Consider the following 72,089-nt stretch of genomic DNA (forward strand, 5'->3'; position numbering starts at 1 on the left):
TGCAGCCGGGGCAATTTCCTTTTATGGGTTTCCTTTGGATGTCTGTGTGCCTAACAATTTCCGACAACACATCTCCTGCCATGCATATTCACCAGGCCTCAATCTCAGCAATCCTCTCAGCATAATTTAGTTCCCCTTCCAGCATAATGGGACTCACAATACCATTAAGGAGAAGCAGAGGAAGCCTCCAGGGTGACTCCAACCACCATTTAACTTTCTATCTTTCTCTGTCTGGTTTGTTTCAACATCAACAACACCAGGAATAAAGAAAAGGAAAATGGATCCCCTGTGGCACAAATTGACCAGATTAAAGCAAGTTTCAGTTTGCTGTTTGTAAATGAAATCTTGTCATGATACATTTGCTACCGTTGAGGTCGGATGAATATAATTCAGATTTAATTAAACAGTTTCACGTTCATGTTTTCTTTCTTTTCTAACTGAAAGTACGGTGGAAGTGTCGGTGGATGTTTTTGAGTATCAAGACACACCTGTCAATTCCATGTGGTGTTGTGGCCCAATTAAAACAATTAGTAAAACACACCAAATTAGATGTTTGTTCTGGACAAAAGCCATGAAACAGTTGTTACTGTGAGTTGCTCCTTTCCCAAAGGAGGAAGATAGATGGAAGCATGGAGAAACCTCCACCTCTCCTGATTCTCCTCCTTGGACGTCTTGGTTGTTTGGATCCCCAGTTTCAACCACCACTCCGCATGTAGCCTGTCGCCAATCACCGTGCCCCTGGGAAACCCTAATCATCCCTGTAGGGATAAGAGACTCCGCAAGAAAAACTGTACTCGCACGCTTAAAGGACATCATCTACTGTGTAGACAATTCGCACCCTCCATACAATACCACAACCTGACCTGTCATCCCTGAGTTTTCTCCACATGTGCTTCGCCAAGTGGGTAGACTCAGACCCAGGGCCCCTGATTAGTTCGGCAGTGCTCATCCTCCACATCAGTTAAACTTCTACCTGCCCAAGCAGGGCCAGAACCTACTGAGGACCACAGGACGACTCCTGTCAATTCAGATCTTCTCTCAGGAAGCTTGGTGCTCGGGCAGCAGATGAAACAAAGAAAAATGTGTTTTATGTTTTGGCGTGTCTCAATTTTAACACCGGTGCTGTTCTACTTTTCATGAGGTGACTGACTGCTGAACTGTAGATAGTGCCACACCTTCAGAAAAATATTTTAATCAATCAATCATGATCATTTATAAAGCCCATTTATTGCAAATAACTATGATGAAATGCTATAAACGTTTAAAGATTAAGCTTATGACCGGACAACTGATTGAAAATCGCCGCGGCATTTATGCAGATTCATGGGCCAAAAAATGGGTCTTCAGACGGGATTTCAATAAAGAAGAAATGTATTCTAAGTTTAAACCTTAAAAAGCGTGGGACAGTTGCTGTAGTTCATGTCGCCTGCTCTCACAAGACTGCTGTCATCTTGATATATGAAGTATTCATATCTTAGGGTACTGCCTACCTGCTAGACAATTTAAAGAGAACAGACTGAATATTTTAATACTTCAGATGTACTCACCTCTCAAATTGACAAGTTTTTGCCCTTTGAAGATACGGAAACACCTTTCGACTTTAAAAAAGGGAATCTTGTGTGTCACACACTACTCTCCAAATGAAGTTTTTCCTGCTCAAGAAGGATGAGCTAGAGCAAGGATATTTGGATACTGTACATCCTATTGTAACACGATTTTAAGCCATTGAACCAAATTAATTCGTTTTGCTTCTAAATGCTTGCTAAGAGTTCACAGTGTCATCCTTGTTGTCTAACTTTCATTCACAATGGATATTAAAGCACTGTGGAAAATACAAGCGTAAAGCAGTATTCAGACAGTCACTCACCCCTAACTAGAAACCAAGAAACCAATTAGTTCAAGTTTCATACAATGGTAAAAATCATCAGCTTAAGCAAATATGCATTTGTACCATGGACTGAAATTAGTTGTCTAAAACATTTCCAACTGAAATTTTGTTAGTTTGGTAAAGATTGTTTAGCCATTACTGACAGCAGTTTGACTCTCAAAGATCAGACATTTAATTGAAAAGACACAGCCTCGAGCCAAACAAATCAGCTAATAAGAAAATATAGAATGACATTGGAAGTATCACAAATGAATACTAACTAATGAACAAAACAGACAATAACAAAAACATGTTACTACAAATTAGTTTACTTACAAACGTGCTGTTATACAACCCTACAACCACTACAGTAGCTCCTTATGTTGAAATTTGAAACAGAATATAGCTATTGGGTCATCACTGCTATTTTCCTCCAAGCTCATGTAATAACCGTTCTGGGTAGTGTTCTATATAATGCACTGTATCTAGGATTCAGTCAGAATGCAGCCTTGATACCAACATTAACTGGAGTTCATAGGTCATCCTTGCCACATTCAGTTTGAGATTCCAGTTTTGATATACAATACAAACAGTTGGACTATTCAATCCTTTTCACCAAGCAGCAGAAACACATTCCCTCTGTGCAGTGCATCTAATTGTACCTATTTTGTTGTAATAATCTGGTTCGTTATTATATATTTTCCCCCATTTTGTTCTCGTACTAAATCTGTAGGGACTGATAACAACTGGGACAAGTGGAATTTAGGAAGCTGAAGAGGAGCTGCTTTTCACTTAGAAGACTTTCAGAAGGGGTGTGGGGGGAGACATTTCATCAACTGCTCTTGAGCAAAAACATGGCACCCCAGGAAACAGCAAGCATGTCAGACTTTCCTGTGGGCATGATCGCTTGAAGAAGACCTCCTCAGTGTCAGGCGGAAAGAATGCAATTCAATATTCTATCTCCTTATCGGAATATGAAATCTACCTCTACACGCAGGCATCAGGAGACCATTCCATCTCCCATCCAGCCCAGTCAATATGGAATTTAGAATGTGCCAGTCAGTTCTGTCAGACGTCCAAGGCCAGCTGTCTGCTGTTATTTATCCTCGCATGTTGTCCGTCAGGCATATGTCAGGTGGAGCGATTCAGGATAGGTCATTTACATAATGTAGCACCATCAAGTGTCACACAGCAGCACCAAGATGGTCATCTAAGATATGGTTCTATAAACCACAGTTGACAAGACCCCGGTTTACGAGATGTAGAAACATGTCACAGTTGAAGGGCTTCAACAGTGAGTCTTTAATATATGGTCGCCAATTTTTGAATTGCAAGTATTTGTTAAATTGTTAAATTTCTCTGAATCAAACATTATTGTGTTTGTGTGGTTTCGTATTAGGGGGGATGTAAATTGAAACTGAAATATGAGCAACCCATATGCTTATAACAAATGTCACTCTCATGCTTAGCGAGCCTTCAAACCAGCCCAGCAACATGCACACCTCACTCCAATAAATATTCAAATAGTGAAATAATTGTTCGCTGGTGCAGCAACCCCTCAGCCAGACCAGGCTGAAAATCATTACATGGAAGGGTCACCCTCTTCATTACAACCACGACGACCCGATTGCTGAGCAGCGGGCTGAGCGTTAGAAGAGGGCAGATGAGGTAATCTCCTGCTTAATGAGATGACCCCAGGAGATAGCGGTGGGGTTGCCGCACGCTCCTGTCTCCGTGTTCATTACAGGTTGTAAAAACTGCAGAGGTGGCGGCGAATCTGGTGAGGACATATACCAGACACTTTTGAGGTGACACACCGACTTTATATGTTACTTTACAGCAATGGCCACCCAGTTTCACAAAAGGTAAAAGTTTGAAGCTTCAAAATGTGTAGGTTTTGATTTGACTTTTATTCTGACCCATTCCCGTGTATGGAAACGCACTAATTTGTCATTAAAGTGGTAAGAATAGTCATTAGCCTTTTAAATCATAGCTGGTTCTGAAGACACGCACGTTCCACTGGTATGCTAATGACATGCTAACTCCTCCCACTGGTATGCTAATGACATGCTAACTCCTCCCACGTTTGGGTAATTTCCGTGCCGAGTACTTGACTTAACAGATTCACCCTCGCTTAGTTGGTGGCAGGTGCTAATTTGTTTTGAATCTATACTTAGTCTTAATACCCATCTCGATGAAGGCCACAGTGTCACATTCTGACACTGTCAAAACAAACAGAAGTTCAGAGGAGATTGCCGGTGCTGGAGTTTCGAGTCCTGGAGGGCGGTGGGGAAGAATTCACAGGCAGAGGGAGTTTATTTTAGCACTTGTGCTGTCATAGGCCTACACTGACCTATTATCTGTAATGCATCCATGCTGTAGATGTCATGGTCTATATATCATAAAATGTATAATGTATGTGCATACAGATGTACACCCAGGAGGCACTATTGGATCCTCCTACCTACAGTGCAGAGACTGACTTAATGCTCTTTCTATGAAACATTCCCCAATTGTCAGGGCTTAGAGTGAGGGGACAAAGAGACAGAGAGAGAGAGAGAGAAAGATAGGTTAAAGAGATTGTACTATAGGCTACATTCCTATCTAATTCACAATTGTGTTTTCATTTCACTGTTAAATAGGCTAACCATTCTATTTAGGTTTTTGAGAAGCTTGGAACTCCATTGGGAGGAGAACTTTTGTCTTCTCTTGTGTGTTGGTTGGTTGGCTCCCTGAAAATCACAAAAACATTACATGCACGTAGCTCTGTGGTTGCAGCTTTTGAGAATTCTCCCTTGTTTTGATCTATTTCAGATTATCGTTCGTTTGGAGTGAACAGAAAGTTATATACATTAATGATGACTATGGAAAAACAAATTCACAGGCCCCTTCGATGGACGAGGCCCTAGGCCATTGCCTTCCTATTCCCTACGATAAAACTCCCTATGTGAAGGTGATTTACTTACATACCGTAATTCTTTCCTCTGCCTCTTTATTTCGGAAGGTTACAGCCTTACTTTGAGTCATTATCTTAAAAGAAGTATGGATGTCATTTTTGACTCGCCTCTAAAATGTACCATGGAAATGGAATGAGAATTGGAGGCCTGCTCAGCGTGTCAGTGAAGTCCATTGTGAAGTTATTGCATTTAATATGGCATGGGTGCTGAGACTGATTCATTTGAATTTCCCGTTTTTGAAAGCTAAAGCACTATTTTGAAAGTGTAATGAGAGCAGTGAGGTTGCAGTTATGTCCCTGCATCAGTTTTTTACTGAAACGTCAGTCACATGATTGACTTTTTGGGTGGTCTTTATATATACAAGAGTCCATTACTCTTCGAGGATATATGATCTGTTACATTGTCTATCTAGCTACCTTTGGAATGCTGTACTGGAAGCAAATTGTAGTTCAGGAAAAGTACAATATCCAAATTGTATAAGTAACTTATGCCAATGTTCCAATGTTTTTCTCAGCTGTATGAATTTTTTGTGCTACTCATTTAAGTATTGTGGTAAATGAACAGAGATAAGTTTACTCAAGGCGTACATTCCGCTAGAGAGCGTAATTTTGGCATTGCACACGTTTCGGTGTCAGAGGACCATGAATGAATGGCATACAGATTTCCATGTTCAGTACAAGATGAAATGTTGCAGGAAAGAAGAAAATAAACGGCATCTTTGCAGAGCTATTAAAGGAATCATGTCTCAATGACAACCAAAAGAAGATTAGCACTTCCTCGGGATCAGAGGCAACATTGTGACAAAAGTACTACCATGGAAGGTGTTGTAAAGAGCTGGGGTAGGGGTGGGGGTGGAGGGGTGGGGGGGTGGGGGGGTTGGGAAGAGGGTGTCTTGGATTCAGTAGTTGGCCAGCATGCACCCCCCTCCTCAGTGAGAGCCAAATACATTGGATCTTGAGTGGTCTGAGTCAGTATAATGAGCTCCATCGCTCCTGTGTTTGCCTGTTCTTTGGACGGAAAATGAATGAAAACGGAAGGAGTACAACAATTACATTTCTTAGCAGACTTTCTGCAGAGCATTCCTTCATCAAACATCATACTAGACACAATGTATATATTCTGCTTGAAAAAATGCCAAAACAGCTCAACATTCACAATGCGATCATTTCAAAGAATACATTGTTGGACGATGAGAATGATTTTGGTTGCTGTTTTTTCTCTCAGAATAACTGCATGGCTACAACAAATGCGACTGTAGAGAGGAAGGGAGGGGTGGGGGTAAATTCAATAGGATTTTAATATCTGACAGAAAATAGCAAACGCACACCACGTCAGTCGCCTTCGCATCATTTTTTAAATGCTGCTAGCGCATAAAAACTTCCCTTCAAGAGCTCAGCCTTTATGTAAAAAGCACCAACCGCTCCAATAAGAAAAAGTGAGAGAGCATGTGGCATAGAAACAGGAGAGAGAGGATGAGAGCTAAAGATGGATGGGTAGAAGAGAAATGGGCAGAAAAGAGAGAGACCAGGAGCAGAGGGAGAATGGAGGGAGAGAAAGTCCTTCCTGTGTGAGTGGATCACATGATGAGCAACGTGAACACAACATAGAATTGCTCGTTGCTTGCCGCTTAGCGCTGTCTGAAGAAACAAAATATGGTGGCATGCTGTGTCTCTGAGCACTTCTGTAGGACTGTGCTGTATGACTGTACTGTATGACTGTGCTGTAGGACTGTGCTGTATGACTGTGCTCTATGAATGTGATGTATGACTTTGCTGTATGACTGTGCATGGCTGTACTGTAAATCTGGTATCTCTGGAGGATTTAACAAGCTTGCATCTCCCCTCCAAACTGTCCTTTTTCTCTTGTCCTCTGTGTGTTTTTCTTCTGTTTTCTAAAGTCCTGTATTGATGATCATCCTCCTCATGAATAGTCCTCACCTATGGGACGTTGTTGATATCTTTGCTCAATCATTTTTTGTTGCTCAGCACAGATTTTCTTTTGGCCCATTTTCTTTTCTTTGCATCCATGTACAGCTGGCCTCATTCACCATAAAATGACAGGTCTTTAATGAGATTGTGGATTGGAACATAGAAGGACAGTCATTGATCAGTGTTGTCTGATCTTAGCCCCCGAGTCTTCTGTTTGGACAAAAAGAGAGGGGGAATTCCGAGAACAACACAATGTAGTTCCTCCACTGTGAATTATTGGCCTTTTTATGTGCTTGTGTACTGTAGGTTATGATTGTAAAGAGCTGGAAGATGAAAGAGGGAGATAGCAATAATGGAATTAGATAAGACAAGGCTTCTCGCTTTGTAACATGCAGACCCACTTGTGGGCAACAACAGCAAGCCCATCAGAGCGCTGCAGTGCAGGGCTGACTGTTCCAACAGCGGCTTCACAGTAAAGATGCTTGATAAACGTTGTTACATTTCTTTGAAAGCACTACTACAAAGTTTTGTTTTAAGAAAGCCTCTTAACAAATTATAACAATCTCCACAGAGCTTTTCAAAACTCCGTATTGGTGCAAAAAAGGAAGGAATCTTAAGCCAACACGTGTTTTCAGAGAGTCCCTGACCTGCCCTTGACCCCAATTTAAACATCCTTAACAGAAGCAAGTAACAGGAACAAGTTCAATTGTCTGATTACAATTTCTGATGGATAAAATCAACCTTATTTATGCTGGGAGACGCCGGCTCATTCTGATTAGCTGATAACTGCCATTGGGCTCTTCTTGATTAGTGAGTTCTGCGAGTTTCTCAGCAGCTCGTTCAGGGATGCTGTGTTGATTTGGCTGATGAGGCTTAATCATGACTTCTTTAATCAATGGGACACAGTGTAAAAAAAAATCACAATAAGGTTCTGTCGGGCTGTCTGTTTTTGCTGAAGATGCCTTTCTCTGAAATTCACAGGGAAATGTTCAGGGTTGCTAGAAATCGATGTCGAACGTTTCAATTTAAGATGCCACCATACTGAAGCCATGTTTAATGTCCAGTGGTTGAGTCAAATCTCAGATTGTCTTTAAAGTCATGACGACCACTTGACACAGCCAAGCAGTGTCACGGCCACACAGCCGGGCCCTAGTTTAAGCTCTCTTGGTGTTCTCTGCCCCTAGTGGTTTCTGTCCCTGTCCCTGTGTCCGTGTTCTGTCTGTCTGCCTGTGTGTATTCTGTCTGTCTCCCTGTGTGTTCTGTCTGTCTGCCTGTGTGTGTGTTCTGTCTGTCTGCCTGTGTGTGTTCTGTCTCTCTGCCTGTGTGTGTTCTGTCTGTCTCCCTGTGTGTTCTGTCTGTCTGCCTGTGTGTGTGTTCTGTCTGTCTCTTTGTGTGTGTTCGGGTCCTGCTACTGTCTTTGTCTCTCCAGGCTCCCTGAACTTCAGTGTCTCGTTCCAATCACTCAGCTGTCCATCGTGAACACTGCCCTGCACACGTCTGCTCCCTTTGTCAGTCTGTGTTGCGTCGTTGTCCTTGTATGTGTGAGCATTCTCTTTGTGTTCCAGATTTTTAAAGAAAAGTCATGCAATTGTTTTTTTGATACTGCCTTGCTTGTAACACTGTGACAAGTACACATGTTTACACTAATAAGACAAAAAAAACCTGCATTAAGTCAATTTTTCTCCAGACCTACTGGTTGAAGGTAACATATAGGGAGGTAAGGCCTTCTATCTTGTATCCTCTAATGGAACCTCACATAAAAGCATTTTCTCTCCTTTCAACAAAAACGTTAACCACTTCATATGGTCCCTTGAAACGCTACAGTATTTTTGAGTTCTTGAGTAATGTGATATGTAATTTTTCTTCAGTTTTTATGTAAAACAGTAGACTCATTGCAACACAAAAGTACCCATATTGATCGGATGTGACAAGAAGGGGCCTTGTACTACATCTACTCTTGGATTACACAGAGCCAAAAACTGTGTTCAGTGCAAAACAGTCATTCAGCACAATTAACCCTTATGTCTGTAGTTGTAGTAGTGAACTCTGACGTGAAACCATGGAGACATGGTCAGGCTGACAAATGGCTTCTGTGTTTGTGAGACTAAAAGGGTAAATACTCAGAAATATTGTTTTAGTTTAGTGTAATTGTAATATACAAAAATATAACTCTTATCTAGTGACACAAATGATTTTTTCTTTTGGACACTGGTGGCTCGTTCCACGTGGCTAAGGCCTTACTGCAGGAGCCCTGGTAAGATTCATCCATTTCCTGCATGTCTATCCTCTTTCTTTCCTTCCCTGCTTTCCTGTCTATCTTTCTGACCATCTCTATCAAGATAAATCCCCACCCCACAAATGGTCCTTTCAAGCACGGAAATAATAAATTGTAACAGAGATGACGCCTGTATTCAGTTAATAAGATGGTACCATCTGCATAGATGAGTCCTTGTCATCTCAGTACCAGAGACCTGAGAAGAGGCTTTCTTGAGAAATACAATCAGACTCCATGAGGGGAAATAAAGCATGACTTGCATGTTTCTCACAGCCTAAGTGTCTCTCCTCCTCTCATCCCCCTCTCATCCTCTCACACAGCACAAGTGTTTTAACTAGCATGCCAGTCTCAGATTGTTTAATAAACAGTAAAAAACAACCACCATTGTTCACGTTGAAAGTACTAACGACAGGGACTGCAAGGTCACTTTGGATTTTTTTTTTTTGACTGTGTGAGAAGAGAGAAGTCTCGACAAGCAGCCATGGTTTTTAGGTAGAATTATATTTTAAATGTAAAACATGATTTCATATTGATAGTTACATTTGACATGTAACATTCCTGTGCTTCCTTCTGTGCTGTAGACCCCCACCAGGAAGTGTGTGCTGTAGAATTGTCTATTGTTTTCTTGGACAGTGCTTTATTTGACCATCAGGTCCAAAACATGATGACCTTTAAAAGACAGACACAAAACCCGAAAAGAGCCCCGAATCGGCTGATTTTTCTATTGTACCTTTCAGCTCGTAAGCAGGTTATATAACCAGAAAAGGATCTGCCCACCCAATTTGGGATTTAAACCCAAAACTTTGTGTCCCCTAAATTTGCTGACATTAGCTAACAGTACTGGGATACCCATGGACACAAAACAATAAGAACAATCGGTTACTCTAAATTCAGGATTAGCCCTTACAAAAATACATTATCAAATGTGATTTCTATCGAGCTGGGGGGGGGGGGTTGGTCTACAGATTTCATCCTAAAAGTGAACTGATACAAAGGCTGTGGTTTGCGATTGTCATCCCCGATTTATTTCTATCCACTTGTAATTGCTTTGAGCTCTCAACGATTGGACTAAAGCTTCAGAGTCAATAGCGGTGGAGCCTTCTACGGAAATATGCTCCAGTGATGCCAAGTAGGGTAATATGCTAAACATGTTCAGGAATGTTGATTCATCCTATGGCTCAGAAAATGACTGAGGCATAGTTACATAGTAGATAGTCCAGGCAGCTCCTCCCATTGATGCAGTGCTGGCGGGTCAAGTGATGTTTATAAAGAGAATACTTCCATTGAATAAATTGCACCGCAGACAGAACTGCATGGTTTCAGCCTTGCGACTAGATGAAAACTGTATTCTGATATTGAGATGCATCTAATGGTGGAGGCAGCAGTCAATTGAACAATTTGCATGTAAAAATGATTGAGGTTGTCTTTTTCCAGGTGCTCTCCTGTTGTTAAGTAATGGGTTTTCCTTAAAATGGCGCTTGGTTTCTGTCCACGGTCACAAACTGCCGTGGTGTTTGTAAAATGATGGGATCCCCAAGGAGGTCTGTGGATTGCAGGGGGATAAACAACTGAGGCTCAACATCCTGAGTCACTAGGATAACTGATATGGGTAGAGAAAGTAGTGAATGGAAAGAGAAGGGAGAGAGAGAGATAGAGTGAGAGAGAAAGAGATGAAAAAAAGAAGCAGAGGAAACAGAGAGAAACAGAGAAAAATAGTTTTTGGATATAGTGTCAGTTCTTCCTCTCTTAGTATCTATATCTGCTCTTAGCAGGGATGTGTGATCATGAATAGGAATGGCAAGACAAGAGAATCCATGTCATTTTAGCGGTGCGACGCATTCACAGCTATCAGTCATGCTAGATGAGTCTGTGAATGTCTTCATGCACTTTGTTTACACAAGCGCTGGACTGCAAACTGCCAACTGTGGTGCCTAGCAACAACCATCTCTAAATGCCAAATGTTGACATCCTGCATTCTTTCTGGCTGGCCCCTTACCATACCAGCCCTGCTTTTCTGCTCAACACTCCCAATGGACAAGCCCAACTCTTCATTCAGTTAAACTGATCGATGTTGTGGGCAAGCCCATAATGTATTTGTGAATCTAGTAATACCACGTAATATTCACAAGTGATCTTACAATTTCATTGTAGTCATTTAGCAGACGCTAAACTTACATCTTATCCAGAGCGACTCACAGTAAGTACAGGGACATTACCCCCAAGGCAAGTAGGGTGAAGTGCATTGCCCAAGGACACAACGTCATTTGGCATGGCCGGAATCGATCCGGCAACCTTCAGATTACTAGCCCAATTCCCTCACCGTTCACCCAATTATTTTCTTATAGAAAAGTGAATATTACACATTGGTATTCTTTCAGAAACTTTGCAATCTGAAACTACTTCAGATTAATAATAAAATACAAGTTATTGAGGACAATAGTGGAGACAGATAATAAAAAGCATCATAAAGATTAAAGCCAGATGGTTGTGGCTTTGTTAATGCATACATTAATTCCAATTATTTCTTTCAGTGATCTTTTTTCTTTTTCCGAACCCTCATTTCCATATAGTTTCACAGCTTTTCAATCACAGCAGTTAGAGATCCGGTATGAACGCACAATCTCAGGGTGTGATTCGAGAACTCCTCGCCATAATTAAATGATAAGATGTTTATTCAAATACGTCTGATTTTTGTGTCTTAAATGACTGCAGCTGTCTGAATGGCACTGAAGTTGTACAGATCATTGATTAAATACAGGTTTGTGAGGATCATCACACTTGTTCTGGGTGTGTAACACACTTCATCCCACTCTGTCTTATCAGTCGATGATTAGTGGAGCTGAATGGAATGCAAATGCCCTGAATGTCATCAGATGGTCTGGGACATTGAAGGCTTCTAAAAGACTGTGCATCTTCAGACTGAATCACACCATGCATTCATATTTAGCACTTAACATTAATCTCCTCGCACACACACACACACACACACACACACACAGACACACATCATTTTATTCAAAAGGATGTGCAATTAGTCTATATCCCTAACCATAACCCTGACCCGAAGACACTTATCTAAGCCATTACGTGTTTAGCCTTATCTTTCATTTCCAACACTGTCATTTTATTCAGTGCGACCTGCATATCAATAGAATCTGAAGAGCTATTGGGGTACTTCTTGACTGTACCTAATACGATCAGCAGGGCCCGCCCAACCCAATAAACAAACTAAACATTTGTTTACGGCCCCGGGATTGGTCCCCCCCTCCCCATACACTTTCTGTTTAGGGCCCCCAAAATCCCAGGGCATGCCCTGTGGATCAGCATGATGGTGAGTTGACAGCAAAGGCCCCCAAGGTTCTCAGAATCTTGATTCAGAAAAATTGCTTTTGTCGACGGAGATACACTGATGCCTGTCGGACAGATATGGGTTAAGCCAGGAGAGGGCATCTGTGCTAATGCAGAGTATGTACTGAAGGTAGATGAGAGTATGGAATGGTTGGTTGCATCAAAAATGGTACTAAGGTCAAGGAGGATGAGGAAGAGTCAGCAGGGAGAAGTATGATATTGGGGATTTTCTGTCGGGAGGTTTCTGTGCTCTGTTTACAGTGGAAGACAGATTGAAAAGTTCATTGGAGTCGATGTGGGATTTAAGTTGAGCAGCGACAACTCGCTCAAGGATTTTGGATGTACGCTTTCCTTCTTCCTGCTGAACATCTAAGTCGTTTCATCTATAACTATTCAACAAAATACACACATAACGTCCTAGCATCTAAAAGTAATTTACCAAAATGCAAATGGCCCGGTAAATGAGTGAAAGACAATCAAAAGAGGTATTTAACATTCATTTTGGTGAAAACAACAATCTACACTATAAACAACCACCAAACATTTTTCAAAAGCATGTATCAGTAGGTAAACAATGGTCCCCTTGGCAGTATAGCCCAAAATCCCGCAACCCAACCCTACCATTGTTCCGTGACCTGTGTGAGTGTGTTTGAAGTCTGTGTGTCTGTGTTTGAGGTTGTGTTGTACACTGTGTGCATGTGTGTGTGTGCCCTTCCTAAACTTGCCCAACATTTGATCATCTAAATGAATGTGGCCTCATGTCTGGCAATCTCTTCAAAGAGTTCCCATCCCTTTCAGTAAGCACCACACACTGCCACCTCAGCAAGGCTCAACTCATCCCCAGCAAGGAGAGACGTACTGTATGTTATCGCCCCTGGCTACCCCTCAAAGCCCCTCAATCCCAGGGCCGAACTTTGTCTTGTTTCCCAATTAACAGGCTGATTCATGGGGAGAATCAGGAGAGAGTCTTGAAGGAAGAATTGCACGATGCATTCAAAGTGTCCACCAACTCAGTTTCTAGGCTGTGTCCCGTGGGTTTGGTCCTTGAGACTCCTCCCAGATGAATAGCTTTCATTTCTCCTCTCTTGAGACTTGTGTTAGATCATGCCCTTATGGAGACCAGCAAAAATATGTTTGTGGTCATTTGTAAATAGAGCTGTAGTGTGGCGTACAATGACACATTAAATAAACCTAACATACACACACAAAAATACATTTATATTTACATTTAGTCATTTAGCAGAAGCTCTTATCCAAAGCAACTTACAGTGAGTACAGGGACATTCCCCCAAGGCAAGTAGGGTGAAGTGCCTTTCCCAAGGACACAACGTCATTTGGCACAGCCAGAATCAAACCGGCAACCTTCTGATTACTAGCCTAACCGCTCAGCCACCTGACTCCCATACTCAGAACACATATATACTGTACAAACACACATCCAGTTTGTTACACCCAGTACACTCCCATATTACAGCAGCACTCTCCACTAACTATCCATAGCTGTAAATAACAGCTGTACTGTGACTAGCACCAGACATTAATATTTTACAGTTTTTTCGAGGTGCTAAAATAATCAGCCGATCTCTCGCTCAGTGTCGGAGACTGTTTAATGATATTGTGTGTGTACTGTGTGTGTAGCACTGTATCTCTGCGTGTGTGTGTGTTCAGGAGTACAAGGAGATGGCTGGTCATACTTTGTGGTCACTTCTACTTTCTCATCAATAATTCATGGTGATGTCTGCAAATTAGGGTTCTACTCATAACACTGTCAGCGAGGCCTATGTAACGCATGTATCCTCTCCACTATGACTTGTTGTGCAAGGGGCTGTGCTCAGTTCAAAGGATGAGCTTTTGGACAGATAGGGTGGCTGTTTTAGTTAGCTGAAGTTGGCCACGATTCAGCACTGCCTTCATATGTCCTGTGATGCCGGAAGTTTACAGCAAGACTCCAGCAAGCCAGCTGTGAGTTTCTTGGCAGGTGTGCCTGCCTGCCTGCCTGCCTGCCTGCCTGCCTGCCTGCCTGCCTGTCTGTCTGCTATGCTGCTGGCTTTCCTGCTTGTCACTTGGCTTGTCTACCAGTCTGTCTCTCTGTCAGGTGTCTTCTCTGTCCACTCCGCTTTCCTTTACCCCCTTGTGATGTAGCATAGCATGTATCTGTAGGGATGAATCGGCTACGATGATACAGCATTGTCAGTGAGTGTGGGAAGATCCAATTCCAATCTTTGTTGTAAAAGTCAGAGGGAGCCAATTACTCAGTGTTTTGTGGTGATGTCATCATAGCAGATCTGTCTGAAACACCGGACACTTCCTCTCCTTCCTGCCCTCCACCCCCCAACTCAGCGAGAGAACCTGGGCATGTCTGGCTGACATTTCCCTATGGACGTCCTCAATGCCTTACCAGTGTTTACCACACGCCATCTGGAGGTCACCCAGTATGCAAACCTCCAAAACTTCCTGTCCAAACCATCCTTCCATCGAGGTCTGAAGATGCTCCACTTCAAGGTTCACCTCAATGAAATACGTTTTGCTTGGCTCTGATGACGTCAACAGCAGCAGTTAGTAGCACACTATTTCCTGAGATTCTATTGTACCACCACCCGCCACAAAAATGTATCCACGGAATTGTTTGATGTTGCACTCAGGATATGACAGTGATTTCCTGATTTGTACCATTAACAGTTGTTATGCTTGTTGCATTGCAGTTGAGTTGTTATTTTACTTTTATTTTTTAGTTTACAGTGCCTGGTAGCCAAGATGTAGAATTGCTGTGCCTGGTATGTACAGATCATTGAATAAATGTTAGAACTATGATAAATCCTCCATCTTCCGCTATACTTCTTATATTCTACATCTATTCACTTTGGATGAAAGCATCTGTTCAGTAAGTAAAAATGTAAAATAAAACATAAAGAACAATACGGCCAACTCAAACAGCGTGTCCGAATCTGTCAGTCGAAAGTCTCCAAAATCAAATAAAGATGAACAAGAAGTTCAAAATGCAAGTTGCTCCCCGGTGACACCTGCAGACCCAGAGTAGATCTCCCTCTACTCTCTCTCCTATTCATTGCTTTGCACTGACATTTTGCCAATCCAATTAGCAACAGTACCAGCTCGCCTTCACTTCCATTTAATATGCTTGCTCAACTTTTTTGGTGGGATTAAAGGGGACTCGTTTGAATGTGGGAGAGAGCATGCTGTGAAGCCTGGGGAGAGAAGATGAGGGGGGTGGCAGACACAAAGACAGACTTATCATACAGACAGAAACATACAGAGAAATATGGGGGCGAGAAGATGAGAGACTAAGGAGAAAGGAGAGAGGCAGGGAGGTAAGGAGAAAGGAGAGGAGAGAGGGAGCAGGGCGCAGGGGTAAGGTCAGAGGAGAGAGGGAGGAGGGTTAAGGATAGGATGATTGTACCGGGTTTAAGAGTCAGATCCTGTATAAACTGGAGTATTCTGGTCTAATCCTGCTCCAGATTCACCTTTTCTGACTGTTCAGCTCTGTCGCAGAGGAGATCATTCAAACAAAAGTCTGTTTTATTCAGAGCTTCTACATCGAGCATCAATCATTCCTCTAATAGCCTCCCCAGGTCATTCCAGCAGCTCATCCATACTCAGATGAGGTTTGGTTTTTTGGTCAGGTCTCTTCTCTACCTCCTCTCCCTGTCTGCTTGTTGTATTAAATTTAACTAGCCAGCGGGAATAAATGGAGGTCCACAACTGGGTACAAACTGAAAATACTTTTACTTGCAGAATCTCTCGTCAGTTACATTTTCTTACAGAGTACACGCGGAAAAAAAAATGTTTCAAAACGTCACCGGAAGTGCAACTCCCTGTGCACCGTGGGAAACGTAGTCACCCATCCACACATTCAACTTACTGCATTATCAAACAACAGCACAAATAAATCAACCAATTGAAAGTCAAATGTAAACCAAACACATAAAGTTACAACACTGCTGTTGCGAGTGCTTTCATTCTAACAAGCGAGTTGAAACCTGGAGAGATTTTGAAAAGAAGATTTGACATTTACAGGTTTGACTCGGACTGTCAAGTGTCAACAAAAGGACAACGTCCATTTAACACTCTCAAGGACATCTATTAAGCGTAAGTGACATCCTTTAGTCTGCCTACTACATCATTGTCAAGATGACTGTCCAGGGATTCAGTCAATGCTTTTGTTCCTCTGTACCTGTTGCCAGGCATAGACATAAATAATATCTAGGTTTGTGTAAATCGCTAACTACCCACTGGATAAAGGGGGTAAAATTATTATAAAATGATTATTTGTCTTCAGGCTGTGAGATACCTATCTCTCTCTCTCTCTCTCTCTCTCTCTCTCTCTCTCTCTCTCTCTCTCTCTCTCTCTCTCTCTCTCACCTCATTCACACTGACATCTCTTTCAGCCAGACATTCTCTATCTGGCTTTATATTCTCCTGTATGGTGAATCACTGCTGGCTTCATTCACAGCAGGGTTGAGGAGCAAGGTTGACACATGGGTAAAAATGGAGAAAGAGAAGCATACAGACATTGTGATGGAGAGAAAGTGGGAGAACATTAGAGAGGAGATGCAGATTGAGGAAAAGAGAGACCGAGGGAGGGTGAGAGGTAGTGACATGGGCAGAATACAAGAATGAGAGAAGAAATGACAGCGAGACAGAGGGAAAAAGACAGAGAGAAAAACAGACAGTGATTCCTGGCGACACTCCCTCCTGTGTAGACATACCCACCATATCTTCACCCATCAATCACCCTTTGTGTCTCCTCTCTCCTTCTCTGGTCTCGTTTCCTCTCCTCTATTTCCCTCCCCTCTCCTCTCCTTTCCTCTTGTCTCCTCTTGTCTCCTCCCCTCTCATGCCCTCCCCTCTCCTGCATTCTTATCTCCTCCTTTCCTCTCCTCCCCTCCCATCCCGTCCCCTCCCATCTCCCCCCTCTCCCTTCCTCTCCTCTCCTCCCCTCCCATCTCCTTCCCCCTCCTGCCCTCTCCTCCTCTCCTCCACTGTCTTCTCCTCTCCTTTCCTCTGCTCTCTTCTCTCCTCTTTTCCTCTGGCAGTCAGTACCGTGTACTGGAGCGCAGAGTCCCTGTGGACCAGTTTAAAGTTCAGCCTGTCAGGACTGACGCAAATCTCGTCTGGTGCGCCTGTCGGCAAGAGGTGTGAGTTTTCTTAGCGGACTGATAAAGGAACCTGGAGTTCCACTCTGACAACACTGCCAATCTCCCAAGCAGTGGGTGGTGAGATGGGGCTCCGTGTGGGGCCATGTATGCGCCGGGATACAAAGCCATCTCCGATGGTAATGGACTTGCAATTCGACATATACATGATTCATAGCTGATGTGTGCAGCTGACGTGTGCATGAGTGCATGTGGTATCTATTTTTTAATTGTCAAACGTTTGTGTAGAACAAGAGGTTCTTGTTGGTGTTCTCTTTGAAAAGGCAGACCTTCATGCAGACATCCATCTTGGGAGTTTACAGTAATTGAATGTGTTAACCATACCAGATGTCAGACCTGTTGGTATTTATCTGGCATCTAAGCATGAGCAGATAACTTCTTTACATAGGTTCTCTGCCGTGCTACAATATACACCATGACCTCTACACAAACGACTTCCAGAAGTTGATTTTACCACAGAAAACACTTATGAGATAAAACTCTCATTAAACAGAACTGCAAATGGAATCATTATCATTGTCTGCACACATACTTAAACTAATGATTGTGTTTTTTAAAGAAGTGGTCTTAAAACTCAAAGGGATTGTGTGATCAAGGCACTGCCAGAAAGAAGTCTCCATTTATTTTTCAATCTGATTCAATTCTTTCCTCTTCCCTTCCGAAACGTTCTTTCATTTGGAGGTCTTCAAAGGCCTCTGTATGCCAGAGCTCCCAATCACACCACACACGTTTGGTTTAAAAGGCTTTGCTCCCACTCAATAAAACAGGGGGAAACTCAGCCTTAATTAAAGCCAACTAAAAATAGGAGGCAGGCACTTTCATTTCAAGTCATGCGGTGAATAGGAAATGCTTTTTTATCAGCAAAATAAGACTCATGAATACAGAACAGAAAAAAAAAAACAGAGGAGGGTGAAATTGGGTCATCTTGAGTTTAGGGAGCACTCCAAAGACGGGGGTCCCGGCTGATGGGATGAAAGATGGAGACTCTGCTGTGGATGAGAGGGAAACGAAGGAGTGAGGGAAGAGTGGAGGAGAGTGAAAGTGTGAAAAGGGTGCAAAAAGGGGGCCTGTGTGTACACGTGGGTGTGTGTGTGTGTGTGCATGTGTGTGTGCGTGTACATGTGTGTGTGTGTGTGTGTGTGTGTGTGGGCAGTGGTGGAGGAAGAGAGTGGTGCAAATAAAGTGGAACCCGCACACTTGGTTTGTATGGGCATTACTGACAGAGAACACTCATGTCATTCACATTCTCTTGACAAGGGAATTGAAAACTGCCGTATATAACTATTATGGAAAAAGGCAGCTCTCAGATCACACCAAATGACTTCAGTAAAAAACAAAAAAAACAACATCACAGACAAGTCTAGTGTAAGGGTAGACATCTTGGCGGCCGTTGCCTTCCCGGTGACAGATTCTATTGGCCTTGATTCTGATAAAAGACCTTGAAGTCCGACTGTGGCAGACGGTTGTCCTGGTGCTTTAGATTCCTCTCAGGCTTTCTCTTTCTTTTTTCCCCCTCCACTCCTTCCCTCCTGCCCTCCTTTTCTCCCCATCGCTCTCTCCCTCTCTTCATGCTGAAAGTGATGATCTGTTTACATTTCTGAAATGCCAGGGCCTTGTTATTTTCCTTATATTATGTGGTTTTGCAAGGGGGTGAGGTGGGGGTGGAGGGTGGGGGGCTCGAGGGGGGCTCGCGGGGGGCTCGCGGGGGGCTGAGTACAGGAGGGGGGGTGATGGTGCCTCAGAAGCAGGGAAGTCCCTGAAAAGATGGACTTTAATGTATTATAATGCACATTGTGTACTGGTGTGTGTGTGTACAGGTGTAGGTGTGTGTATTGCATGTGTGTTTGTGTGTGTGTAGGTGTGTATGCGTGCGTACACACCTGTGGCCCTTAGTGTGGCCCTTAGTTCAGAAAGACCTAACATTGTCTCCATGTGTGACAGTGTACATTCAAGTATTCAAGTATTCCAAGAAATTCAATTGGCAGTTCTGCTGATAGTTCTATACTATCAGCTCTGTCAGGCCTTGGATTAACATGGCTGCATGTGACATTTTCCTGGAAAATACTAAAAAGAAGAAATGTCATCACAAAGTCTGCATTTGATCGTTCCTTACGAAGCAAGCAAGACAACATCAATCTCACCAGTGTAAAAAAAAAACTAAGGAAAAAAAAGAAGACATTATCTTTTGCAAAGCTGACATACAATTTTCAAGGACATTCCTGAACCATTAATTGACTTGTGGTTTTTGGCTATCTTCCCCACTCGTCTTCCTCAATTTGAAACCAGTCATTGATTCTGGATGGCAGCCACTATCATTTCATAGAAAGTGCACTGAAAGGCAAGGAAACTAAAACAAATTGAATTTAGTGTGCCGGTATTTGTAATGAGAAATTGGAGATGTTGCCACGTGTGACTGAGGAAGCCAGTCATGGATGAAGGGCGCTGCGGAAGAGCTATTAGCTAAAAACAGGAAGGATTCATCTGTTTTGTACCAACAGCTAAAATCAACTGATATCTTCCTCACGATTAATTCAAACTCAGTATTAACATTGTATCTTTACAGTGAACATGTTCTCTAACTGATGATACTGTACACAAACAGTGTAGCAATAAGATATGGCTACTACATAATGGTAATCTTCTACTTTTCTGAGGAAAAGTAAATGGTTTATCAACCATGGAGAATATAAGAGACCTTGTTGGAGGACCATAACTTCTGTCTTCAATGTCATGACATATTTGGTTTGGACTGCCTCTTTTCCCTGTTACAATAGCATGTTGCCTTATTGGAGTTGAAACTACCCATGGCATTACTGCCCTTAGGCTTGCTATCACTCTTACATGAACACACACACACACACCACACACACCTCTTTCTTTTTCAGGCTTCTTCTCCCACCTGGTTCAAGAAGTCGTTTTCTCTGGAGCCCTGGAGTGCCCCAATTCTGTCTCTCTCTCTTCGGTCTTTGCTCTGCACTAGAATATGTATCACACCATGTGAATATGAATCTCACTGAGCAGGCACATGAGCACACACGCACGCGCGCACGCACGCACACAGATTGCCACACAAACACACGCACACAGAAACACACGTGCACGCACATAAACAGGCATCAATCTGGCTCTTTATGTGGAAAAGCTTTTGGGGAGTAATGTGCCAGGCGCAGCGCAGGCAGGCACAGTAATAAAGGGAGGGAGACTCAATACATCAGAAGCAGCTGTCAGCCAATATGCCAGGTGGTGGGGTGTAAAGAGGAATGAGATATGGGGGAATTGGAGGATGTTCATTGTCATTGGTGGAGATGTCAATCTATAGGGCTAAGGCTTTGACAGTCCTGTCACTGTAATGTAACCCTCCATTAGCCCTGGTGAAGCATTGAGTCACAAACAGACTGTTAGCGCATAAAAGGACACATCAAGAGAAGGGCTCCACTTTGATCCCGCCCGTCGGACATGTCCATAATCAATAGCAGCCAATCAGAAGAACTGAAATCCCCCTGACTTAAAAGTAAGCGCCTGCAAATCCTCTTAAATGCACAGTTGAGTACCGAAAATACTCTTTTGTTATTGCACCCAGTAGCTTTCTGTAATATCACTGCAGTCTAATTGAAGAATGGGTCAATATTTAGATGGCGCTGAGGATGAGAACATGTTTTCTTTTTGTCTCAGAAGTTGGCCTTTTTATCTTATATTTTGCCTTAACATATTTAACTGTATTCTAACTTGAAAACAAAAATTCAGATAACTAACTTTTAGCTCAATTTCTTATCTTTCAATCTAGAAGAGGTTTTCCCAGAACATATTTAGAAGCTCCTTGAACACCGCAGAGTGTTACATGTCGAGCCCCCAAACTCTGCAACATATTACTCAAACAAAAATTTCAAATCCTCCATTATTTCCTTGCCTTGAGCTACTCACAAAGGCTTCCAAATGATTCACGCCGAGGATGTGATGTACTATGAGTTCCGTGTGGTGTCAGTGTGTCTTTGGGAGGGGGTGGGAGGGTGGTTGGACATCACAGGGGGGCAGAGATAGTAGGGGCCGCTGCCAGCAGTCTAGCAAACACCCCGAAACTAAGTGACAGACAGAGAAGAACTGATGATTCACACATCACACACAGCTGTGCACTCTAATTCTATAAGAATAGAACAGACATGAATTATATCTGATGGAATGTTGGAACGATTTCTGTAAGCTTTCTTTTTTAAATGTTGTAACCTAATGTTCTGTCTGCCTATAATTCAATTTTAGTAACCATGTGCCCATGGTAACCGTAGAGAAACAACTGAACTATGAAAGTAAAAACAGTCCTAATCACGTAAAAACAATTAATGTTACAATCTGCACTCTACATAACGTGTTATACATTGTGCTGTGCATGACACAACCAGAAATCCATCAATAACCATTCATTACTCGGTAATCTATATCTCAGAAGAAAAAAATACAATTTGGCAGTTTGTTGGCTTTAATTACTGAGCAAACTCTTGTCACAGCTGTGCCGAGTGTCATTGACTTGTTTGCTGCTCAGAGAGAGACGGAGATGGAGGAGTTGTCTTCCCTTCTGGATAAAGGAAATGAAATGCAAGACGACAATGAGGCTGACGAGGCCACATGAGGAAAGAATCTAATAAGAGAAAGGTCAAAATATGAAACGCTTTGGCAAGTGGAGGAGGACATTGACAGCGCTGGTATTTACTCAACGGAACCCCCCTCTGAGCATTCTGTTTTAGAACAGAGAGAATAAAAAAATACACCGACTTTAATGTACATCTTGTGTTGTTCCGGTGATGCAATGCAAGTTGAAAGTATAAAAGGGAACCCTCATTGCAAGGTAACAATTTTTTTTAAGACATTGAGTGCATTTTTATGATATATACAACTTAAATATATGCATTTTAATAAATATTTACATAATAACAAATTCCGGTAATGTTACCCTGTTAACACTTTAAATAGTATATAAAAACTTATTGTAGGTATCTAACAGTCATTATCAGCATGCTAATCCTACTGAGGAACAATCATGAATGTTGAGCTCAGTCTATCTCTCTCAGGCTGTGGGTAAATCCAATCTGGCATTGTAAATCTTCACTCACATATCAAGTCCTGTGATCATGGAATCCGATATTAATGAGATCATCTTTGGACAGATGAGGATTAAGGTGAGCGCAACCCTGCAGAAGCCACCTTGCGGGAGAACATTTAATTTCCCTGTAAATTTAATATCCATGCACTGTATTCAACATGGAGCCCTAACTAGGCCGTGTGCTCAGTTTGGTTCGTTGACACAGAGCTTTCTCTGTGTGGAGCTCGACTGTGGAAGACTTCAGAACCACAAGAACAATGCTAACTCAAAGTCGTGTCTGTGTCATCTGTACTACCTTCAGTCCTGTTGATAAAATACCCCTCGCATACGAGCTGTGTTCACTGACCCATGTCTGTGTCCCGTACTCATGCGGTGTGTTTGGTTTGAGGCAGCATATCTTGCCTGTCACAGTGTCTGTTTGCTTTGGGTACTCATATCATCTCATCTCCAGGATTGCTTGTGTTGGTTAGGCACGCCTTTTGAGGAGCAGGGAATGAATAGCAGGGATATATCAATCCCTCAGAGAGAAAAAGAGAGGTGTGCATGCGTGTGTTTGTTTGTATGGGGCCGTGTGGGTCTGTGTTTCTTTTGGTGTGTGTTTGTGTGTGTTTGATTGTGACAGACTGACAGAAACATGTAGAACTGCAGGATTTAACACTGCTTGACTAAAATGGTGAGGATGACATTTAATCCTAGGTTGTCAACAAAAATGGACAAAAGCAAGGCCTGTGAAGGTAAAATACTTCATCTTAAGGACACCACTTAATAGCTACATTTCTCCTTGAAGGTCATTTAGGCTTTACGTTCTATTTACAATTGTTTTGTTGTTTTACAGTTATTGTGACAGCAAATACTAGAAAAGCAGGGTTGAGGGACTGCCATACAACAAACCAATATTCTTAACAGTGTAAGTGTACAAGGACAGTCTAAAAAGTACTTGCTTTGGCTACCTTACTGTAGAAGTAAAATATGTAGTCATTGATCTGTTTACCTTGTTGGCACTTACAATTTTCTGCATCTTGCTGTCCCAATTTCATTGTTTATGTTTGTTTAGATAACTTTTGTCTTTTTTTCTTCTGAGATGATTGAAACAGGATGCTGTCAAATTGCCAAGACATCACATAGCCCCTTCATCCATCTGAATACAACATGGCCCCTCAATCACACATTACCTTCCGCTATTACATAAGTTACAGTAAACAGTTCCACAAGATGCCTCAGAGTTTTCTGCACCAAGGTACATATAACATAGATACAAAATAAGGTAGCATGTACTTAAAACAATCTGTTTCTTGCATTGTTTAAGGCTTGTTTTACCTCTCTTTCTCTCACATACACTCACAAACACATACACAGCTGAACAGTATTATACATGGCTGAATAATCCTGGGCTTTTCTGATGCAATATGTATCATTAGACGTTTGTGTCTGGCATTCATTTTGATCTTGAAAGACAAATAATAAATAAATATCTATGTTCCGGGATGGGTGAATAATGCATGACTACAAGGCAGAGACCAGAGATGGTGGAACTCAGGGATCTATACTCAGAGGAGCTCTGCAATTGAACTTGAATAAAAGAAAATGTCTGCTGCATCTACAGTATACAGATGCTCCTATAGCCTTCTGGGAGATGTGTTTTCTTCCACAGCAGGAGTTAGCTTGTGAGGCCCATGCAGCTGAACTTAACATCAAGATCAGGTCCACACTAGTACACAGGTCATATCACAAAATGGATTATTTAAAAAGGCTGCATTGGACTGCAGGATGAAAGATGTGTGATCGACCGTGCGGCTGTGTTGATGTGTGTTACAAGTGATATATCAATCGCCATGATTCAAAGTGAAACACAGAGTTTCAATTACATAACTGTAACTCAGTTGTGTCAAGTGTTATGTTTGTGTATTTCTGCGTGTGTTTGTGTTGCTGCGTGTATGTGTGTGGGGTAAGGGGGGACTGGGAGTGTTTGTGAGCGAAAGAGAGAGGTTCGGTTGGCCTGTGTGTGTGGCTGTCGTAGCATGTTTCTGTGCATCTCAATGCCGCTGTACTCTAATGCAAGGTATGTGTCTGTCTACAGCAGCAGTTTGGATTTCCCTATAAATCCTGTTATTCACTTTTTCACCAACTTCTATACTAAAACACATTCAAATGAATGACTGGGTGTAACCTTCATTCTTGTTTTATAAGTGATGGTTGGTAAAAACTCAAAAGAACATTTGAATGAATGGAGTTAGTCCATCTCACCTGCCTGAATGACATATCAGGGTCTACCAGGACATAATTGGGTCTTCTCTAAAAGGACTCCTCAGAGCTGTAATAAAGCAGGCTTGAAATCTTTTGACACTTTTTATGATTACATGAAGTGAAAAAAATGCTTGATGAGTGCACCTTTGCAGAGGCTAAAGCCATTAATTGAGCCAGGTTCACCTTGCGGTAATAAAGCAATGTGCTGTTTAATAGGCCTAGATCTGCAAATGTTACCACAGTAAAAATTGGGACATCATTATTTGGTCCAATTAAATTATGACTGAATTATTTCTGTGTTTAAATTAGGTGAAATATATTTAACCGCTTGCAGGGATTGTAAGCTCGACAAGGTAGTTCCAGTGTATGTGAGTCACTCTTATTGCATATGGTATTCTAGCTCCAAAAATATTACAGGTTGTAGGTTGTGCAATCCAATAAGAACGTAACAAACACCCCACAGGGAATATCAAAGTTATCCCAGCATGTACATACAGTGTATCAGGCAGTTGGAATATGAACACATTTCTAACAAATTGTTGTAATTGGCAGGTTGATATCAAGTTAATGTCAATTGGATATTTGGATATGCTGTAGCATTCATACCATTAAGAACATCACACTGAAGGGTTCGTTCTTTCCCCTGGTGTGGATGTTCCAGTTTATTTACATGCTGGTCTCCGCCTCTGCCCCCCCCCTTCCCTTTTTTTCCCTTTTAACAGCATGGCCAAGTATTTGAAATCAACACTTTTGTTCTCCCATGTGTCATTGTGCTACCTTGCCAGGCTGCTTTGCCTCTAGTGCAGCCAGGATCCAAAACCAAAGCATAGCCTCAATCTGTAATTTGGACGCCATGACAAATGGTAGGGACAACATAAGAGGAGAGTCTGGCCAGGCAGAATTGTCTAAAACATAATAAAACTACAGGGGCTAGATCGTCTGAGAAAAACCTGGAACTTAACTGCTACCAGATGACAAGCAGAAATGAAACTTAAATATGTTTGCATAGCATCATTTTAGGTTGCGTGGACACAAGCTGTTATATATGCCATGTGTCATAGTTTTTGTCTGAGTAGTAACTATGTACTCGGCATATTGCTTGAAAACCAGCCTATATTTTGTCGTCCATACTAGATAATACTACTGGGATGATGGCAACCCACCATTTCTGAGTTAGAATGTATAAGCTAGTGAAGGAGAGGGAGTGTGAGTGTACTGCGCTCATAGCCGCTCCCTTTATCCTCTCCTCCTTCCTCCTCCAATCAGTTTACCCATCATAGCAGATAACACGGCCTGCCAAAAATGGAACCATAAATAGCCACAACTCACAACAAACTGGGTTAATGACGCAGGTGAAATGTCCGCTGCCTTTCAACATCTGATTCACGGTTACTTCTCATCCCAAACCTGCTTTGCTCTCTCTGTTTCTGTCTTTCTCTCTCGCACACACAAGTACGCAAACATTCAAACACACACATGTGACTTTTGTATTCATGAACTATATGTACTCTATATCTGGTCTTACTGACACATCTATCTCTACAAAAATCGTTTTCTTTCCGCCAACCATGTCACAGAGGACTAAAGGCCTCATTGTGAGTTTGATAATTACTATTCATTAACCAATCGTGACATAATTTTCCTGATAACATTAATTGCCAAGTAACTACAGCAACAAGTGAGTAAAACAAAGCACAAAGTGTGTCCAGTCATTTTAACAGCACCACTCACTTAATCATTTAATGGTGATGGGGGGGTGCATTGAGACTGAATAACCACTCAGATTTCTGCATGAACAAGCAATTCCAAGTCTACGTCATCGGGTCTCCAGCCTATCCCTGATGATGACACCTTATTCCACTCTACTGATGGCAACCACCTTTTAAGCCCACTTACCTCATTCTTAGATGTTCCTTGGAGGCTAAGGAGCGCTACTTTGTTAATAAAGAGATTCATTTTGTCCTTGCATTGCTCTCGACATAACCCCTAGACACTGATGATGGAGAGAGGCATTACAGCTCAACATAAACAGAACGAGAGAGAGAGAATTGGAGAAGAAAAGGAGAGAGGAACATGCTATTTAGGTATTACAAAACACGTCTTGAAAGACAATGAATATTTCATAGAAGGTAGAGGTCCTTTGTCCTTTGTAGGCAGACACTGTGCTAAGGGCAGCCTGTCTGTTTCCCTTGATAATGATGATGACCCAGCCAACCCTTTTGTATTAACCACAACACCAGATGCATTAACAATCTATCTGTACCAACCCTACGGCCTCGAACCATTGGCAGTGTGGGCTGTTGAAGTTAAGAAGTTACTGTGTGCTGTTTGAGTTAGACCTACATGTTATTGTGTGCTGTTTGAGTTCCATACATTTAGGTTATTCCCACTAACCGTTGTACCTCAGGTTGTCTGAAGACAGATCCCTCAGGTCGCTGTGAAGATCATGCCAACCCAGGCCTCTTAGCTGCTCCTTATACTGGGCATGAAGGACGTGGGTCGATTTCTGATGGATATCAAAGTCTACAGTTTAAATTTGGGAAGACATGCTTGTATAGGTTACAGTGTGTATGGACAAAATAGCTTTAATTACTCTTGTGGCATGTTGTATAAGGAACCATGGAGCTTTATTATGGTCTGTCATCATCATGTTCTGCATGGACAGATGTCATTAACTGCAGGCTATGGATGAGAGAGAGTGAGGGAGGAGAGGCTGGGGGATGGGAGAGAAAAATACTGTGACGTGAACTTTAATGAAGACTGCTGAACAATTAAGTAATTAATTATAGCTGGCATCATCACTCTGTAAAAGTGTTAATAGTTTTCTTGATGCACTCTGTTACACTCAAAGGAACATGTGCAATGTGTTCAGGTTGACAAAAATGGTTGCTGGCCAGGAAAACATCTTTCACTGCCCAGTGATGACTGACATCAGTATGGAATATTACCAGTTTAAAGCGTATTGTGCATTGCATACATAGTGTGTGTGTGATTGCATTTATTATGCATGGTTTAGTCTACCACATACCTAACCAGTTTGAGACAAGCTATAACCTGCAGTACTGCATGTCTACATGATAAGCAACTTATGGCTAAGATGTTATGTTGCCAAATGAGAGATGCTTGCAATTAAATGAGCAAATACAATTATCCACCCCCTTGCTGTTTAGAAAGACTGCCTTTTTGACTTGTCCCTGGATCGGAAGTGGTATTAAGGTCTTGCATACATATGAATGTGTTGTTTGCACTGTGGTACAGCCAGTACAATCATTCTGCACATTAGTACTTTGCTGTTTTGGTTTACTGTTTTCCCAAGAGAAAGGTCATACAGTCACCCTACCCCGTAATTTGTAAGAGCTTCACCAGATTCTGACGAGAGGTCTGGTTCTTCTGGCACTTGAAAGGATGTGCTCGGCCAATTCGCGGCCGCTCGTTCTACCCTCTCCTTCATCCCCCTCCCATTCTACAATATAAACTATAGACGCTGTTATGACAGCAAGCACTATGCCTGTTTGAACGTGTCGTTTGACTGCATAACCAATACAAATGGACACACCCACATTGGATACGCAAACTCCCTGACATGCCGCATGCCTCCTCGCCTGTCGCGCGCCATTATGTTGATTGAAACCCACCCACCCCAGTATTCTCACTCTCTTCCTCATTGAGAAGGCAGTGGGGGGATTGGCCGACGGTAGCCTCTGCGGCCATTCTTGAGAAAATATAAATAATTGCCTGAAAAATAAGTTCTCCAATAAGTACACCATGCAACTGTTATAGTTAGATGCGGATATTCTCGGTGCTCTGCCAGTAAAATTGTTACTTTCATGTAAACATCAAAGTTAAAGTCAGTTGCAAATACTGCGTGAGAAAACGGGGGTGCGGAAAAGGATAGGTGTGTAGACTTTCTCAAAGGAACCTCATTCAGGCTTGGTTCTCACCCTGAGCACAGTGAACGCAATAGGGAGCTGCACTCGTTGACGTTTCATCAACGGCTACGTACGGAGAATGGGAAAGGAAGCCTATTATATGACATACTTCACAACACCTTGAGCAGAGCGCAGTCGCCAATCTCTCCGCAAAGCCTGTGGCATCGCACAAGAAAATAACTTCGGGAACCTAAGCTACTAGTTTCAAGCATGTTACACATTCGCCATTCTGCATCCATGCAATTCCGCCTGGCAACAGTTTAGCCAAATGTGCTGAGCAGTTTTGGAAGACCGTTTTCCCTTCGGCTGGTGTGAACATTTTCTCATTTGGAATGATGTGGATCAATCACGACTCTGTTGGATTTGTTTTCTTATCTAGTTTATGCATCCAGTTCGGATTTGCATTTGAAGGTAAGATACGTCCGTTCATATAACCTCTGAAAGAGGCTGTCTTTTAAGAACCGCGTGGAGAAACAGTTAAAAGTGGACAGATAATTAGTAAAATTAAATGTTTGATTTTAGCTAGGTAAAAGCTGAGACGCCTCATTGAAACTGTTATAGAAAACGTAACACTTAAAAGCCGTGAATCTCCTATCTAATGACGAAAACGCAACTGTTGACTGTTTTAAATAAAGCAGCTTTAGTCGTGATGAATCCTAAGCGCTGTTTTGTATGATTTGTACAAGTTGACATAAAGGTATATGAATTACTTAGAGCAGAGAGTGCGCGACAAGCATTTAAAGTGAGGCATACGCAGACAGTGGCCGCAAGAGTAGCTCGACAGACTGTTTTTTTCTTCAGGACCATGGACAGCTACCCACTTGAAGTGGATGCGGCTGGAGACTTTCACGTGTCTTGCATGGCGCCCTTCTATACAATCCACTAAATAATTCCCATAGACTTTTCCTTATGTGCCTAAATGATACTCACCTGTATTTACTTAAGTATGCTGTAGCACAATTTACTAGAATTAAGATACTTTATTTGTGTGGCTCTGACGCAGACCACAGGGGCTTGCCAATTCTCGATAACCTACTGTCATGATAATTAAATATGACCACATTTTACCCAATATAAAAGTTCTAAACCTCCTATTGACTTGCATACAAATCCCTGGAATTATACGAAGGCCAATTGGGCATACAGCTTTGTCTAAACAAGTATTCGCAATAGCTTTAAGAAAAACAATTCCCATAGCTTTTCGTTTACGAATTAGACCTACGTAAATTAAATGTAGGCTATGTAGATGATCAACATATTTTGCAGATTTAAGACAGTCAGTACCCCAGTCAATCAATAGTTTTCAAACATCAAGATGTGATTCCAATCGGTATAACTGTTTCAGACACCAGGGGAGCCTCGTTATGTAGTGGCGTCATGGTGTTAACTAAAACATTCACACCTTAAGATCGTGAATCGTTTGTACAATTTTCTGAGCCTTTCTCCATAGTGTAAAAAGTCCTACTGATATTTATATAGTAACACTGTCACATTGAGTGCTATAGTGGAAAAAATGCAACTATATATATAATTTTTAGTATTATATATATTTTTTTAATTGTCTAAACATCTTCTGTCTTTCAGGGAGGTTTACTGATCTTCCTTCAAATTTAACGGCAAAAGAAGGCCAGAACATTGAAATGGCATGCGCGTTCCAGAGTGGAACCGCGTCCGTGTACTTGGAGATTCAGTGGTGGTTCATCAAGGCGCCAGAAGAAGCAAGCAATAGCGAAGAGGAGGAGGCGGACGAGGAGGTACAGAGTTTTATTACATGCATCAATTAAAATGGATGACGTACCGTAAATACAAAAAAGGAAGAAATCCAACTGTATCAGGGCCGCACTGTAACTTCTTAGTTGACAATGAGACGAAGACTGCTGTGTTGTGTGGTTGCCCTTTCACTTACATTGGGTGCTATGGGGTGCAAAGCATGCGCACTGTTGCATACCAAGGACTGCACTATTATGATTTCATGGACCTAGCTTTCAGTTTTTTATATGCCACTGTCATAGAACTCCAATTGATGTATCTATTGCCAATCAATCACTACAGTATAAGAATTGATGCCAGGTGAATCAACATGTCAACATTAGGTTATGAGATAATGTTGGTGAATCCTCTCCTACTGAGGACTGAGATCACATTTGATTGTTGCTGCGACTGGGTGCCTTTCAGCACTGTTCGATGTAAAATACTTGGACGAGAGGGAGAAGAAAAAGTTTCAGATTGTCATTTGAAAGAGCCACCTGAGAAATGTAGTCTTGAGAATCTGCCTTGGAACCAAAAGTTTACGGATATGGTTATTTTTGTGTGCTTTGTGTTGGACGCTGTGACCCCACTGCATGTTGCAGGAAGCTTCTATGACACATTTTGCTAAATTGCCTCATTATAACCATACAGTGGTATGCAGCAACAGAGCAAACTGTCAGTTCTCGACGATGACAGCTTCCCTGCATGAGCGTTGGTCTGATACTTTGGGGTGGATATCTGGGTGGTTGTGTTAGATTCTTGTTTACTGCATGGAAACGTCTGGTGTAGAGCTGAATGCATTTTAGGGCAGAGTTTGTTTGTTTGTCAGTTTGTCAGCACAGACATCAAACGGAAGAATGTTTCCTTTGATAAATATTTTCCTACCTTAATGTGACAACACAATGCTTGTTTTGAGAGAAAGAACCGAACCTTTACGTGCATGCACTCACATTTGTGCACGTAGACCCAAACACACGCGCACACACGCGCACACACACGCACACGCGCACACACACACACACGCACACACACACACACACACACACACACACACACATACACTGACACACCTCCTCTCTGTTCCTTGGATATCCACATGGCTTTAAACCTGCTATTACTGCTCTATTGTTGTCAGCCATCATGTCAGCCTCGCCAAAGCTTTGATCCATTTGATCCACGGCTGGCACACGAGTGCTGAAGGAGCTATTGACGCAGGCCTGGCATTGTAGCTTCCTCCGTCTCACTCTCTTTTATGGCAGCTGTTTGAAATGACAAGTGTGTTTGTCCTGGCTGTGCTTGGAGGATCGGATGGAAACAGACCTGGAAAAATGTGTTATTGTTATGGATTGTAACATTATGATTTAGCCAGGGAAGTGGGGGCTGCCATAGATGGGAGGAGTGTCTGGGTTGTGGTGACATCCACTGCTATTTAGATAAGATCTAAGGGCACACCCACTGGACAAAGGGGAAATTACTATTTGTCTTCATGCTGTGAGGTATCTCGCTGTTACCCTCTCTCTCTCTCTCTCTCTCTCTCTCTCTCTCTCTCTCTCTCTCTCTCTCTCTCTCTCTCTCTCTCTCTCTCTTTTTATCTCTATGTCTCTCTCTCTCTCTCCTTCTCTCTCTCTACCTGTCAGTCTCTGTCTCTCTTTTCTCACATGGAGGTTGTCACATCAGCTCCAGTAGTAAAATGGTGGTCTGGCTCCATCATTCTGAAGAGGGGATTCAGTTTTGCTCAAGGTCGGATCTTTCTCTATCCACTTAATCCAAACCGGTGCTGTTTGCCATCAAATCAATTTACGGAGTAAATCTTACCAATCCCATTGTCTGGGTAATTCTATTTGGTGTGGGATTATAGGCAGATATAAGTAAAAGAGAGCAAGTGAGATGGAGAGGTGTCTCTCAAGGTAACAGAATCCTTTTCAGCTTGTTCAGATAAAACCCTCATTTGCCATTGTTTCGGTGGCAGACCACTTATAGGGGGGGCGTTTGAGGCCCTGAGACTTGTGTCTAGATTATCCCTCCACATCCCAACTTTCCTACCACTGGGAGGAGTTAACACAATGTCATTCTGAATCAGAGTAAATGCACAGATGTTCCTTACCCCTCCCTCACTGTGTTTCAAGGGGGATATCGTGCTCGACAGCCGTGGACAAAAGTATTCGGAGTGACATACATTTTGTGTTTGCAAAGCTTGCTGGGCCTTGGCATAAATTGACTGCTAGCATAATTTCAGTAAGTCATATCATCAGCACAGGGGAAAGTGTGAACTAGTTCTAGCCAGGTTGAATCACTATCATTCTGATTGGATTTTAAGAGCAGATTGACTGCTGTAAAAGAGGGGACTATTTGCATGTAAAAAAAATGTTCGCCCCAAAGAAGTTTATATGAAATGTGCCTTATTGTGATTCCAGTATTCTATAGAAACATGTGAAAACATTTTCCTCAAATACTGAACCAGCAAACTTTGCAAAACATTTGTCATTGCCAAAACGTATGGCCACGACTGTACTCTTAAAGCTGCTGTGTAACTAGCCTGTCCCTAACCAGACTCGTACATTTCATTTGTACAGAGAGTCTGGGATCGCTCCATTGACAAGCATTATCTTCCTTGAAGGCAGGTACTCTGTTTGAAGTTCAAAACTATTGGATCTGGCCAGAGCCACTTTGGATCTGTCATAACCAATTGCTAGCGTTCGCCTTAGCCAACTCCGTCACCAGTAATGGAGCTAGCTAGAAAATAAAACCTTTCCCGAACCTCGTGGGGAGGAGGGCCACAACATCATGGCCACCAACAAAACTATGCAAAGATTGTTCTTGCTCCAGCTTTAACTTTTGGATATTTGGCAGCGTTGCCACAACAAACCGAATGGCTTCGCTCGCATCTTTCTCTGCTGCCATTACTGAACTACCTCTCAAACTAGCGCACAACATCAACGTCATCATTCTCAGCCACTCCCTCTGTTCGCTGATTGGAAAGGTAAAAAGTTGATTTGAAAAATCGGACTAATATACCGAAATCCCAGACCTTGTACACAAGCAACATGGAAATTGAGCGGCAGAGCCAGGATGCTGTGTTACTGCCAGTGGTTGCATCTCACTACATTGGTGAGTTTCTCTTCAATGATTGTGTTTGTGTGCAGTGTGGTGAGCCTCTACAATATACACTTTGAATAAACATATCTTGTCAAGCCACCCCAGACAGGACCATTTGTAAATGTTGTGTCTGTGGTATACTATCCTCTCCAAGATCTGTCGGACTGCCAGTATCAAGCTGAGGAAGCTCTCTGGACTACCAAACGCTGTCTCCCGAATCTCCCTTCACAGCGGTTCATCACCTTCAAATTCATACCTGCCGCTGCAGATGTTTCCTAACAAGCGAGTCTTTATTTCCTGAAGTGGGTGTTTCAATGGAAAGCATAAAATCCATGGTTACACTGCTCTCTCCTGACCTTCCTATCTCTGTTCCTCGTCCCTCACTCCAGCCCCGGGAGCCTCGTTCTCAGTCTGGCCCAGATAATGGCATTCAGAGTCAATACAATGCACCGCCCTGATAACCGCGCCTCATCGACCTGGCTCTCATTACCACAAACACCAGCGGACGGAATGGATGCAATGGCCTGGTAGACGTGACGGAGAGGCGGGCAGGTGGAAGGTAGACAGCCCGGCCTACCTCAGGGGTCTATTGGTGCTTTCCCGGTTTGTCTTTCTACTTGCTGCTCTCTTCCTCCTGCCCTTAATGAAACACTCATTATAGCATGCCAATAACAATAGTGATTTCTCATTTGGAATTTCCCAGTGATTGCGGAGCCCAAGTGTCTTTAGTTTGGTCAGTTCAATGAAGGGGAGGGAGGGGGGAGGATGGAGGAGGAGAGAGAAAGTGACAGGTGAGAAGGAAAGCTGTTAAAGGTCCACAAAACAGATGGACACACACCTGGGAAATGAGAAGGACTGGCACACACCCATTCACACACACACTCACACACTCGTACCTTTAACGAGGAGACCCCGACTGAGTTTGATCATTAGTGGACTGTTCAGTCAACAGTGGAAGGCATCACAAGCAATTTTTTCAAAATAGCTTTTGATACTGTACATGCAGAAAACTAAGCGTCACAGTTGCAAATGGCCCGCTCCTCTGATTGCCATTATATCCCTATCCTGTCTGGATGGTGTGGTCCCAATAGTCATTTGATAGTTTAATAGATGTCATGGACCTTGGAATGGCTGTTGAGCGAATTTGAAATGAGACCAGCCATCATGGTTGTGTAGTAATTTGGAGTGATCTGAATATAACGCCTGCTGTAATGTTGATGATATTTTGCATTTAGACAGTAAAATGCCCTGCAACAGCTTTGAGAGCCAAATTATTGTGAATGAACTCTACTGCAGCTCCATGAATGAATGAGCTAAATCTGAGTGAGGTAAGAGAGCATTTTGCTCCACATATTCTCATTACTTGAGTCTTGTCCCGTTGTGCTGTTTCACTTACATCTTAGGAAGTCATCGCCTACAGCACTAAAGATAAGGAACCTTTGCTTCCTTTGGAATTAATGAGCCAGCATAAAAATAAAAAAATCAGCAATTGCACCTTCTAGTCTGCTTTTGCGTGTGCTACTATTTTTTTTACATTAAATGAATTTGATACTCACACTATGAAAGCTGACAGTATTTTGGGTGATGATTGACCAGAGCAGTTGTTGCTGGGACAGGTTGAGAGTGTGCTGCACTACTCCCTGGGCCGAGGCAGGTCTATGGAGCGGCATGTGGCCCCCGTATTGAGTGTGATCTCGGACTCACAACAGTAATATCACTTCAGCAGTCTAATCTGAGAGTTCATACAGGCACAGGCCGAAACAAAGAGAGGAGGGGACGAAAGAAGAGGTGCAACACAGCGGAGCGTCGCGAGGGAAGAGAAGATGAGGAAGGGGCCGAAGGAGGAGGAGGAGGATGAACTTCAAAGGCCTGAGGCCCAGTGAAGGCATGAACAAGCAGGTTTTTCTGTCTGTGTGTGTCCCCGTGGTTTATGTGACGAGGTTACACATCTGGAGTGAACCGATAGACACATTGGAAGACAAAAAAAGACACACTCTGTCAAACTGTTTGTGACTTTTCCTTCTTTTTTCAACCAAAGCTCAATAAATATGTTCCCACAGAAACAGTAGGAGTAATTTGATCTACATGGTTTGCACTCCAGCTGACATTGTAGTCTCGACAAAGACTTGTGCTGGCCTCTAGGGAGAATAGGAGGGTGACAGAACAGTCATAGCCTCAAATCACACATAAGGGATGTTTGCCAGGTCTTCAACCTGTCTCATCATGTTACATGTTACATTCAGACTCAATTACTGTGGAGTATATCGAACAGGAATCTCAAATGCCACTTGCTATATCGGCATTTTCAGAAATCTGTTGTTCATATCAGCCAACCGAAATGTTGGTTGGCATGAACAACTGTTTAAGGTTGTTATACAAACCAAAATTCCATGTTTTTATTGAATGTGACGTTAAATCGTGATGACTGTCCACACTTGAGGCGGTGTGTGTCATGAGAATCGCTTCACAGTGCTACGTTGGCGACGTGGCTCATGGATCTCTGCACCCTTTAAAAATCTGCAGAAGCTTGTCGTAGCTGACTAGTGTTCGGAACAGCTCTCAGTGATGACATCATCTCTCCCAGTGTCTGCTCTTTTGAAAGACAAAACATCTGATGGTTTGAATGAAACAGACATGAAAATAGCAAACAAATGTGACCCAGACGGGTAGATAATGCATGGCCTTTTCTAGTGAAGAGACTATCCTATAGGACTAGAATGAATGTGTTCAGGTGAAGGAGCTGTGAAAGGTTGGTTGTTATCCAATTCAATTTGTTAGATTAAAATAAAAGCGGGGCTCTCCAAAGAGACTTGGAAAGAGTGCTAAGAAGGAAAGGACTACTATTTAAAGCACTTAAAAAATTCACCCAGGAGAGCACACTGCTACAGATGCCTTTGTTTACGACTGAGGGAAAAATAGAGACAGAGTAAGAGTGAGACAAAGAGTGGAATACAGGGAGAGAGAGAGAGTAATGGTACATGACGCATTTGGTGTGCCTATATTACTTTTCCGAATGTTGGCTTTATTTGTGCTTCACAATGTGCATTTTGTGTCAGTATGTTGTAAGACTCAGTGTGTCATTTGTCTTGTGAATGCACACAGTGCGGTTTAGCGAGGAAACAGTGAGAGTTGCATCACTACATTAGTTCCCGAGATAATGCTTCTGTCACAGCAGGCCTGTTAGTGCATAGCACAGCCCCTACGCTGTTACCCATATGACCTGCTGTTTCAAATACATGGTTCTGTAGCTTCACATAGCCAGACTGACAGCAGAAACAGCCGAGGAAAGAGCCTATGCACATAACACACCGGTACAGGAAATTAAACAACAACGTGGATGACTGGTGGTCCACCATGCTTGATTCCAGATGAGGATTAGAAATGGGGAGCACAGTGCTGAAGGTTTGAAAGTTAGTAACACACTCGCACTCTCTCTCACACACACACACACACACACACACACACACACAGCTGCACTGCGACAAGATCAAATTGAAAATCAGCAAATGTATTTCTTCGACAGTTTTTATATTCGGAATGGGACAGGAACCTGGTTTTGATCAGCAAGGCTGATGTTAAAAATATATCCCAGTATGATGACCATTCTGATAGAGCTATGTGGGTGTTGTGTGTAATTTATTTACTGAGTGAAAATAATGTGCATAATAATACATAATTGATTGAAAGGACATGAATACAGATTCAATGTATGCAATGCAAAAATAATATGCTTGAGATTGTTGAAAATCTTACAATAGCGGTCCTTATTTTGAACTGTCAAACTCTGGTATACTGTAATGCAGAATAGTATTAGACTGTTATTGTTGAGCAGCAACACACCAGTCCAATCTCAAAGAGGAAAATGTGGCGGCAGCTTCTCGTTGACCTGAACTTGATCTGCAGACCTTCATGTTACCAGGCATGCATTACACTAAACAAGGTATGAATTATTGTTGATTCCCATAACTATGTAAGAACATGAGAAAAAAAAAAAGCTTTGAATAATGTATTTAAAGTCTAAAGGAGCACTTCTAAGAATCTGATTGAATAACAGTGTCGACAACATGCTGTGCAGTTTATTACAAGCATTCCTCTCATATGCACTTTAGGGAAGTGATGTAGGCACATGACCCAAATTCATACTCCATCTCCTGCAGCGTAATGGATTAGCTAAATTGTAGCTAAACTAAATTACCCCAAACCGCATTAGTGAGGAAAGGGCACCATAGAGTGTTTGTCATGGGCCTATCTTTTGAAGGACAATTGAGGAAGAGTTTTACCTGCTGAAATGGTAGTTGAGTGTGTCTTCAGGGGGCCAGGAGGACTATACTCGGTGAGTGGTGTTGTACCGTACTGTGGGTGTCCTCTCTCCTCTATCCACAGTGTGTCTCCTTATCCTTCCCTTGTTATCAACACCAACGGTCTCCTACTATAAGCAGTTTCATTAGGCTCCCGCTCTGGACCCCTAACAGTCTGGTGGAGGGTTTCTCACTAAGTGTCGGCCCCATGAAAGCGTCTGATTGGATTATAGGTGGAGAATCCTCCCAATGTGTGGGCTGACACTAGCCCTGCTGTTGGGCCCGAGCTGCCAGCCTTCTGCCTCTCTTTGGGGGACGCTGCTAGCCGTCCGCAGCCCTCCAATGAGCTGGATAGGTCTGAGAGGGAGAGAGTAGGGAGGGGCAGAGAGGCACAGAGAGAGAGAGACGATGTGTGTGTTTGTGTTTGATTGAGAGGGAAAGGGAGGAAGGGGAGGGAGAGAGCAGAGAGGAGAAGAAATGTGTGTATAGGGAGAGAGGACGTGTGTAAAGGAGGGAGAGTGCTGGGGGAGAGGGAGAAGGAGACAGGAGAGGGAGAGATGTTGGAAGAAAAGAAAGGTCCAGCGGAGATGTGTTTGTGAGAGAGAGAGAGGGGAAGAGAAAAGGAGATGGAGAAAGAGGGATGGAGAGGTAGAGGAACGAAGGAGGAGGAAAAGAAGGAGGAGGAATAGAGATGGGGAGAGAAAAAGGAAATGTGTGTTTGTGCGTGTGTGTTTGTGAGGGAGGAAGGGAGAAAATAGGAGCCAGGGAAAGAGATCTCTCATATCCATGGATAATAGAGCTGTCACACTGTTTTGATTCAGGACATTGATTGTTCCTTTAATTGCTTTGGGCGTCTAGTAGCTTGCGGTCTGGGGATATTACCAGTAATGTATTTCACTGCAGGTCCGTCATGACACTGATCACACAGTGATATGTACTCATGTGTTGTCATTGACAATAATCCTTTTATCGATTTGGCCTTCCTCTCTATTGTTATGACCCATATCTCTGTTCTGCTCTATCAATTTACCCATTAGATGTTTTGTTATTCCAAACCAAAAACATCCTGCGGCCTGTCCTATAAACGGAACCCACGTCAGAAGAAGAGTTATGAAAGCCATGAAAATGACTGAACCTAGAAATGAAAGAATTTCATGAAATGACATTCAGCTCCAGGAAAACGCTGTGCTGATCCTAGAGAGTCAAAGGTCATATCCACTTTCTATTGCTTCTTTTGTTCCGACGCCCCTTCATCTTCACAAGGTCTTTGTGTCTGCTCTAGGTAGCCAAAGCACTGATGGTTGTTACCATGGTGAAGATAAGAACTAACTGAGATCAGCGTAAGGATTAACAGTTAGTTCCACGAAGAGGGATGGCTTTCTAAGTAGGCAACACATTAGGGAGGTGGGTTTTAAGTCACAATTCATGTGCTGGTTGATTTAACTGAGGTACCGTTCCATGTTTGCAGAACCATGTCTGACATGACAGGGGAGTCACAAAATAGAGGGGAAAGTACAGGTCTACCTGGGGTTTAACTGACATTTTATGGTTGCAAAACTTTTAATGCTTGTGTTTTACGAGTTTAGGGTGAGTAACAAGGAACTTTGGAACGTCCTTGACTGTGTGAGTTACAGTCAAACCTTGGAATTTGAGTCAGTTTGTCTTTGGTGAGGGAGACACAGGCTCCTTGCCAGATCAGTCATTTTGGGATTGAATCCTTTTCTCAACCATCATCATCTTCTTAGGTGTATGAAATCATGGGGTCACTGAAGGCATAAGAGTGAATGTGTACTTCTGGGGCTGGAGTGGGGGTGGGGGGGGTGGGAGGGGGTAGTGTTGGGGGTAGTGTTGGGGGTGTGACGAGGCATCTTATGACTCTTTGCTCTCAGGTGGAAATGGCCAGAAACCACTTTCCGTGAGTAAAGTAAGTCATTTGGAGGTGTCAATCACAGACCATAGCTGGTATCTGTTGGAAACAAAGGTTATCAATCACGCCACAACTCCTGCTGGCGGGGTGAGACTCAACCTCTCTCCCCAGTCAGCGTGTCCAAGGTGCCTGATAACACCCTCATCCCTCCATCTGTCCTACCCTGCCATCATCCCTCCTTTCAGCCTCATCATACTGGTGGAGAGGGGAAGGTTATTACCTTAGGTTGTGGCAGCACACTGTTGACGGACGGTCAGAGTGGATATTCTCTCCTTTTAGTTGTCCTATGCATGTATCATGTGCGGCGCTAGGGAGGGGCTAGCAGGTGCTTTAGCACCCCAAGAAAGACCACAGCACCCCGGTAGCACCCCACAAAAATAATTTCTGGAAAATTCGATTGGAGAATCGGATGTTAATTGTCTTACACGGAGCAGTCCGCTAATGCGTTTGCCGCGGATGCAGACGGCAGCTAGCACAACTGCAGTTCCATTCAAATTAGCACCACAAGTGGCCAAGTTTTGCTCATTTATTAATAGTATTTATATATAATATATACATATATAATTGCACAGCTCCCCCTGTCAATGATCAAGCACCCCCTCAGCACCTGCATTAAAAATGATCTGGCTCCGCCCCTGCATGTACTCATGATCCTATTTGATACTTCAAAATCAATTTCACTTGTGAACTTCTAAACAATTATGGATTGTACATGTCTTTCTTTTTCTCCGGTTGCCTTCTCTTTTCCTTCCAACCTCATGTTCCCTAAAAGAGGTCTATTGCATTCAGAATCAAAGCATCCACTGAAGCAGATCTGTTCAATAATGCAGTGCACACCTTTCCTGGGTCGTGCAAGCCAGAGAAAAGCTAGACTTTACTTTCCACACCTAAAGCAAGACCTTCAGACCTAAATTGCTTTGAAGAGTATCATGTATAACTGTATTTGAGAAATCTGACAAAGAACTGCACCATATGAAAATGAATTATGACTCATTTTCAAGTCATTGAATCATAGAAGGTCAATGCTTTTTGAAAGTTACCTGCGTTCTTTATCAGCATCAAAATGTGTCTTATACCATAATCAGACTTAGATAATTGATATAAAAAATATGATTTGCGTGTTTCTATTCATTCAAGGAGGACTATGAAAGGGTAGTATTTGCGATATGGTATTCTGTTATTACATCTGTCATGTGTGTAACCTCTAAAATATGACTGATTTGCCAATTAGTTTCCCTCAAATTGGATAATATCTTACAGTGTTATTAGACCATGCATATTTAAGTAAGAACTGCGTAATTAAAGTAATTATTCAATCAGTGTGAAAAATATCTTTCAAAACTGTCTCACACTCATAAATCACCTACAGTATGCTATATTGTAACTACATTAATATTTGAATACTAGTAGATCATTTGAGAACGCTAAGAGGTGGTTGTTCTAAGGATAATCTTGTGTTGGTCCATTGTTACTATCTACAACACTCAATCTCTAGGATGCATCATGGAGTAATGACATGATGTAGTTTGGAGGAATATCTGTCACGATGATGGTTCCTAGACAGAACACAGGCTCTCAAATAGGGTTCTGCAATCAGTTCTAACCCTTAGTACAATATTACAGTGAAAGGTTGTCATACTTGTCATATGTAACTGACATGTACACACACATAATATGTGTATGTTATGTTATGTATGTGTGGTGGAAGGCATTGACCCTTTGACTTTGAACAATTACATTACATTTAGTCATTTTTATAATCCTCTGTCTTCGAATAGGAATTAAAGAGAAAAGCCACGCTTATTTGGACATCAGTTTAATCGATGTAGATATGACTGTATCCTGACATTATATCTCTCTAGATTCTATGAGAAAGGCTGTCATTGGTCTACGAAGCAAAAGGCAAAGTCCATTTCCCATAAAGGTGTAGTTATGAATCATTTCCATTCTGATTTTCTTCAAATGTCACTTCTGTTTCTGTTCTTTAATGGTACTTTACAATTCTGCCTTCCTCAAGTCACCTAAAGCAGTGCACGGTGCTGATAATAGTCTTCTTGCATTGACATTTCTCACAGAGGCTGTGTGTGTCTGGCTCTTGTAACGTGCCATCTTACCCTTCCCTTTCTTCTCCAACCCAGTCAAATTACACATCCCACACCCGCACATAAAACGTCACAATCAGTTAGGATTTTTCCAATTCTAGCCGGGCAAACATGTATTTCAGTCACATGATCTGGGTATCCATAGTTCTTTCTGAACTCTGTTTCCGTCCGTGTGATCGCCCCGATGCTAGCAGCCACCAAAGTTCTGCAGCGGCTCTTCAGATGAGTTCTCGGAATAGCCGGGGGCATCAAAGCTGAGGGCGTCGACTGGGACGAGCACCTGGCGATGTGGTCAGACAGGATACAGTGGCGGAAGGAAGCGTGCTAATAACAGCGCACATCTCGGCTCATGCTCAAACAGTGGGTGACTGTGATTGGGACATGCATGGCCGCCGCAGCACGCAGCACGTGGGTGGTATAAGCCACCACTCAGACCGTCGTGAGCTATAAATTCATGCTGTTTTTAGATTGGCTTTGTCAAACGTCATATTTTCTCCTGTTCGCCTGAGCTTCTCTGGGAATTGTGCGTAGGTGTATTATCCTTCCCGCTTATCTCTAGGGTTAGTAATTTCATCTCCATCTCCAGGAGATAGCAGCCCATGGCACATGTAATTAACAATGCAAAACCTGCCATCGTCGGATGGACTTTGAGAGGTTCTGTACGGGTGAATTGGGGGGGAAGCACGCCATTGGCTATAATAAGCATTAACAACAGAGCTTGGGTCATAACGTCTCAGGCTTGCTCTCAACAGTCAGTGGGGTTTGTAATTAGAGGCACTTAAGAGGACCCTCGATGGTTTATGTTGTCTAACTGAACACCCACTCCCTCATGGGTGCTTCACTGTTAACATCATCATGGTACAGAGGCCTGTGTAGGATGAGTTGAAGCACAGGCTACCTGATGCACATCCAGTCACATTTCAGTACGTTGGTCGGCTTAGAACTGGCCCACAAGGTCTGTGGTTCTAAACAGATGCTGGGAAGACAGACGATATTCACTGATATCGAAAACACGGTGGACTGTATTGATTTGGACTTTTAGCTCACAGAGCTAATTCAAACATAATTTACCTCAAATACAATAGGATGGATTTTTGGTGGGGAAAGGAACCATACTCTTTCGAGGAGGAAGGCATGCCTGATTCACAACAGATTGCCAGGATCAGTACGTAATTGATAACAAGTTCAATAATCTTCTTCAAAATGAGGCTTCTTATTGCCTCCAATGTGAAAATAAGACAGATAACTTCAAAATTGCAGAGGCTCATGAGTGTAGTGTCTTTACAAATTGGACCCTCCATAATGAAACATCCAAGACAGTCCTGACTCGGTGGTATGGCTTATTGTTAAATGAATGACACCATTCTTTCCTTGTGGCATTCATTTAGACAATGGGACCTGGGAGGCTCTATCGCATTATGATAGAATGATGAAACGAAGAAGCACATTTGGAGGTTTGCATGAGGATGCCATGGTGGAAACGTTTTTCAATAAAGAGACAGAAAAATATTGAAATTGAGATGAATATTTCTGAGGGTTTTGGCTCAGAAAGCAATGAAATAAAAATGGGAAAATAATGGGGGTTTTGTTACTTTGTGTCATTGGCAGAAACCTTTTGCGTCACTGTCAGAATGTCAAACATGACACTAAAAACAACTCATCTTATCTTAGAAAGGACAGTCTTCGTCATCACATCCAGACAAAAGACTGTAATTATCTGTGAAAAGTCTTTAAACCAGCTACATATTTTTTTACATATTTCTGTATGTCATCTAAACTTACACCCTTCTGTGAGAAAGCTGTGCCGCCATGTTCAATACGAGTGTTTACATTTTACCCATCATGCAATGAACACAATGCTCAGACATGTATATTACAATGTATGGATCATGTACCGAGTGCATTATGTCACAATTAATTTAATTGCATTTGTACACGAGCGGATGAATAATGGAATAATAAAACGGACAATGTTTTTTATAGTTAGCTAAGTGATTGTAAATTTTCTGTAGTCAATTGGGATAAAGCACCTCATAAAGCAGTTTTTTCAGAAGGAGTGGACAAAATAGAGTGGTGAGGACCTTCCCTCTGGCCTCCTTCTGCATCCTCTTCTTGTTTTATGGGATTATACAACGCTCTTAAGAGTAACCCATCACCTGTCATCAATGCATCAATATACATTTTGATAAGGTTTAGCTCATACTTCAGGCATTTTCCATTAACCTGGTTGATTTTATAGACTCCCTGTGAAGCATATATAACTCGTTTGTGAGGTTTAGAGATTAGGAAGATTGATGTCTCAACACAAATCATTGCCAGGACTGGAACAATTAATTCCCCCTGGCTGTTCAGAGCATTGTCTAGGTGTTACAAAGGGGTTGAAAAGCTAAGATGAAAGTATTTTGCATTGATTAAGATGGAGAATGTCAAACTGCAAATTCTGTCCATTAATCACATTTTGCCCAGTCTGATCCAGGAAACTTGGGAATCCCAGGGGTAATAACTTGCTTGAAGGGAAAAAATCACGAGTTCAGATGTTCTTAAGTAGCTTCTGCACCTTTCATGCCCTTTGTCCTGCACCTCCCATTGAGCCAACAGCTTTCATCTTGACTGTGGGTGTTCCCCTCCCAGGCTGGGAGAGGCTGAGAGAAGCTCCTCAAGCCAGCTCCTCAAGCCAGCCTCTCAGCCGTCTCCTCGAGTCAGCAGAGTTCCAGGCATACATCCAACTGGCATCCCGCACAGAATAAATAAATGATATGCTCTAAAATCAATGCCCGGTCTGAGATGAATGTTTGTACTAAGAGCAAGAATGGGGGCATGTTTGAACCGTCAGTGGTGACGTTCCTAATGGTTCCATGTACAGTATGTTTACATAATCCGGGGCTTGCTCACTTTAAATGATTTCTCAAGGATAAACGGCTGAAGATGTGTATTATCAATTGTGTTTATGTCCGATATCTTGTGTTTTGTCTGCTTCTTGTTTGTATATTTTCATGAAAGTGTACACATTGTTGGTTTTGTCCAATTTTAACAAAAAATATGTCACTTTCATATGGCATGTTGTTTTTTCAAGAACTAATCTGATGTAATCTGTTGTCGAAACTAATCTGATGACAAAGCATTTTTTGGATCCCCACAAGTGACAAGGGTGACATTCTTTTTCTGGGTTGGGGTTGACTGGGTTGAACAGCAAGACTGTAGATGTGCTGCTTCTGTTTCTTGAAGAAACTATCGATGTAGTCATCAAACATTTATAGCCATCGAACAATCTCTGATGCTGCATTTACACCCAGAGAGTGCTTCAGACTACTCTGTATTTGACATGCTGTCTGCCTATTTCTGTTTCAGTGACTGCAAATGCTAGACCTGCAAATAGATAGAAATGCACTCTTGGAAACACTACAAATAGCATCATATTAAAATAAATCGCAGTATAATGGCTTGGAGTCACAGGGGTCCTTACGGTTGACTTTGGATTTTTGACTTTTTTTCCCTAGATGGAAATTATACCAGAGCCAGATCCAGATGACGAGGGGACCAAAATAAGTGTAAGACGCCGCATTTTTACTGTTACCAAAAAGTTACACATTTAATTCATTTCTCACTCATCAAATGCATCAAATTGAATCCACCAAATGGACTTAAGTAGCTACATTCAAACCCCTCCCTCCCCCTCCCACTCTCAGACTGTGAAGGTCCAGGGCAACGACATCTCCCACAAGCTGCAGATCTCCCGGGTGGGAAAGAGCGACGAGGGTCTGTACGAGTGCCGCGTGACCAACGCCAACTACGGAGAGCTGCTGGAGTACAAGGCCCAAGCCTACCTGAAGGTCAACGCCACGGCCCACCCTCGCAGGACGCCGCCCAAGAAGACGTCTCCGCTGCACCTGACGGCCGACAAGAAGCCTCGCAAGCCCAGCGGGGCGTCAGGGGGACAGGACGGCATGAGCTCTGACCAGAGGCTGGGCGCCACGTCCAGCTCCCACACGGCATCCTCCAAGACGGTCAAACACAACACAGGATCAGGTGAGACGCACCCACTCCATCTCATGCTGGCTTTCTAGGATGGGTTTTATTAGATGGTGATCTCGCTTTGTGGCCACCAGGCTTACAGTAGGAATATAATGTCAAACGTAAATCAAACTGTCAACCAGTCTGTGGTTATTTTTCGATCTACATATCTGGCTAGCTACCGTCGTTCAAATGGAATGGTATTTATCCCTGAAGCTGCTGTATTTAAAAGCACCTGGAGGGAACACGGTGATAGATAACTGAACAACGGAGGCGAAGAAGGAACGTACTAATCCCCCAGACTGTAGAGGGAGAGAGAGATTATGAGGTGCTCAAATTATGCTGACAACTGTGTTGTGCTGAATTCTCTGAGTAGGGTGTGTGACACTGATAAATGAATCTCTACATACACCTGCTTGTTCCTTGCATTGCTGCAACTGGAAAAGGCAAAGTGTGATTGGAGGAGGAGGGGGGGGGGGGGGGTGGTAGCAGTTACACCACGGTGTGAAGCCGATGAACAACAAGGGAAAAACATTCGCTTGAAATTAAACCTGCGGAGGGCACGGATATCTCCCCCCCCCCGCACACTGTAGCTGCTTCTGTAAACAACAACATCACGGCGGCATGACTGAGTGTGGTAGGACTGCAGGCTGGTGGGACTGCATTATCCCTCTGCCTTGTGCTGCTGTGAGGTCGACTGGCCTTATTTGTCAGCTGCAGTTACATCACAGAGTTGCCTACATTGTTTCTGGCAGTCTTGTTTTCTCAAAGCACCAGGGTGACTGGTACGGAATACACAGACCGTATCCCTGGAGCACGATGGTGCAAAAGGCCCAACTGACTTTGTTTAAAAACAACATGGCAAATGGCCAAGTCTTAGCGGGGCTATGCAAACCATTTCTAACCTTGCTGAAAGAAGAGCTAAACTGCTAGGACTTGGAAAATAAAAACCACAGCAACGCATGGTGATCTGAATGCCGGCAGGCGCGGTTCAATGATGAGGGCCATAGAACGTTATGAGACGCGCGTGAATGCCATCCAAGCGAGCGGTACCATCTAATATTCTTCCTCCCCCACAGGGCATCTGCTAGACATGTCACTCTGTGTTGTCACCGGTTTCCGAAGCCCACTGCTACTGTACAGTGGCTAGCTGTTCAGTGCCTGTAGCAGATATACGTAGAAACACGGACAGAGAGAAAGAGATAGAAAGAGAGAGAGCTCGGGAGAGGTAGAGTATGGTCCTCATGAATGAAGAGGCAGAAGGCAGATGGGACTGGCGTGTTGAACCTAGTCCTCAGGGAGCCTCCACTGCCCTACTGAATTAAACTGCTTTTTCGCTCGGATGCACTTTATCATCGATGCATGACTTCACATTTTTTCATAACTATTGATTGGATCACTGAACATTATTGGTTCAGTTCAAAAACATGGAATAAAGACATGGATTTACTTGATATCAATACTTTGCCAATAGTGATAACAATCTGAAAGCTTGGGGCTGTACCGCATGATGTGAACGTAAGATCTGATAATGGGGGAATCTGAAGCAAGTCTTTGAAGCCGAGCAGAAAGCAGCAGAGAATTGTTCATTGGTAGTGCATCCCATGGCTTCTAGCCTGAACTACTCTCCTCTCTTTTCCTCTCCTCTCCTCTCTTGTCCTTTCATCCTCTCTTCTCTTCTCACCCTCCCCTCTCCTCCACTCTTCTCCTCTCTTCTCCTCTCCTCTCTTCTTCACTCCTCTCTTCTTCACTCCTCTCCTCCCCATCCCCTAACTGGCTGGCAGGCTGGAGGCTGATTAATTATTCTCTATGCGGAGGATGTTTTGGCCTGGTGTGATTGCTGCTCCTCTGTGGTGCTCCTGTTCGCTAGATCACCCAGGGCCAAATGAGATCTGGCAACGAGGAACAGAGGGTCAAAGCCCTCTGTCTGTCTCTCTCTCTCTCTCTCTCTCTCTCTCTCTCTGTCTCTCTCCTTCCTTCTTCTGCTCCTACCCTATCCCTCCACCACTACCATCACCGATATTGAGCTTGGCCAAAAGAAAGTGTCCCTAGACAATTCTCTGCTCAGAACATTGCTGTGCTTGGTTTGACTGAAAAAATCCACTAAATGTCACTGTGATTTAGTGAATATTTCATTTTCTATTTCCTCAATGTTCCCTTGTTTGGCAGGATTACATCCCACTGCTTCTCTTTTATCTGTTTCTTTCCCCTTCCTTCCTGCTCTACCTCTTCTTTCTCTCTGCTGTCTAAGCAGGTGCACAGTAGAAAAAATAGGCTAATTACAGAAAATCTGAATTCTTTTGATGTTTTTTGAACCTTGTTCATCTTTTTATTCTATGTGTGCAATCAAGGACAATTGAAGGAAGAAAAACTGGGAAAAATACCTCACCAAATATATATTTATCTCCCGTAGAGTGCTTGGGACAATGCATACATATACTAAGAACTGTCTGAATACAGTTATTCTATCACTCTGGTTCATATCAACTCAAGGACAACTCACAAATGAACTAAAACACACAAATGCTACTTCAAGGCCTTTAAAAGTATCACAGCATTCATATGTTGCTCACAATGCAGTCAGAAGACCATGCAGTGTCGAAGTTACTGCGGCAAGTTTGCGCAATACTAGCTATCTATGTAAATCTTTGTCATGGCTTGTTCAACGGTGATTTTTACTTTCTTGACTTCAGGATACATTTGTCGTTTCCCTCACTTTCTGAAGGTGTTTGGTGAAAAGAACATTTACATGAACATATAAGAGCTTCTTAACGAATCTGGGAAATGCATGTCTACATTGTATGGTAGAAGCAACCCCAAGAGAAATGTTCAATCCCAGTGCTACACAAATAATTTGATCGAAGTAGATCACTTTCACTGCTGTAGTTGTGTGTTGTGTAACAATATATCATTTTTTTATGATCTGTATTTTAAAATACTGTAGTAATCACTGGGAACAATATCACTACACAGTACATGGGTATCCTGAGTAAATTATTGCTCGTAGTCTGTTTGATTTGTACTTTCATGTTGTCAAAAAAAGTCTGGCAGATCCACCGTGTCGATTATCAAGAAGCACAAACTGGAAGGGGAGATGGTTCCTTCTGTGTTGTGTGTGTTTTCATGAGTGAATAAGGGAGGTTTAGACTGTTCAACTGACTGTGCATCTTTTTCTGCAGGTACGAGAATAGCAACCGGTTACGGACTGGCAGTCCTGCTTCTGGCTCCTGTCTTAGTGTGGGACGCATTATTATAGTTTCGAGAACAAACTCTCCAATATTGCTCTCCGTCCTGAAGCTAAACCGGAAAATGGTCCGTTAATTTCACCAAACAGACCAAACCACTGCTCTGCACCCACTGCATCCTTATGATTCAATGTCCACAACAGCCATCTGAACCCAAAGCATCCAGTGGGATTATAATTGTAGGGACATCGCCCTCTCCAATGATCCAATCAGACGACAGCAAATGGACAGTCTCTTCTCATTGGATATCGTCACAGATAAGACTTTATTCTTGGTTTCCTGCAGTTCATCTTATACTGTATGTTATTGCTCAAAGTGAGAAAAAAAGATGAATCTATATTTGTGTAATATAAAAATATATGAGTATATTTAATTGTTTAATTCGAACCAACAGGAACTATATGTAAAGCTTACACTCACTCCCTGTTGGTTATGAAACTTCATTGTGCAAAGGTACTATGTTTCTCCCAGATCTGAGAGTTGATAGTACATAATGTATCACAATTGCATTGCTCATAAAGTGCAATTCAAAAGAGCATTTTATACACCTTCTGCAACCTGCAAGTAAAGTTCTGAAACTCGTTATTGCGGTTCAGTTTTGTCCTTATTTCCACACACAGTATTTTAATTGTAATGTTGTTTAGTTTGGCATATGAAAATGCCAAAACAGTGTCAATGTTATTACTCACCAACATTTATAATGCCATTAGGTAACCATGGCAGGAAACCATTACCGTAAATTGAACTTCACTTGAATTGTACAGAGAACTGTTTAGAAATGGCATGCCTTGGTTACAGCTTCATTCAGCCAACGATTTTCATTTATGAACTAATATTGCTTGTGGGTGTAAATTTCATACGAAAACTCTTACATTTGGAAAAATAGCTATTTAATGGCACAGCAAAGCCCCAGTTATACCCAGTCATTCATTTCCTTATGTGTAAGAACAAGAATGCTCTAGAGAAGGATACAACCTTGAAATTACACTTGTTTTTATCAGTATGGGGCATCTTTTGACTCAACGCTTTGACAATCTGACCTTTTGTTTCTAAATAAACACTGGCCCAAAAAATTGATCCTATTGTTAAACATTGCATTTAGAGTAGCAGCTTTTTAATGATCCATTAAAGTTTTCTGAAGAAATTCCTCTATAAGTATTTACCCTTAAATAACTGAATTGATTGTATTATGATCCAGTGTTAGTGCCCCAGAATTGTGGGGAACCACACCACAGTACCCCAGAATTGCTCTTGCACCACAACAGTCCCTACAATGCCTGAAGGCCATATTTCAATCTTGACTTAGGTGCATACGATCAAAAGATCAAGCCACCTATTACGGTAGCTTCCGATGCAGTTATTTGGCACTCATAGATTTAACAATTGATAGATGGCTGGATTAGTAAAACATGATCAGATGCAACCTTGTCAGACTTGCCACACATGATACAGACATTGACACAGTATTTCCTATCCTGTCATACGAGTGGAATGAGACACTGCCCATATCCAAAACTGCCATTGTAAAAATGTATCATGTATCATGCAACCAAAGACAATGGCTATACAGAACAGTGTTGACAGTTGAAGACATTGCTTGACATATTGCCTAAATTGCTGTCATTTGACAGTTTTTTCCCAATATTTTTATGCTCGTATAAAATGGCAGACATGTATAGGTGCTGTAGATTCCCAATTCATCTTGTATCTGAGATATGTTTCACAATGTACTGTGACAGCATACCAGGATTTTCTTTCATGCACAAATATAGAAAGCTCAACAATTTGGAACTGCTTGTTACACACATACTCCTCAAAGACACAAAAAAACCACACAAAAATTATGTCCAAAGTTTTGCGTACAAAGCAAAAAAACTGTGCACTGTGCTGCAAAACTAGGATTTGTGAAGAGAACTTAACCTGTTGATTCAGCAATTGGGTCCACAGCTGACAAAGCATGTATGGCCAGGAAATAACTCTGGACATATCCTGATCAGCAAGTCCTGTCTGTGGAACATGATGTGTGGCAATATGGTACGCCTAAGCCCCACTGTTCAAGTAGTACTCGACAGTTAATATAGAATCACAGTAGTGTACAGCTACAGTATGACCTAAAGGCAATCCTTTTGGAGAAGGAAAAAATGGAATGTTGAATTCTGAGGGTAAAAAATGATGATTACAAAATACTGTTGAGAACTACAGGAAGTACTTTGTAAATGGTAATTGGTTTGTGTGCACATTAAAAAGAATGCCTCGAGTTAGCCCATCCCTGTAAAAAGGAACAATCTGTAAAACTTGTAAATGAAATAATCAGCATGTAATCTTTTTTATTCCAAATGTTTAAGACAGAGACCGTGATGTTCTGTATTTGTAAAGATGTTGTCATGTATTCATGTCCAAGTGCTAAAAACTCAAATGAGGTCAACATTTTAATTAAAACCAACTGGAATTTAGACACAAAAGTCACTGATGGAGGACCTCATCCACAAAGAGCAACTCACTTGTTGCTGGGCAATCATATACCAGGAATTTGAGTGACTGATCATTGATAACAAGGCAGTCTTAGCTGTTGAGGAATTCAAACAATACACTTTAAACATTTTAACAGCACTCCAACATGTTGAAATATTGTTTCTGAAATTATATCACAGATGTTTCTGTTCTGATTTGTATTCATCAAATCCATTATTCAAGCTCCACATAGATGTGTTTTGTTTATTTTATTTTATTCCAATGCAGTACTGTTTGTTGAAGCTGTTGAATTTTGATGAATCGTATTTTTATTTCATTTGCCACCATGTGAGGCTTCTGTACTGAGACATTGCAGCAGTTTGTATTATAGTGATGCTATCAGAATAATATTTAAATAAATCATTTTCACAGACGGGATTCAAAACACTGCTTGATTCCATCTCTTTTGGGAAATGCTGTGATAACATTATCAACAATTCTGTCTACATTTTAGCTGGGAAAGATTAACCAACTGTATTGAACATTATTACTTTTAACCTTTGGTTCAGCCACAGGCTAAAGCTCCAGTCGTTAGTTCGACAATGGTAGTCTGAAAAGAGAGAAATCGTTATCAAGCTAGGCCACATCTTGACAAATACCGGACACGGCACTCAGCCATTTAACGTGAAAGCAGAAATAACGAAAGTGTATTTTAAAAACTTGCTTTGGAGCTCAGTTGACTTTGCATTCAGCCACTGTATGAGCCCCAGTTACAGGAAACAACTCTAATCGGGATTTCTCTGCTGGAAAAATGAGCTTGTCACATTTCATCCAATCATCCTTTTCAGAGACGAGGAAAAATGAATCGGACCCTTTTGTATTCAAACTTGAATTCTGCAACTGGGAACGGTAATCAGGTTTGTTTAATCAGAAGATTGGAAAAGGGAAAGTAGGGGATGTTTAGAGAAGGACAATGGGGGCTGCTACCTGGTACTTGGCTCACTGGGTGGAAATGCTAGATGAGCAACAATGCAAAATTATGCCCGACCCGTGTTTGTTAATTTGGTCAGTGCAAATCGGTTATTTATGTGGAAATGAATATGAACCAGCCTCCAGTGCTTTAATGTGGGTTCAGGTTCTGCCTCAAACTCTGAGGGAGAAAGCAACTGAAAAAAATTGTACTGTATTAATAAGCTGCAGACGGCTGCGGATTCAGCCAATGGGATTTTAAAGTGTAGGCCTATTGATCTGATGAGGAAATATTCAATTTGACAAAAAATCCTCCTAGTTTTATGCTATTTGGCCAGGGGTCGATCTGTCTGTTTGTCTGTACATTCACATTATGGTATCTGGTAGAGAAGCAGACATCTACATACAAATGTCATAAACTGAAAAAGCGCAGCATACAGAGATGGAAGTCGACTCTGATGTCGCTGCATAATAGGAAGGCCTACTTATCAATGCCCCAAAATTAGGATATAGGCCTACACTTAAGTAACTTTTATGTGTGAAAACATAAAAAGGGTTATGCTGTAAGGCTATACTGAATTGAGTTTATGGAGGCTCGACATACATTCCTCCAAAGTTGCAATGATTTGAGAGAGAAGCATACATGGTTTGTGATCTTCAAATTTGCTTACTGAATATATTCTGTCAACGCTTAAGCTTATTGGAACAGACAAGACATCTGTATACAGGATCTCTCTAATTCCCTGTCATTAGACTTGCAGGGACATGGCCCAGGGCCTTTTGACCAGGTTTTGAATAAGCAAATGGAATGGAAGTTAAAATAAAGACATTGTTTAACAGAGTAAGTACGATTCAAGGACATGTAAACTTTTATTCCCTCCTTCTCCCTCTTTCTGTCTCACACACACACTATGCCCTGCATTATTTATTTGTACTCATTAAACGCAATCAATTGAAACTGACATTGATGTAAGAGCCTTTAATGGGACTTCTGTCACTTTAATGTACTGTGGCTTTTTTACACTGCATGATTGTTTTATTCTGTAAAAGAAAATGCGACCAATGCTTAGCGACCTTTGTGGCATAAGGCTTTAAGCACCCAGGGGACTTTACAAGAAAATCATATTGGCTTGTCTGTGTCAGTGACTTCAGCATGAACAAGTATTATCCAATAAGATACTGCAGACCAATGAACATATATCTCTCCTCACAATTATATTGTATTCCAATCATTTCAGGTTGCATGTGGGGGCATGGTGGTGGTCAAGTAAGCAATGTGGAGACACTAGACATGACAATTTGACAGACTGCCATCAAATTAATTGTGTTAGTTTTAGGGCATCTTAGACCTTGGAATGAATCAGAGACATCCGTTTGGAAATAGAAAACCCTCTGACATGGTCATATTTGCCATGACATCAAAATCAAGCTGGAAGCTGGTTTAGATGCTTTTGTCTGGGGTAAATATGCCGTTTTTAGTAGTCTTCATCTCCTACTCATATCTTGGTTATAAACTTTATAAATTATAATCTACTGATCTGATTTAAGTACAGATCATGTATTTAAGGTATAATTATAGAAGGAATTTCAGTGAATTATAGATACTCAAAGTACAATTATGTTAATTTTTACATGGGTGCACGTACTCATTATAAATGGACTACAATGGGTCTACTACTTCTTACAGATATATAATTTAGGGATCATTTCATAGTTGTGCAGAAAATGGATTTATATATTTAAAAAAAAACAGTCCACACTGACAGGCTGTAGATGTGTTCAATCCACTCACTTCTTCCTTTTGAACAGAGATTTTCTTAAAAATACCATAGCTAATGCTAAGAATTTGTATTGCTTTCTGCTGCATCTCATTGACTGCTTTGTAATAGATGTCATGTGCCAAAATGGGGGACAGGTCGAGTGATTCCAGCCGAGAGGGAGAGTAATAGATTGTTGGCAGCTCAATCACGTCCCCCTGCAGTGCCTGAGTTATAGCATGTATTATGAAGCCATTTAGCCCCGCTCTCCCCCTCGGTTAACTTTTAGGACGAGTCAAGCTCTGAAATATTGCACATAAAGCCATCCACTGCAGAAATTAGCAATGTGCAAATCACTAAGATGTTATGGCTAACCTTGCGGCGTAATGACAAGAATAACAGTTATTGACATTGGCACAGTGATTAGGTAATGATTTTAGGAACAAATTAATTTTTTCAAAGCTCTATTAGCTGACAATTATTGACTCACGAGATCTTGTTGCTTTGGCCAGGATTACACCATGTGACACCATGTACTGTGTAGATACACACCCTAGTATGAGTTTGATTTGTCTGAGGCCCAATGAATATTAATATTAATTATGAAAACTAATTTAGAGCCAACTAATTATTCAAAGAAAGGTTCTCTATTGTCTCACACTCATCAGATGATGTTGACTGAAATGATAAATGAACCTTTAAATTCTCTTCATAAACACTTCCTCTTTTTAAATAGTGAGCATAATGATAACGCAGAGAGCATGAGGCCAACTGTGCGTAAGGCAACATTTTTTCATTTACCATACTGTTATTCCTGACTTTAGATACAGCACGTGAAGACTTCAAAGTTCAGCTCCCTGATCTTTCCATGCCATGTCAGTGTCCGTGAGAGACACGGGACACAACAATGAGTGACCTAAAAAAAGATGACTGACTCAGACTCTGGCTTGAGGGATATTGTCTAATTAACATTTTAATTAACACAAAATATTGTTAACTCTGGGCCATTCTCAAAGCCCTTCCCAGGCAGACTCATTACAGGGCTGGCTCTCGATCCTCTTAGACGCCATGAAAAGTGGAGCAGGAAAAAATTCATCTTCGTTATGTGTACAACACAAGTTAATTTGAAACAGAATGCCCATATTTCACAACCATAACATGCTATAATATGCCAATCAATCCAGGTGTGTGTTGTCAAATATTGTGGTGGCATGGAGTTGTAACCTGATAGACTGTTTAATCTAACTTAAGTTTAATGCGTAGTAAACAAATGTATAGTTTATTATATAAAGCCTATTTTTCTACAATATGACCCATAAGTCATAAGCCCAGATGGATAATAGGTAACACTTTACAATAATAGTAGATGAATAAGCATTCATTAATGCTTTAACTAATGCATGAATAATCGTAAGTTAATGCATAAGATAAAACCTAGCAATACGTGTAACTGTGTAATATTGTTCTGCAGTTTAATGAGGCCATAATCCGTGAAGAAAAGGTATTATAGCATCATATTTGTGGCCTCTTTCATATTAGAGAAGGTTGTCTAAGATCTTTAGATGCATTTTTTGGTTGGTCTGGTTTTTTTCCCAAAAAGAATCTATGTACAGAGAATGATCCTCTGTCTCTGAAGGACTTCTTCCTAAGAGAATGCGATTGCTGCAATTATTTGCTTGGAGACATGTGGCAGGGAAATCTATAAAGGAAATACGTACTAGAAGGAGAGGTCAGTAGTATTGATTTTGAATCTAAAGTACAGTGCTTTACAGCCCCTTGTCTCATCACAATGCATCACTGCTCAGTGAAGAATGTGTCCGGGGAGCACCTCATGAAAACAATATTTATTTTGACAATTTTAGGTTGTTTGCTTGTATAAAACCATCAGGCAGGTGGATGCAGAGTGGAACCAAAACCAGCAGCATGGGGTTCCATAATCATGGGCTCAAATAGTGTGTTTGGTCGGCTGTGTTTGGTTCCCTTTGTCTGCTGTCCACCAACGATCAAATGTGAGAAAGAGATGATGCAATACTCAACTGGACTTAATTTTGCCATGTATGAATTGCTGACAGGTTCCCAACAGGACCACAATCATTACGTCAACACCCTCAAAGCACATTTGTGTCTGAGCTGAGTTATAATTATAAAAAATGTAAAAAAAATAATAATGAATTGTTAGGTTTGACTATGATCGAAAACAAAGAATGCTCCAATGCAAAAGTGTTTAAGCTCAAAGAGAGATTACTGCTTGTGAAAGGACACTGTCTGGGTTTTTAAGGCAATTATGTTGTCTTTCAAAGAAGTCTCAAATAAAGCCTCACTTCCTGTTCCGAGGATGATCAGAGTAGGCCACAGAATACCCCGCCTCCTCCCAGACTTGCTTGTAGAAGAAGAGAGAGCGCAGGGCAGAGCAGGGCAGAGCAGAGCAGAAGCAGCTCGTGGGAGTGAGGTCAAGCAAGAAGGAGCACCACACTAACTTTCTCATGTCCACGCAGTAGAAAGCCACAGCAAACTGAACAGCATGAGAGCCACACCAGAATATTCAGCTAACATTCAGCCAACATTCAGCTAACGTTCAGCTAACATTCAGAAAACCACCAACATTCAGATGCTGAGATAACCCCGGAAGCCACTGGTTAAATGGAGCACAGCAGTGTCAGAATACACTAAGCACAACACAAAACAATCAATCAAGGAAGAATTTTGAGTAAATAACCATGGCTTAACTTGACAGAAAGATTGACTTACACCTGGGTTGCAATTTTTCACTGAGTTATCTCCTAATCTACACACACACACACACACACACACACACACACGTGTACACATACACCATGTGTCTGATATTTCAGTGCCCTGCCGAATAATGTCTATTAAACATTAAGACATCCATCAAGATGACCTTGAGTTGGCTTCTGTTCAAACAGGGAAGGGCAAACAGGACACACCAACTGTACTGTAGAACTGTCTCCAGTCCTATACAACCTGAACAAGACATATGTTTTGCTTTCTTCAACCTCCTTCAGACAACAAAGTACTCAATTTACCCTTCTGGAATATTAAGTTTGTCACCAAATTCACTGCTTGATTGCCGGAGACCACGCTAGATTGATTGATCTGAATCTTTGCCAGTAAACAAAGGCAGCCATAAAAAGAACCATAAAAACTGGAGTTGCCTCCAGGCATTGGATGTAGTCTGATCATGTCCTTGATTTTAAATGATATGTCCCTTCCAAAGAGGGTCACCCCGAACTTCTTCCAAAATGCTGAAAGCAATTGAGTGAGTGAAAAAAGGTTCGGATGAAGGTCTAGGACCAAGTACCCAAGCGATGTATGTATAAAGAAATATACTAAATCTTTTTTTGATTATTCTAAAATGGATGTTCTACCCATAGTGAATTTAAAGGCAAAATTGTGAGCAGAACCATTTCCTTCATCACTAACTTACTGTTGAGTTCTTACAGCATACATTAACCAAACAGCAAGGAGCCCACATTTCCAGATGAGCATGAGTCCATGGAAGTGAAATGTAATTCAGTCTGTATAACTCTGCATTAATGAAGGACAAAAGAAACACTGTAGTTAATTAGGCTTTGAGGCAAACACTGCTTTTCATGCCATTTCCCTATTCCCCTATATTTGTTATTCACATCCTCACAGCCAGAGCTTGCTAGTTACATTGTGACAATGTTGGTGGATAAATACTACCAATGAGTGGAGGAACAGCCAAAGTGGCTGGTGGTTTGGAACTGGAAGGTCATGCCGTTAGATGACAAAAATGGAACTTAGTCTACTTATAATTTTGTTATGATAACAGGCTTCTCACATGAAAGATTCAAACCAGGTACACAAGTGTTAAGATAGCGTCTGTTTTGACATGGTCAAGCATGAAGCTATGTCAAACCTCACAAAGGCAAGTGGACAGAAAGACCCGAGACCGAAACTAAATGTATTAACTGAAGTTTGTTACTGATTTTGATCAGTTCAAAAGTTGCATTTGTTTCTTTTTCATTTGTACCAGGCCATAATATTCAAATATTTCCTCTCTCCGCAATCACATGGCATTCTTTGCCATTTTAAATGTTCAAAAGCAACACTTTGGTTCAATGGAGTGTCACAAAACAAGTTTGCCGCGATAATGCATTGAATAAGATAAATAAAAATATGGAGGAAATGACTTCGCAGCTTGAAATCTCACCATTTCCATATCACATTGTGGAAAAGAGTCATTGACTGCAGCTCTCAACAAGGGTAATTACAAGGAGAACAAACTGCTGTTCAACAGATTAGCTATTTGTTTTAATGCTCTAGTTATTCCCTCCCTACCGCTGTGTCTCTTTAGCCATGCAAGTTGTCTGAGCAATCACACTCCAGAGGATTTGAGCTACCCAGAGAGGCCTTTGGATGATGAAATGAGTCCTGTTCTGACCCACAAAAGCGAGAGGTTCGCCCACACCCACTGAGAGGAGAGTATAATCCAGCCTAAAAGAGAGCTGTTTACAATGAGAGTTGCCAAACATGCCAGTTTTTCTTTCCAAACGCTGACACCCTCTCTGTTCTGAGAAACTGGTTCTTGTCACCCCAACAGTTGCCCCTAGGGCATTAGGCAGGAGCCAGGGCTATGCAAGTGTCTTTTGGGTTTGTTATTTGCCTTTTGGTACTTACTAAAGGAACATCCATTTTACAGTTTAGCGGGCAGTAGGCAAGGAACAACCCGTTCTCTGACTATTGAATTTTGATCTGTTCACAAAAAGGTTACACAAAAAGTGGAGCGCCAAGACGCCTTTAGAGTGTGCTTCGCAGTACAAACCACGCTGCACAGTTATACTTGCATTTTACCTTTCCTTTGGATAGGTCTGCATCATGATATTTTTAGAACTTCGGTCCCAATTTGAATAAAGCAGTCATGCACAGGGGTACAAACTACCCCAAGGGACACTGCCTGTAAGGTATTAGATCTGCCGCATGGCTTCTCCGAGGCCAATGGTAATGTCTCCATTTGGGAAGAGCCCTGTGGACTGTTTAACAACCAGATTTGAACACATATGTAACCACAGCAATGTCTGATTTATGAAACGCTTGTGAGTACACTGTAAAGTCAGATGTAACAAATATTCCTTAAGACCTAAAGAAAACAATCTTGTGTCTCATGTGTGGTGAAGAACTGACAACCTTTCATTTTAATCAATTGACCAACAATGACTTTTCATGCTAAACAAACCGCAAGTAAATCGTAAAATATTTTCTTCATTCAATGTTAACGACACAAGGGCTAAGCTGAAAGGTCTAGCTCCCCAAATGGCTTTGTCATAGTGAGCGTCGATCATATCCTTCTGGAACACTCAGGATCATTAGCCAGGGGGGCGGATCAGACAGACTGTCTGACAGAGGGAGAGACGCTCAGAGAGGTGGAGGTGGAGGAGGAGGAGGAGGAGGAGGAGGAGGAGGAGGAGGAGGAGGAGGAGGAGGAGGAGGAGGAGACGAGCAGGGCTGGAAAGTGCTGTCATAGACCTTAAGTTTGTTCTCAGTACTGATTCAGGAGATGTTTTTGACATAATATAATGATAAGTCTTTGGTTAAGCTGCTAATTTAAAGTTGGATGTACTTTAATTGTACACAGATTCCTCATAAACCCAGTACACAAATCATCTTTCTTTAAAAGCATTTTTTTGACAGTTCAACATTCCCAGACACACCATCACATCATCCTCAGTGTTAAACATGACAGCAATCATGTAGCCACAGAGTAAATATGCTACACTAACAGCACATAGATGGAAAGTACAGGTACCCAGCACAGACACAAAAGTCAAAGCAATTCTTGATGAATCCTTAATTAATTACAACAATTACAACAATTGGTAATTAATTGGAGAAAATGAAACCCAATTTACAGTATTCTGCCGAGAAACATATATTTCTATACTCAATTTATTTGAGAAGAGAAAACTTCTCATATCTAGAAACGATCCAGACTGATTAATCAATCTAGCTTCCTGATTCAAGTCTCACATTTAATTTCTAATCAAAGTTTTGTTACGGTCAATTCTTCATTTAAAGGTGCTATTGTAGAGTCATGTTTCTCTCTCCTGGCCCAGCAGAGCTCATGGTTCGTCCTCCCACTGATAGGCATTAGGCCTATTGATCCTAGAGAGATCTCTGAGGCAGTAGTGAAGGGCTTTAGTAAGACACTCATTACAAGGTTGGATTACATCAGCAAACCCCAAGTCACATCATTTGTGGTCGGAACAAGAACAGGTAGGCGTGAATGCAGAAAGGGGCTGGAAAACAACAAAAGGTAGCATGTTTTTTTCTTTCACCCCCCCCCCTCTCTCTGGGTAAGGTGTGTACCACACAGGTTGAGGCAATAACACAGGAGTCCGGGCTCGATTCCAGCCTGGGCCATTTTATGCGTGTGCTGCCCACTCGCTCTCTATGTCTTTTCTCTCTCTCCCTCTGTCACTTTCAAAATAAAAGGAATCATATAAATGCCCCCCAAAAATATATTTAGGGTTCCTCCGGTAGGAGGAAACCAATTGTTTTTGTTAGTATTCTTATTCTTATTCGCCCCATACTCCAAAATGCCTCAAGGACCCATATTGCCAGACTTATGGATTTTGTTGTACTGTCCAAATTTGGTACAACCTTCAAAACCCTACTCATAAACAGATGTGTAGAATACATGTTTTTATAAATAGTCAAATTGAATAAGAAATGCAATACAAAATGGCTGAAAGGGGTGTATGTAAAAGGTAATAGTTTGCCATTTCTATTCATAAAATATCAACAGTGGGTGTGTAGCAAAGAGGATAGAGAGACTTATAACCTAATTCTCATGAGTTCAAAACCCCATTCAGCCTATTGTTGTCTGCCAAACATGAATTCGATTTGATCTCTTGTTGTCCAACTCTTGACCTTCTACATTGTACATTTTTATAATATTTTGCCATTTTGCGGAGGAACCCGCATCACTGCTGGCAGCCATATTTCAAATTGGAATAGCTCTCCATGTACACGTGCCTGACTGAATTTCATCATGTGAAATGACAAAGGAATATGATGTAGAATCTGATGTAGCATTGGACATAGCAGAGGGAGAAAGACAGTGAGAGAGAAAGGACAGAGATGACTAGACAGAGATAAAGAGACACACACACACAGAGAGAGAGAGAGAGAGAGAGAGAGAGAGAGAGAGAGAGAGAGAGAGAGAGAGAGAGAGAGAGAGAGAGAGAGAGAGAGAGAGAGCTGTGAGGAGAAACCAGAGTGACTGAAATAGAGGTAATTAAGGCCCGGTGGACAATATGAGAGCACCCATGTCAAGAGACATGTTCTGGAGCACAGCGTGTATTAGTCCTCATCATTTGCTTTACAGCAGAGACAGGAGAGGAACACAACATGACCCTAACCTCACCACACCTCCAGACTCTGTTACATAACAGATGTAATTGCTAACCCTCCAGAATGGAAGAGCAAATGTAACGAGAACGAACACGAAACCGCATCATTCCTCAAAGAAAGACACATTCTACGACCAGTTAGCGCTGTCGGTTGTGACGGCGGTGCGGTGACACCCTTTTGTTGTGCTCTTTCTTGCAGTTGGATGAGGCTCTAACACTGATCACACAAGTCGAAAGCTTAAGTTTAACCAGCAGAAACAACTGTGTACACAATTAACTTGTGTTAATGAATTGTTTGTTTCCATAAAATGTAAGCATTTTATGAATGCCTTCATAAAGTGGTGAATCACAATCCTAATGTCTGGGATTGTCGGCCGTTCACTCTTCGTTCTTTACCAGAGAAAAGTTGCCCTGCATGTTTGTTTTCAGTGTATGTAAAGAGCCCTAATGCTGCATGTATTGTTGCATTTGTTGACACATCAGTCTGGAGGGCTCCGAACACTGATATGATGTATCGATGTGTTTGTGAAAACATAGCTGAAAAGAATGGGTCCCTGCATCACTTAGCATCCTAATGAGAGAGGGAACAGCACCATTACAGATCCCAGAAGTCTCAGTGTAGTGTGGTTGAGTAATTCTGCCATCTGTTGACAACATTTACCTACTGGGTAATTTGTCACCAGAAACAGCAGGACCAAAATTAACAAGTTTATTTATGATCCTGAGCACATTCACATGATGGCAATAACATTGGTCACTCAAAACGTAGTTGTCGATTAATTCCTTTATTAAAGTTGTTGGCTTTGAAAAAGGTGTACATGGAAAATTGGATGACGTGATGGTTTCAACAGTGCTGTAATAATATTCTGAAAAGTGAGATGGATTTATTTAATGCATGGCTTCATTTTTTGAATTATAGTCCAACTGTCTTTTCGGAACCCCACATGCACTTTTCAAAATACGACAGAGAAAAGGTCACATAAGGAAATGAATTTCCACCCAACATTAAGCAATGTAAGCATGGTGTAAGGTCATGAGGTGTAAAACAACTGCAAAAAAGACAGGAAGTAGGTAAAAAAACAAAAATGCCTCCATGTGTATCCGTATTGTCGAAAGTGTCTTCTGAGTTGTGGAATCAGTCAGTCCCACGTGTTCTATTCCTGAAGGAGCAGTTGCTCATTTTATATGTATAACTTTGAAAAGGTCAGGAGCAGAGCAGACACGCGGCAGAGAACTCTCCTGAACCATCAGGAGAACACTGGGCTGAGAAGGGAGACAGGAAGAAGGGAAGAAAGAACCGGAGGGGGGATTGGTTTGAGGAAAGACAGAAGGTTAGGAAGATGAACAAGAATGGAGGTAAGTGTGTGTGTGTGTGTGTGTGTGTGTGTGTGTGTGTGGGAGTGCAGAGGTGTGTGTGTGTGTGTGTGTGTTGGGGGGGGGGGCTGAAAGAGAGGCACAAGGAAGAATAAGTCTGTATTCGAGAAAATAAGGAATAAGGGCAATCTAGTCTATGAACTGCAAGGCTTGATAATGAAGAAAGAAATGAAGCAGGAGGGCAGGGGGAGGAGGGGAGGAATAGGTGAGAGTCGAGATGGAGAAGGGGATAGCTTGGGAGAAAGGCTGAAACGAGAGAAAGACAGAGAGAGAGAGGCCGTAAAGTACCATTGGACACCACAGAACATTGAAATACGTGTACATTACATAGGTCATTGCTGGGTCAGCTACTGGTGGCTAGTGGTACCACACATGAGCTGATGTGACAGCTCACCCTGTTCCTGGTAAACAGCTACACAGGCATGGAGTTTGTTTTCAGTTTATAATGCAATGAGACACAACGGCATCGCAGTTTGACTAATGTGTAACTTTGCAGTCGGCGCACAGTTCACTGCTGTATATTAGCCCGCTGAAGTTGGCCCTGGCAGTCGGGTCTACAGTTGTAAAATGTATTTCTGTCACATCACGGATGTCTGGTGGCAGATAAACCCAAGCAAATAGAAGTCGGCTTGATGAAAGCCAGGCATATCTGCCAGCGAGGTTAAGCCTTACATAAATTGAAATCTAACTGAAAAGATAAGTCTTCTTTTTTTGTGTGAAGGGATAAGCTGTGAAGAGGGCTTTTCATCATTCTTTTAAAGGAGCACCCTCTCTCTCTCTCTTTCTGGCACGTTTTCTCTCTCTTGAGTACGCAAGGCACTCCAAATTTGGGGACATAAAGTTTGTCATACTTAAGACTGCATGCCACGAAGGCTCAAGGTCTTGAATGGAGAAGTGACACACTGGTGCTTACGTGGACGTTCATGCCTAAATGACTTCCCCTGTGTGAATATGCTGTCGCTGACTTATTACCATCACTTGTAGAAAAGTAGAGCCTTTTAAATCTATGCTTGTGCAAAATGGCAAAATTAAAGTTGTCACTTGGCAAACCTCATGTCCAAAAACCACTGTCCAAGTGTGGATAGCACTTTAGCTTTGAAAGTAAATGTAGATGGAATACAAGGGTAAATTTGAAATACTATAACTGGATGATCATACAGTTTGGAACTGTCAACTGTAAAATGCATGTTTGTCTATATCTACATGGCAGACAAGATCAGTTTGTAGGAGAAAAGTTCTCTAGTTCTGCGCTTCAGTGAAAGTCAATGATTCATTCATGAGTGGGCTGACATTCAAAGACATGGAGAGTCTTGCAATCTTCAAATCTATCATATCCATTTTAAAATGCCTTTGAAAACGTTAAGTCAATTAATAGAATTGCATGAAACATCAAAGTTAGAACATTAACAGAGTTTAATCAGCATTCGGGGCCATTTTCTATCCAAAATGTATAATCAGGACTCCTCTGTGAATTTGGGGAAAAGAAAATGTCACGCTGAGCAGCTATCAACGTCAAACTTTCACCTCCAGTTCACAAACACAAGATGAAAATGATTACGCAGGGAGCAGTACAACTAATGTTATGCATGTTTTTCCTCATCTGATTGGTTGCTGAAACAGCATATTTAGGGGCCAACGGTGATGTCCATGTCTGACTGCGGGTTTCCTGAAGTGGTTTTTAATTATTAAAGCCACTACCTGCTGAGTATCAATCGTTTCCAGGTCAAAATCACACTGCCTGAAAGTTGTGGTACACCAATGGTCTTATATCCTTCTGAAAGAGTATATATATATATTATTTAGAACTCCTTTCAAAAGAAATTATTTCCAAAGGGAATACAAATATACTGACAAGACAGTGATATATTTTGTCTTCTTAATTTACAAGTAGAGATGTAGAATTGGTTTCAGATCCAGCTTTAGAACCAGCAGTAGTCAGATCAGTTGGATCATGTCAATGTGTCAAGTAAAGACGTTTCTACAACCACTGCTTTCATAGCCTTCGTTCTGTATTTTAAAAACACCTCTGTTGAATTGTTCAAAAACGTTTTCAGGAGAGTTCTGTGTGAGCTCTGTACACTTCTGTTGCTGTCAGAAACATTGGCATGCAAATGATACTGTCTGATTATGTTGTCTCTGAACTGGCTTTTGACAGCATTAGTCTTATAGCTCTCGCTTTCATTTACTTACTTTACAACTTACGTAACAAGAGTTATAACAAATACAAGTTTGATGTGTTTCGTAACTTTTTTTGCCAACTTTATTCAAGTTTTTTGTACCTAATAAAAATAAGTTGTAGTATGTCATAAAGTGATGTGCTAAGTCATAAAAAATCGTGTTGGCTTGACAAAAAGATATTCATCAGTTTCTTCTGGTTGCCAAGCTACGGTGCGTTACAGCTCAGACTCAACTTTTCTCAGAAAAAAAACATTCTGACATCATTGTCATAAAGACGTTTTTATTATGTGTTAAACCCTTGGCTTTAATACATATATTTCAGACGGAGGGCCAGCATTCAGTTCCTTCCCATCAGCTACAAGAGCAGCAATTTTTTGTAATCAGTCAGATGGGGGCTTTTTTACCAGGCACACCTGTCATAATGCACCCCTTCACCAACCTTTGATTGAGAGTGGCATCCTTTGCTAACATTCTATCCATGTCAAAAACTGTTTGGAGATTCAAAGACACAGCTGAAAATAGCACTGATGTTCAAACTTGCGAGCAGCTGGAAGAAGAGACTATCTTGTCACGAACTGCATGTTTGCCCGCCTAACAGCTTGTCTGCCTGTCTGTCTAGTGTCTACTCACCTGTCTGCCTATCCACCTGTCTGTGTACACCGCCACCTGTCTACCCCCCACCCCCTCCTCCACCCCAGCCTACCTGCCCTCCTCCAAGGTCCATCCATCAGGAGCAACTTGTGACTTCATCTTGACCTCTGGGTGCAATAAACGACTTGCAATCGTTGGTCTGTAATATCATGATTTGTCTGGCGAGCACTTAAGAAAGACAAGTGTGGGGGAGAAGCCCCTGAGGCCATGCATGTCAGCCAGGTGAAAGATGACAGGCAACATGGCTTCCCTGCGACCCAATAGATGATCACCAAGGAGGACGCGGAGCACCCCTTCACTGAAATGAATACTTGACCCAATCGGAGCAGAGCGTAGCGGAGAGGGGCGAGCAGAAACGGTTGAGTGCAGAGAGAGGGGTGTTTGAGCCTGGTGAGAACAGGTGGCTTGTGTGAATACATAAAGGGCATGTCGACGAGGGAGGGATGGAAAGAGGGAACGTTATCTGTGGAGGGTAGTGTCGTGCTAGTTGGTTTAAAGTCTATTGTCCATAGGCCATGTCTGTTGCTGAAGCTCTTGAACTCAAATGTTGGCATGCTTGTCCATATATCCATATATCACTTATATATATATATATATATATATATATATATGTCCATATATATTTATATAAGTGTGCATGGCGACGGAACTCAAAGCTTGGAAATGTATCCACTTTTTAGATACTATAGGCTGTTTTTGCAGTCTAAGTGATGCCTGTTGTGTTAGCACAGCACACAATGGAAAGTTGCTTCCTTGATTGAAGTTACTATTGAAACATCTTTGGATTCTGTATCCATTTCAGACTATTCATCTAAATGAAATAAAATGGATATTGTTAACTTCCACAAAAAATATTCAATATTTTCATAAAGCTCTGTATTTTCCAATTAGATTTTAAGATTTTTATACATATTTGGAGTTTGCCTTTGACATGAAAAGAACAATGAGGAACGTTTCAAATCCCAGAGAGGATAATTAATTTTGAAGAACTCAAGAGTTTTATCGAGCCAGGTTAGTCATGCGAGCATGAAATCGATATGACGTGTAAATCAAAAATAAATGAGGTTTGCTTTTGTTCTCTATGAACAATCATTTCAAATTAATTGCAGTGCAGGCCCTATGCTTTAAAGTAATGGTCCAGTTAAGATCAGAACTGTTTTACATAATGCATATAGCGCTGCCTGGATTTAAAACAATTTACTGCTGGGGTTAACAAGGCTAATGACATATTCATTTTCTCTAGGCGAAACGACACTGTGCATCGAACGGAATTGGTTTTCCATTGTTCACAGACATCACCAGACCTCTTTTGGCCTCTTTTATTGTCTTGTAGTAGCCATGATGGCTTAACAAGGGTTCTGACTCTTGATTTTCATATGTGATAATGGAATCAATTGCCTTAGTTTCATCTCGAGGGAATTAATCAAAACTCTTGCCACCTTTGCTAAAATGGTACCATTTGAAGAAAAGGCCTTGCTCATCATAATAAATATTATTTCCGCCTATCTAAATATGTTGATTGGAAAGAATTTTTGGCTGTCAAAAGAAAAAAATGCCATTCCATTGTGCAACATGATTATTATTAAATGTTAACACTTGTCTCTTGTTTATACTACTTCAGTGCTTCGATACATTGTAAAGATGGTTCCTGTACACAATGTGGTTTAGGTGAACGTTCTACCCTGCCAAAAGTCCCTTTTCAAACCATCTCTGTGGGGAACGGCATAGCAGAAAGAGGGAGGGAGGGAAAGGGGAAGAAAGGGAGGGAGGGAGAGAAAGGGGTGAGAGAGGGAGGGAGAGAAAGGGGTGAGAGAGGGAGGGAGAGAGAAAGAAAGGGGAGAAAGGGTGGGATGAATAAGGAAAAAATAAAGGTGATCTAAAAGGAGGTAAAGAGAGATTTTGGAGGAAAGAAAAAGGGTGCCAATCTGATAAAACACCCCTTTTCTTCTTCTTGTCCTTTCTGAGTTGTCAGTAGAGGATGTCTTAATGCAGGCAGCTTGGTGAGGCATTCCAGGGTGCTCCCAGCCAGCCTATCTGCATGACAGTGTTTTTCCCTGGACGATTTATCTCCCGACTCCCCAGCTAGGCCGACTCCTCCGTTGCCACATCCAATTTAGCCTGTGTCTCTGCAGACAACAGGGGCCACGTAATCACACCAGGCTGCACACAACACAGTCTGACACCAGACGCCCGCGCCGGTTACCTTCTAGAGAGCATGGGTGTGAGAGACACACATACATGCTTTCACAGACACACACGTGAACACACACATACACAATTTAGGTCAGTTACTGAGCAGAGCACATCTTTACCCTCTAAACAAATAGTCAAAAGGTCTGCCTGATCACCGCAATTACATTGTAATCTGGAAGAGGACATGGGGAGGCATTAGTCAGCGAGATAAAACAGTCTTTTAGATCCTGCTCAGGCATCATCCTACAGAGTTTCATAATCACAGATGCTGTGGGGAGCGAAATATCCAGACCTTTCTGCAGTGCCTCATAACGAAATCACATTATCACAAAAACACATCAAAGCAACCACGAAAAGCAGGAAAAATGTTCAAAAGAATGTTCTAACGTTCGAGGAAAACTCCCTTGAAAGAGTTAAAGATTACCACTGCCTGGACCAGGTTTGCCTCCGACCCCTGAACCAATCTGGACAATCCGTAGTCACCCCAGGCGACGGAGGTGATTGACGTTTGCATGTTCAGGAGAGACACTACATCACATGACAACTGACGCAGGTGCAGGCTAACTGAGATCACAGCTCAAACTACAAAGCCTGGACACCTAAATACAACCGCACACTGTATGGTTCTCATCTGGTTTAATCATTTTATTTACCGAACATGGATAAGAAACTAAAATCCATTGCTGCTCTACTGAGGTCTGTATGAAACAAAAGGGCTCCTAGGCGGTGATCAGGCCTACTGCTGCAGTTGACCATGGTGTTCTCTTCGCTGTCCATCACTGAAAAGAGTTGTAGAGCACTGGGTCTCATCTGGTCCTTGGTATCTACCTCATACACCTGCACACTCACCATCACTGGTTGTTAATTACAGCCTATCTGCATCCTCGGCTCCTTCTCCACCCTCCTGGATCCTCTGGCAAGGCGCTTAGTGAACCTTAATGATTCATCCTCCTTGTTGCCATTCAGATGTTAGACATCTGTCGGCTCCTTTTCAACTCCCAGAGAAACATATCTTATTCTGGAGGACCAGGCAGAAGGTTTGTTCTTAAATGTAAATTCTGTACTTCCCACCCTCCCTCCCTCGATCCCTCCCTTTTCTCCCTCGCTCCCTCCCTCCTGCTGGGCTTGTTTTGAAAGAGAGCTTCTACATCAGTTCACGACTGATGCATAAAATAGAGATCTAATTTTAAAAAACTCTATACTCATTACAACCCTGATGAAATTGTTCAAAGACTAGTTGAACCTTACGTCCTTTGATTGTAATTTTTTTTACTTGTCTTTCAACTACACTGTTTCTTGCTGGTAGGATCTTCAACATTCAGTTTGGCCATGTTGACTTCTTTATCCAGCCAAATAAACCTTATTAGCCTCCGGTACTGTTTTCATTTTCAGCATTTCTGTGAAACTAGTTGTTCATTAATTTATTCCCCAGAGCCAACCGCTTCTGTTGGTCTCTTTCAACTATGGTTCCAAAGGTAGACTCTATGCCATTAAAATACATCTGTATGGTTACAGTAAGGGATGTTAACATTTTAATACCAGCGACACAGTGAAATGACGAGGGGTGAGCCAACACAAAACAGAGCAACTGCAACAAAGTCCTGATTGCAAAAACACTTTAGACACAATCAACTGAGGCCTGGATGAACCCCATCTTCCTTTGTGTACAACCAGCACCAGAAACCCAATCCAGAAGCATAATTTCACTGATTTACCTTAATTGAATCAGAACTGGGGGATGATTTTGTCCACATATTCAATTAGGGAGCAGTGGGAGGCTGGCAGAGAGTAATCCACTTGTGTGTTATTGACTGAGATTGGCTCCAACATAATGAGAGATACAATCTGAACAGGCATCAGTGGTCATAGCTCTTCTTCATGAATCAAACATTAGTCTGAGCTAAATACCAACTCTGGATCAATTAAGGGGCTGTCTTAAAAGGGTAAAACGCAGAGGGTTGATAGAGGGTATTGAACGGTTCTTTCCTGTTTAAAGAATCGCAAAGTAATCATTCTAATGAGATCAACATAATATACTGACTTACGAAGAGTTGAACTAATAGGCCAGTACATTTATTGCTCTTTGTCAGTCATCTCACGGCAATGCCAGGGACAAATTGCAAAGCAATGAGCTGCAAATGGATTACACACACAAACAAAGATCCATGTGAACAATTGTTCAATTCCAAACCCAATTAAAATGTATATCTCTTATTGTGTTGAATCGTTTTGTTTGTAACAATTGTGTGTTTAAGATTCATCTTGAGTGCTGCTCTGAGTGATGCCTCTATTCCAGTCAGAGAACCCAAGCCCATGATGAGGCCAGCACGGAAAAGTGAACATTTGCTAGGGATAAGGTCATTCTCTGCTTCAAGTGTGCCAAAATAATTTCCCTGTGCTTCAATTAATTCCTAAATGTCATTTCAGAAGAGAGGAAAAAAAAAAAACCGAATATTCAACGGAAAGGACTTTGAACTTTAAATGCCACTATACACCTAGTGTACCTCATTCCCTATTTGCGCTATACCTATCACTAAGATAACATCTGAACAGGCTGATAGCAGTGTTATTGCATTTAAACACTGATCCCAAACCGCTTCCAGGCAGGAAAGGTTGGGCGCGAGATAACCTAAATGGAAGTCAAAATGAGAATGAGCTTATTTTTCTCAAGTTGAAGATGAAAACTCAGAGGCAACCTGCATTTCATATACAATTAATGTAAATGATACTCTATATTAAGTTCAGGTTTCCGTTTGAGTTGAATGACAGCACATGAAAGAGTCAGGGAATCTTTTCTCTGTTCTGATCTGAAATGAGCCAGTACCCAGTGAGCTGGGCTTTGCTACATCACCAGGATAAAACAGGTCACTAGAACTGGATAAAACATCCCCCCCCCCCCCCCCCCCTTAAACTAACTTGTCTAACAAAGTCACAACTTTGTATTTGACTACTGTCCCCCAAATTACTTTTGAAAGTTAAAAGAAATGTAAAATGTATTTGAGTAAAGTTATGTCAGTTATTATGAATAATTTCACAATGACGTTTATGGAATAAGAAGGGCATTGTTAAACAGATAGGGCTACTGCTGTGTTCGGTGGATCGGTTATGTAACATCCCGTCAACAGGCCTTTCTCTGGGCCGACATGGTTCTGTTGTACTTCACAACTACAACAACACAGAGATTGGCTTTGCCTGTTGAAACAATTGTAGGAGAGACAATCCAGACCACTAAAATAGCACACTCTGACCCCAGTCTCTGCTCGTTATGTCAGCTCAAACCCATTACTGGTGCACATTTCTGTAAGCCAATGACATATCAAATGTAGTCTTGCAATCGTGGGGGGGGAAAAAAGTGTTGAGTAGCAAGACGAGTCATGCCTAAAGAGCTGGCACTGGCAAAGGACGAGAAAACAGCAAAGTTTTATCAACTTGGCTTGCACATGTTATGGTAATACCCATGAAAGAACATCATTACATAAATTATGTGATATAATGATGGCTTGTCGTACTCTTAAATAGTGCAACAAGCACGCACTTGAAACCTCTGCGTCTTCGCCTTGTTTCCCCAGCTCTTTATTTGTGGCCTGGATTCAGAACTAACGGTTGGTCATTAGACAAATGAATGCAATCATGTGAGAATAAACGTGCATCTCACAGGCTGCCGGCTCCTGAATATGGGTCAGGGATTGGAGCTGGTAGTTGGTAATGATGTCTGTTGGGGAAATCGGAAACACTCCAACACACGCTGTTTACTCAACTGACCTGAGATTGGAGATTTGATAGGCATCAAAATCCCTCCCAAACTAACAAATGAACCGTCCAAATCTGCTTCTCTCTCTCCCTCCCTCCTTCTTTTCTGAATGTGCAAGTGTCCAATTAA

General features: G+C 41.9%; 1 protein-coding gene across 1 annotated transcript; it reads left to right on the plus strand.

The window, feature by feature from the left end:
• Positions 1–29,143: 29,143 nt before the first annotated feature.
• Positions 29,144–49,250, plus strand: vstm2a (V-set and transmembrane domain containing 2A). The gene is made up of 5 exons (XM_084703673.1): positions 29,144–29,222; positions 30,396–30,565; positions 45,481–45,531; positions 45,670–46,009; positions 49,174–49,250. Exons 1-5 carry the CDS (start codon positions 29,144–29,146, stop codon positions 49,248–49,250), a joined length of 717 nt encoding a protein of 238 aa, XP_084559799.1.
• The last annotated feature ends 22,839 nt before the right edge of the window (positions 49,251–72,089 follow it).

The sequence above is a fragment of the Hypomesus nipponensis genome, chromosome 8, assembly GCF_054491055.1.
Source record: "Hypomesus nipponensis isolate SF chromosome 8, ASM5449105v1, whole genome shotgun sequence".
Taxonomy (NCBI): Eukaryota; Metazoa; Chordata; class Actinopteri; order Osmeriformes; family Osmeridae; genus Hypomesus; species Hypomesus nipponensis.

Bases quoted from the DNA above. Each gene is read 5' to 3' on its own strand.
- vstm2a (XM_084703673.1), top strand. From the start codon at position 29,144: ATGATGTGGATCAATCACGACTCTGTTGGATTTGTTTTCTTATCTAGT. The intron at 30,566-45,480 runs GTACAGAGTTTT...TTTTTTCCCTAG, and splicing joins AGGAGGAGGCGGACGAGGAG to ATGGAAATTATACCAGAGCC. The intron at 45,532-45,669 runs GTAAGACGCCGC...TCCCACTCTCAG, and splicing joins ACGAGGGGACCAAAATAAGT to ACTGTGAAGGTCCAGGGCAA.